This window comes from Rana temporaria, chromosome 5 (genome assembly GCF_905171775.1).
Source record: "Rana temporaria chromosome 5, aRanTem1.1, whole genome shotgun sequence".
In the NCBI taxonomy this organism is placed as follows: domain Eukaryota; kingdom Metazoa; phylum Chordata; class Amphibia; order Anura; family Ranidae; genus Rana; species Rana temporaria.
Window position 1 is genome coordinate 220,195,384 of NC_053493.1, and position 72,089 is coordinate 220,267,472.

The window sequence follows — 72,089 nt, forward strand, 5'->3', positions numbered from 1 at the left end:
AATGTCCTTATTTAAGGTTTAAAAATTACACCAAAAACGCACTGCAACGCATAAAAAAAATGCTTGCAGAAAAGCATCTGGAATGCATCCGGACTATGTTTCTATGATGTCACCCCAGACGATATCTATTAAGAGGAAACGCGTCGGGAGGACTCCACTGCCGCCACATTTTAATTTAAGTGCTTAACCTTCTACTAAATGTAAGTTTAACAGCTTTAATAAAAAAAAATGAAAATTTTTATACAGAATCACGCAATGTGGCCTTCTTCTTCTCTTATGCCCCTATAGTATTTTTGCATCATTGGTGTGAGTTTAATACCATTCACTGTTGAAGCATCCCTCCCTGTGGAGTGTGTGGATTGTGTCCTTACGGAGGTCTGGATGTCATGCGGTTTTACCACTGAGGTTTTCCAAGTTTCCACCCTGTTGGTTGATAACACAAGACTTATTTGCCTCACGGAAACGTATGTTCCCCTGAGTTCAAAACATCCGGTAAGCCTGCACTTTCATCCGTGGTGGGTTAGCACACTTCATACAACAGTTCCTGTTCAACATTCAGAAGTTTGCATAATAGTTTGGAGTAGTTGGCGTTCCTTTTTCACACTCCCCGTGTGGATGCACAGTGGACTCTTCTATTTTGCATCATATATGGACTTTGAAGTCATTCATATGTGTTATGTGTAGATTCTATGTTTGTACTGTAATTTTGATATATTGTTTTTACTGCCACAGTGAGTTTCACCACTTCGGGGTCCATACCCCTTCACTAATATTCACAGTTTGGTTTTTACCTTTCGGACTTGGATATCTAAGCGCTACACTTTAATATAATCTATGGTGTGAACTGGCACTGAGTGTGTATGTATCTATGTACTGTATATATGTATGTAAGTATCTCAGTGTGTATGTATCCGAGCATGTACAGTATGTGTGTGTGTAGTAAATATTCAGATACCAGTCTGGCAGTGCAGCATTGAAAAAAAAAAGGATTCCAGACAAAATGTACATATAGCAACATAATCCATCTTTAATGGAATTTATAATAGTTGCTAGGGCCTATTAAACTTCTTTAACCACTTGCTTACTAGGCACTAAAACCCCCCTCCTGCCCAGACCAATTTTCAGCTTTCAGCGCTCTCACTCTTTGAATGACAATTGCACGGTGATACAACACTGTACCCAAATGAAATTGTTATAATTTTTTCACACAAATAGAGATTTCTTTTAGTGGTATTTGATCACCTCTCCAGTTTTTATTTTTTGTTAAAAAAAAAAAAGACTGAATCAAAAAAATGTTTTATATTTTGTTATAAAATTTTGCAAACAGGTAATTTTTCCCCTTCAATGATGTACAGTGATGAGGCAGCACTGATGGGCACTGATAGGCTGGACTGATGGGAACCAATGGGCTGCACTGATGGGCACCAATAAGGTGGCACTGATGGGCACCGATAAGGCTGCACTGGTGGGCACTGATAGGCGCCACTGGTGGGCACTGAGAGGTGGCACTGGTGGGCACTGAGAGGTGACTCTGAGAGGTGGCAATGATGGATGGCACTGAAGGGCATTGATAGGTGGCACTGGTGTGCACTTAGAATTGGCACTGATAAGTGGCAGTAATAGACACTGATGGGTGGTAATGATTGGCACTGATTAGCACTGGTAGGTGACACTGATAGGCAGCACTGCTAGGTGGCACTGATGAGGTACTGATTGGCACCACTGGTGGGAATTGATAGGTGGCACTCGTGGGCATTGATAGGTGGCACTGTTTTGCACTGGTGGGCACTGGCAGGTGGCACTGGCAGGTGGTACTGGTCGGCACAGATGAGGTGCCTGTGTCTGTTCCTCTTTGGGACCGATGTCCCTTGCACAAGAGACGGTGATCAGCTTTTATTTCTCCTCACGCTATCAGCGTGAGGAGAAGAAAAAACAATTACCAAGCTTTTGTTTACATCACGTGATCAGCAGTCATTGGCTGACAGTTGTTCACGTGGTAAGGACCGGCCCCTTACTCGGATATGTGATCACCCGAGTCTTGATGACTCTGTGATCACAGCGTGCACTGCGCGTGCCCTGCAGGGGGTGTGCAGGGAACGTGTAAAGGGGACTGTAGCCGTCATTTAGCTATAGCGTAGACGGGAAGTGGTTAAAGGCTCAAAACATCCTTTTTAGGCCTTAAGCCTAGTTGAAATAAATATTGGATGGTTATGGATTTCCCCTACTATTTATTATAAATATGCATTAACTTCTCTATCTCTATAATTAGCTAGTCTAGCAGAGCTCTGATAAAGTTAGTGGTAATGGTACAATAAAAAGGTTAGCTATAAAAAAAATACACTGTTTAACCACTTGCCGACCAGCCGCCGTCGTTATACGGAGGCAGGTCAGAACGATCCCGCAAACCGTTGTAGCTGTACGTTGGTCCCTTTAAGCGGGATAGCAGGCACGTGCACACACCCACTGCATGAAGGGTGTCGATTCTTGTGACCGGCAGTCGCGATGGTCGCTGACTGCGAGCGATTGCGGTCACGAGAGGCAGAATAGGGATGTGTGTGTGTGTAAACACACACGTCCCTGTTCAGTTCAATGAGGAAAGACAGATCATATGTTCCTAATAGCTAGGAACCACGATCTGTAATTTCCTCTAGGTCAGTCCCCTACAGTAAGAAACACACTCAGGAACACAGTTAACCCCTTGATCGTGTGTTAACCCCTTCCCTGCCAGTGACATTATTACAGTAAACAGTGCATTTTTATAGCACTAATCGCTGTATAAATACCAATGGTCCCAAAAATGTGTCCAATGTGTCTGCCATAATGTCTTAGTAGATCACTGCCACTACTAGTAAAAAAATGAATAATAATAAAAATGCTACAAATCTATCCCCTATTATGCAGATGCTATTACTTTTGCGCAAACCATTCAATATACGCTTATTGTGATTTTATTGCCAAAAATATGTAGAAGAATACATATCGGCCTAAACTGAGAAAAAAAAAGCTTTTTGTAAAAAAAAATGGGAATATTTATTATAGCAAAAAGTACAAAATATTGTGTTTTTTTTCAAAATTGTTACTCTTCTTTTTGTTTATAGCACAAAAAAAAAAATCGCAGGGATGATAAAATACCACCAAAAGAAAGCTCTATTTGTGGGAAAAAATATAATTTTGTTCGGGTACAACATTGCATGACCGCGCAATTGTCAGTTAACCACTAGCCGACCAGCCGCTGCAGTTAAAATAGTGAAAGTGATTCTGCGCAACGTATCTCACATTGCTGTGACACATAAATATAAACACAAAAAATGTGAAATAACACTGAATAAGATAAAAATATAATATAAATATACTGAATAGTCCGTGTATACAAGTGGTATAAGAGAGCTAGTCCTGCTCAAATAGTATAACAAAATAAAGGTGCAAACAAAAATCCTAATAAAGAACCAAACAAATGGTAAATAAAAGTGATGTGAAAAAAAGCCAAAACGAGTCCTTCAGTGAAACAAATTCCATACAAAATTGTATAAAAAGCTGCCAGATGATCCGATCAATATGCTGAATCAGGTGTTGAATAAGTGACTAGCAGATGAAGATCAAATCCTTCACTAGGCTCACAAGCCTCTTACCTCTAGGTAGATAAAGATGAGCATCGAATCTCTCACACCGTGGAAATCCTTTAAGGGTAATCCCTGTCCTTTCTCCCCTTGAGCTGGCACCTCGTCTCTACGATAAATTCGTATAGTACTCCACCCAGATAGATACAATGGAGAGAGGGAACAAAAAAAAGGAACCTCCGATAGTGAAGCACAGTAAACCAGGTTGTAATTTATTCAATGAAAAAACCTGTGCTTACATTTAAAAAGTAACAAATGTGCAGCAATTTAAAAATGAGCGGCGTTCACAGCGCCGGCTTACGTCACTCCAGGTGTACGCCAATCCCTACGCGTTACGACACGACGTCACGTGTCTTCATCTGGGGCATCTGATTGGCGGACATTCTATTGTTTATATATCCGGGAAAACGGAAATAGTATCGCCGCCATATTATTGAAGTCCAAATGCTCTGTATACACATTACATTGGAATGGCATAACTCCGTCTGAGGATCATTAAACGATACATATCTCCATGGCAACTAGATGTTATAGACTCGCTAAGCTGCAACACTGGATCATATTTACCGCTGTATGTCGGACAAATATGCATATATAGTTACAGGTTAAAAATCCATATTAAAAATGTATATTTCCGCAGCCTAAGGAGGAAAATCATTCCCATCCCCGAGGTATCAATGGGAATAAATCCTCTCAACCAATTCTACTGTGGGGAACATAATACATTGTACATATACAAATTCACCAAAAATGGTGATAGCAATCCTATTTAAAAACAGACCTATAGATTGTAAAAAGATTATATGAGACAAATACTAAACGTATTAGAACGCAGTATTTGAAAATTAATATATAAAAATATGTAAAAAATAAAAAAAATATATATAAAAATACATTAATATAATACAATCCAGATGGTGGATATCCATATATAAAATTACATATAGATATATAAATATATATAAAAATATAAAAAATATATATATAAAAATAAGGGGGTGGTCGCACACCTGGTTTGTCGCATCACATACCCACAATCTATATATATAAAGATATTTCTTTCTCAAGTATTCCTATTGACCATCATGTATAAACCATTCTCCCTCAAATGGTGAGATGACAAATATACACAGAACAGCTGAATTAAATCAATCAAAAGTTACTAAGGAAACAATTGAGATCAAATTCAACGTTCATACCACCCGGTACAAGTGTACGCATAGTATGAATCCATTTAGACTCCTTTTGGCTGATTGTACGAATCTTGTGACTCCCTCTCCATGAGGGATTGTATTTTTCTACCCCCCAGAATTGTAATTGGGTGGGATCACGATTATGTACTTGATCAAAGTGCCTTGACACACTGTGTTTCGGAAAGCCCTTAATTATGTTCTCCACATGTTCGCTAACCCGAACCTTCAGGGCCCTCTTTGTTCTGCCGACATATTGGAGGTTACAGCTACATTGTAGCACATAAACAACACCCTCAGTGTGACAACCAATAAACTCTTTAATCACGTGGGTTTCACCTGTGTTTGTTGCTACAAACTCGGTGCGTTTCTTTTGAAACCTCTGTGATTTTCTACATGCATTACAATTCTTGCATGGATAAAAACCCTTTCCTGAAAAGAAGGTATATCCTGGTTTTGGTGGTGGTTCAACTACTGTTTTCACAATCAAGTTTCTCAAAGTTGGTGCTCTCTTGTACACTATCCTTGGTTTTTCTGGAAGCAGTTGCCCTAGATCCTTATCTCCCTTTAAAATGTGCCAATGTCTCTCAATCAATTTGGCCACATCTTTATATTGGGAGTTATAGTCTAGAATAAGAACCGGTGCATTTTGTTGTTGATGTATTTTCGGTTTATCTTGCAGCATCAGATTCCTATCTAGCTTACTAACAGTATCTATTTGATCTTTCACCCATGGTCCATCATAGCCTTTTTCTTTAAACCTCATGCCAATCATGTCAGCTTGCAACATGTAATCACTCTCTTTCGTACAGTTCCTTCTAATTCTAATCAGTTGTCCCTTCGGGATATTAAATAACCAAGGTTTAAAATGGCAACTGTCCATCGAAAGGTAACTGTTTGTATCAACATTTTTAAAATGTGTTTTAGTGACCACTTTATCTTTTTCTATACTTATGTTTAAGTCTAGGAAGTCTATAGACTTCTCATCAATTTTCCACACTAGGGAAATGTTCTTGTCATTGCTATTGAGTGTCTCCAGGAAGTTCTCCAAACCTTCTCTGCTCCCGTTCCACAGCATGATAATGTCGTCTATATACCTCTTATAGAGGGACAACTCAACTGGAGTATTCTCATATATAGCTGCCTCTTCCCATAATGCCATGAAGGCATTCGCTACACTAGGTGCGAACTTTGCTCCCATGGCAATACCAATAGCCTGATGGTAGTAGCTCTGATCATACCAAAAATAATTACACTTAAGGCAAAGATCGAGGCACTTGATGAGAAACTTCCTTTGCTTACAGACAAGGCTGCTAAATTTGCGTAAAAGCCACTTAGCAGCAAAACAAGCATCATGGTGCTGTACAATCGTGTACAGTGATTTAACATCTGCTGTAGCAAGTAGTGTGGTACCTTCACACACTGACACTGTATTGAGAAGCTGTAATATATGTTTTGTGTCCTTGAGGTAGGCTGGAGTCTTTTGGACAGCAGGTTGGATGAAATAGTCAATATACTGTCCCATCCTGGCAGTAAGAGAATCTATCCCATTTACTATGGGTCTGCCAGGTGGGTTTTCACGAGATTTGTGGATCTTAGGGATAGTGTAGATAACTGGTATCCTACACATTTCAGGTAACAGAAATTTAGCTTCCTTCTTATTTAGGATATCCTTTTTCTTTCCCAAATTTATGAGTAATGTCAGCTCTTTCTTGTATTTTGAGGTAGGGTTCCCCAAAAGTTTATCATACGTGTTACCATCTTGCAGTTGTCTACTCAATTCACTCTGATACTGTTCCTTTGATTGTATCACGACAGCTCCTCCCTTATCGGCTGGGCGGACAACAATGTCACTTCTTTTAGTTAGTAGTTTGATTCCCTTCTTTATATGGATTGGGTCATTTATTTTCTTTAGTTTTAGAGACTCCAGGTCTTGTAAAACTAATCTTTTAAAGACATCTATATGTTGGTTTTTGGATATCTGAGGGTTGTAGACCGAATTATTTCTCAGAGTACTATGTGATAGTCCATTTATCTCACTTGGTAAAGATATATGCGGTGTAAAAGGGTTATTTAAGATGGACTTTTTAATCGTTAGTTTCCTCACATATTTCTGGATTCCAATATAGGTTTCGAATTTGTTTAGATTTTTTGTAGGGGCATGTTTCAACCCTTTGTCCAGTACTGCCAGTTCTTCTGCTGTAATGGACTTACCACTCAGGTTTACTACATTTTGGCCAACTACTCTCTTTTTCGCTTGGACTCCCTTTCCCGCTCGATTGCCTCTCTTTGTTCGGGACTTAACCTGTCTTCCTGAGTTCTTCTTGGGGGTGAGCGGTATGGTTCTGGTTGTCGCCGAGGTGAGTTCTCCCTCCTCTCCCTGTCTAAAAAAGCCCTATATCCATTATAGTCATAGTAACTCTGGAATTGTCTTTGATCATAATATGGCTCCTGATGATGCCTAATAGGTTCAAATCTATTCTGTGTATATATAGGGGTTCTATCGTTCCCCCCATGATGGTCATAGTGTTGTGGTGGTGCTCTATAATCCCTCTGATTGTTCTGATTATTTTGACCAGTATGTCCATTATTAAATGGTTTCTTGTAGGGTTTCTTGAAAGTTTTTTTACCAGTTTTCTTCGGGGTGCGTTGTCCCTGATTCCCATTATAAGGCTGTTCATAATAGGGTCTAGCATGATAGGGCTGTTCCTGATAAGACCTGTTTGCTTCAGGGTATGCTGCCCTTTCTTCAAATCTCGATTCTACCCGGTTAGACATAGGTGTAGGATCTAATATCCTAACTTCTCTCTCCGGTGTGGAATAGGCTGAATTAGGTTGTGCTAACTCGACCTTTTGTTGCCATTTAAAGACAAGGTCTGACTTATAGTCACCAATATCCCGTTGATACTTTTTCATTTTTCGTTGCTGCACTTCTAGATCTTTAGCAGTAAGATCTTTATTTAATATTGTTGTAAGTTTTTTAAAATCCTCGGACTCTTTGTGTGGTTCTATCTTAGATTTTAGCTCATCTATCAGCTTATCTATAATGCGCACCTTGCGCTGTTTTCGTTTTAACAGAAACTTTAGGCCTTCCACACTTTTATTATTAAAAAATTCAAACCACTCATCCATAGACTCCTTGTCTGTCAGGCCATCATTAGGTGGAAGTTCCCACCGGAGTCTACGGGGAACAATATTTTGTCTAATGTATCGGTCAAATGTGTTAATATCCCACCAGAGACTCACTTTTTTCTCCATGTGGTGACCTAGCTTCCTGACTAAGCTTTCTAGGTCCATATTACGTGTTTTGTTAGGAGGGTTAAAAATATCATCAAGGTTCACTTTTCTATTTTCAACAAATAAAAAAAAACATCCATAATGGCAGCAAAAGTAATTAGGTAAATATACAGTGAATAAAGTGACAAGTGCTTCCGCGCTACTATAGATCCTTGAAAAAAAACGCCTCAACAAATAATATACAGTGCAGCAAAATCTAACAGTGTTTTACCAAACACAAAAATAGGAATAAAATAGTGAAAGTGATTCTGCGCAACGTATCTCACATTGCTGTGACACATAAATATAAACACAAAAAATGTGAAATAACACTGAATAAGATAAAAATATAATATAAATATACTGAATAGTCCGTGTATACAAGTGGTATAAGAGAGCTAGTCCTGCTCAAATAGTATAACAAAATAAAGGTGCAAACAAAAATCCTAATAAAGAACCAAACAAATGGTAAATAAAAGTGATGTGAAAAAAAGCCAAAACGAGTCCTTCAGTGAAACAAATTCCATACAAAATTGTATAAAAAGCTGCCAGATGATCCGATCAATATGCTGAATCAGGTGTTGAATAAGTGACTAGCAGATGAAGATCAAATCCTTCACTAGGCTCACAAGCCTCTTACCTCTAGGTAGATAAAGATGAGCATCGAATCTCTCACACCGTGGAAATCCTTTAAGGGTAATCCCTGTCCTTTCTCCCCTTGAGCTGGCACCTCGTCTCTACGATAAATTCGTATAGTACTCCACCCAGATAGATACAATGGAGAGAGGGAACAAAAAAAGGAACCTCCGATAGTGAAGCACAGTAAACCAGGTTGTAATTTATTCAATGAAAAAACCTGTGCTTACATTTAAAAAGTAACAAATGTGCAGCAATTTAAAAATGAGCGGCGTTCACAGCGCCGGCTTACGTCACTCCAGGTGTACGCCAATCCCTACGCGTTACGACACGACGTCACGTGTCTTCATCTGGGGCATCTGATTGGCGGACATTCTATTGTTTATATATCCGGGAAAACGGAAATAGTATCGCCGCCATATTATTGAAGTCCAAATGCTCTGTATACACATTACATTGGAATGGCATAACTCCGTCTGAGGATCATTAAACGATACATATCTCCATGGCAACTAGATGTTATAGACTCGCTAAGCTGCAACACTGGATCATATTTACCGCTGTATGTCGGACAAATATGCATATATAGTTACAGGTTAAAAATCCATATTAAAAATGTATATTTCCGCAGCCTAAGGAGGAAAATCATTCCCATCCCCGAGGTATCAATGGGAATAAATCCTCTCAACCAATTCTACTGTGGGGAACATAATACATTGTACATATACAAATTCACCAAAAATGGTGATAGCAATCCTATTTAAAAACAGACCTATAGATTGTAAAAAGATTATATGAGACAAATACTAAACGTATTAGAACGCAGTATTTGAAAATTAATATATAAAAATATGTAAAAAATATAAAAAATATATATAAAAATACATTAATATAATACAATCCAGATGGTGGATATCCATATATAAAATTACATATAGATATATAAATATATATATAAAAAATATAAAAAATATATATATAAAAATAAGGGGGTGGTCGCACACCTGGTTTGTCGCATCACATACCCACAATCTATATATATAAAGATATTTCTTTCTCAAGTATTCCTATTGACCATCATGTATAAACCATTCTCCCTCAAATGGTGAGATGACAAATATACACAGAACAGCTGAATTAAATCAATCAAAAGTTACTAAGGAAACAATTGAGATCAAATTCAACGTTCATACCACCCGGTACAAGTGTACGCATAGTATGAATCCATTTAGACTCCTTTTGGCTGATTGTACGAATCTTGTGACTCCCTCTCCATGAGGGATTGTATTTTTCTACCCCCCAGAATTGTAATTGGGTGGGGTCACGATTATGTACTTGATCAAAGTGCCTTGACACACTGTGTTTCGGAAAGCCCTTAATTATGTTCTCCACATGTTCGCTAACCCGAACCTTCAGGGCCCTCTTTGTTCTGCCGACATATTGGAGGTTACAGCTACATTGTAGCACATAAACAACACCCTCAGTGTGACAACCAATAAACTCTTTAATCACGTGGGTTTCACCTGTGTTTGTTGCTACAAACTCGGTGCGTTTCTTTTGAAACCTCTGTGATTTTCTACATGCATTACAATTCTTGCATGGATAAAAACCCTTTCCTGAAAAGAAGGTATATCCTGGTTTTGGTGGTGGTTCAACTACTGTTTTCACAATCAAGTTTCTCAAAGTTGGTGCTCTCTTGTACACTATCCTTGGTTTTTCTGGAAGCAGTTGCCCTAGATCCTTATCTCCCTTTAAAATGTGCCAATGTCTCTCAATCAATTTGGCCACATCTTTATATTGGGAGTTATAGTCTAGAATAAGAACCGGTGCATTTTGTTGTTGATGTATTTTCGGTTTATCTTGCAGCATCAGATTCCTATCTAGCTTACTAACAGTATCTATTTGATCTTTCACCCATGGTCCATCATAGCCTTTTTCTTTAAACCTCATGCCAATCATGTCAGCTTGCAACATGTAATCACTCTCTTTCGTACAGTTCCTTCTAATTCTAATCAGTTGTCCCTTCGGGATATTAAATAACCAAGGTTTAAAATGGCAACTGTCCATCGAAAGGTAACTGTTTGTATCAACATTTTTAAAATGTGTTTTAGTGACCACTTTATCTTTTTCTATACTTTCACTATTTTATTCCTATTTTTGTGTTTGGTAAAACACTGTTAGATTTTTCTGCACTGTATATTATTTGTTGAGGCGTTTTTTTTCAAGGATCTATAGTAGCGCGGAAGCACTTGTCACTTTATTCACTGTATATTTACCTAATTACTTTTGCTGCCATTATGGATGTTTTTTCATTTGTTGAAAATAGAAAAGTGAACCTTGATGATATTTTTAACCCTCCTAACAAAACACGTAATATGGACCTAGAAAGCTTAGTCAGGAAGCTAGGTCACCACATGGAGAAAAAAGTGAGTCTCTGGTGGGATATTAACACATTTGACCGATACATTAGAGAAAATATTGTTCCCCGTAGACTCCGGTGGGAACTTCCACCTAATGATGGCCTGACAGACAAGGAGTCTATGGATGAGTGGTTTGAATTTTTTAATAATAAAAGTGTGGAAGGCCTAAAGTTTCTGTTAAAACGAAAACAGCGCAAGGTGCGCATTATAGATAAGCTGATAGATGAGCTAAAATCTAAGATAGAACCACACAAAGAGTCCGAGGATTTTAAAAAACTTACAACAATATTAAATAAAGATCTTACTGCTAAAGATCTAGAAGTGCAGCAACGAAAAATGAAAAAGTATCAACGGGATATTGGTGACTATAAGTCAGACCTTGTCTTTAAATGGCAACAAAAGGTCGAGTTAGCACAACCTAATTCAGCCTATTCCACACCGGAGAGAGAAGTTAGGATATTAGATCCTACACCTATGTCTAACCGGGTAGAATCGAGATTTGAAGAAAGGGCAGCATACCCTGAAGCAAACAGGTCTTATCAGGAACAGCCCTATCATGCTAGACCCTATTATGAACAGCCTTATAATGGGAATCAGGGACAACGCACCCCGAAGAAAACTGGTAAAAAAACTTTCAAGAAACCCTACAAGAAACCATTTAATAATGGACATACTGGTCAAAATAATCAGAACAATCAGAGGGATTATAGAGCACCACCACAACACTATGACCATCATGGGGGGAACGATAGAACCCCTATATATACACAGAATAGATTTGAACCTATTAGGCATCATCAGGAGCCATATTATGATCAAAGACAATTCCAGAGTTACTATGACTATAATGGATATAGGGCTTTTTTAGACAGGGAGAGGAGGGAGAACTCACCTCGGCGACAACCAGAACCATACCGCTCACCCCCAAGAAGAACTCAGGAAGACAGGTTAAGTCCCGAACAAAGAGAGGCAATCGAGCGGGAAAGGGAGTCCAAGCGAAAAAGAGAGTAGTTGGCCAAAATGTAGTAAACCTGAGTGGTAAGTCCATTACAGCAGAAGAACTGGCAGTACTGGACAAAGGGTTGAAACATGCCCCTACAAAAAATCTAAACAAATTCGAAACCTATATTGGAATCCAGAAATATGTGAGGAAACTAACGATTAAAAAGTCCATCTTAAATAACCCTTTTACACCGCATATATCTTTACCAAGTGAGATAAATGGACTATCACATAGTACTCTGAGAAATAATTCGGTCTACAACCCTCAGATATCCAAAAACCAACATATAGATGTCTTTAAAAGATTAGTTTTACAAGACCTGGAGTCTCTAAAACTAAAGAAAATAAATGACCCAATCCATATAAAGAAGGGAATCAAACTACTAACTAAAAGAAGTGACATTGTTGTCCGCCCAGCCGATAAGGGAGGAGCTGTCGTGATACAATCAAAGGAACAGTATCAGAGTGAATTGAGTAGACAACTGCAAGATGGTAACACGTATGATAAACTTTTGGGGAACCCTACCTCAAAATACAAGAAAGAGCTGACATTACTCATAAATTTGGGAAAGAAAAAGGATATCCTAAATAAGAAGGAAGCTAAATTTCTGTTACCTGAAATGTGTAGGATACCAGTTATCTACACTATCCCTAAGATCCACAAATCTCGTGAAAACCCACCTGGCAGACCCATAGTAAATGGGATAGATTCTCTTACTGCCAGGATGGGACAGTATATTGACTATTTCATCCAACCTGCTGTCCAAAAGACTCCAGCCTACCTCAAGGACACAAAACATATATTACAGCTTCTCAATACAGTGTCAGTGTGTGAAGGTACCACACTACTTGCTACAGCAGATGTTACATCACTGTACACGATTGTACAGCACCATGATGCTTGTTTTGCTGCTAAGTGGCTTTTACGCAAATTTAGCAGCCTTGTCTGTAAGCAAAGGAAGTTTCTAATCAAGTGCCTCGATCTTTGCCTTAAGTGTAATTATTTTTGGTATGATCAGAGCTACTACCATCAGGCTATTGGTATTGCCATGGGAGCAAAGTTCGCACCTAGTGTAGCGAATGCCTTCATGGCATTATGGGAAGAGGCAGCTATATATGAGAATACTCCAGTTGAGTTGTCCCTCTATAAGAGGTATATAGACGACATTATCATCCTGTGGAACGGGAGCAGAGAAGGTTTGGAGAACTTCCTGGAGACACTCAATAGCAATGACAAGAACATTTCCCTAGTGTGGAAAATTGATGAGAAGTCTATAGACTTCCTAGACTTAAACATAAGTATAGAAAAAGATAAAGTGGTCACTAAAACACATTTTAAAAATGTTGATACAAACAGTTACCTTTCGATGGACAGTTGCCATTTTAAACCTTGGTTATTTAATATCCCGAAGGGACAACTGATTAGAATTAGAAGGAACTGTACGAAAGAGAGTGATTACATGTTGCAAGCTGACATGATTGGCATGAGGTTTAAAGAAAAAGGCTATGATGGACCATGGGTGAAAGATCAAATAGATACTGTTAGTAAGCTAGATAGGAATCTGATGCTGCAAGATAAACCGAAAATACATCAACAACAAAATGCACCGGTTCTTATTCTAGACTATAACTCCCAATATAAAGATGTGGCCAAATTGATTGAGAGACATTGGCACATTTTAAAGGGAGATAAGGATCTAGGGCAACTGCTTCCAGAAAAACCAAGGATAGTGTACAAGAGAGCACCAACTTTGAGAAACTTGATTGTGAAAACAGTAGTTGAACCACCACCAAAACCAGGATATACCTTCTTTTCAGGAAAGGGTTTTTATCCATGCAAGAATTGTAATGCATGTAGAAAATCACAGAGGTTTCAAAAGAAACGCACCGAGTTTGTAGCAACAAACACAGGTGAAACCCACGTGATTAAAGAGTTTATTGGTTGTCACACTGAGGGTGTTGTTTATGTGCTACAATGTAGCTGTAACCTCCAATATGTCGGCAGAACAAAGAGGGCCCTGAAGGTTCGGGTTAGCGAACATGTGGAGAACATAATTAAGGGCTTTCCGAAACACAGTGTGTCAAGGCACTTTGATCAAGTACATAATCGTGACCCCACCCAATTACAATTCTGGGGGGTAGAAAAATACAATCCCTCATGGAGAGGGAGTCACAAGATTCGTACAATCAGCCAAAAGGAGTCTAAATGGATTCATACTATGCGTACACTTGTACCGGGTGGTATGAACGTTGAATTTGATCTCAATTGTTTCCTTAGTAACTTTTGATTGATTTAATTCAGCTGTTCTGTGTATATTTGTCATCTCACCATTTGAGGGAGAATGGTTTATACATGATGGTCAATAGGAATACTTGAGAAAGAAATATCTTTATATATATAGATTGTGGGTATGTGATGCGACAAACCAGGTGTGCGACCACCCCCTTATTTTTATATATATATTTTTTATATTTTTTATATATATATTTATATATCTATATGTAATTTTATATATGGATATCCACCATCTGGATTGTATTATATTAATGTATTTTTATATATATTTTTTATATTTTTTACATATTTTTATATATTAATTTTCAAATACTGCGTTCTAATACGTTTAGTATTTGTCTCATATAATCTTTTTACAATCTATAGGTCTGTTTTTAAATAGGATTGCTATCACCATTTTTGGTGAATTTGTATATGTACAATGTATTATGTTCCCCACAGTAGAATTGGTTGAGAGGATTTATTCCCATTGATACCTCGGGGATGGGAATGATTTTCCTCCTTAGGCTGCGGAAATATACATTTTTAATATGGATTTTTAACCTGTAACTATATATGCATATTTGTCCGACATACAGCGGTAAATATGATCCAGTGTTGCAGCTTAGCGAGTCTATAACATCTAGTTGCCATGGAGATATGTATCGTTTAATGATCCTCAGACGGAGTTATGCCATTCCAATGTAATGTGTATACAGAGCATTTGGACTTCAATAATATGGCGGCGATACTATTTCCGTTTTCCCGGATATATAAACAATAGAATGTCCGCCAATCAGATGCCCCAGATGAAGACACGTGACGTCGTGTCGTAACGCGTAGGGATTGGCGTACACCTGGAGTGACGTAAGCCGGCGCTGTGAACGCCGCTCATTTTTAAATTGCTGCACATTTGTTACTTTTTAAATGTAAGCACAGGTTTTTTCATTGAATAAATTACAACCTGGTTTACTGTGCTTCACTATCGGAGGTTCCTTTTTTTGTTCCCTCTCTCCATTGTATCTATCTGGGTGGAGTACTATACGAATTTATCGTAGAGACGAGGTGCCAGCTCAAGGGGAGAAAGGACAGGGATTACCCTTAAAGGATTTCCACGGTGTGAGAGATTCGATGCTCATCTTTATCTACCTAGAGCAGGGGTCTCCAAACTTTTTACTTCGAGGGCCACATTCTATATTTTACACATATTCGCGGGCCGGAAAAATAATTTATAAATAAATCCACAGTAGAACAAGAATAGAATAGAATTTGACTTACTGCTGACAGCAGGACTGGATGGTGCTCCTATATTCTTTGCTGGCAACTAAACGCTGGAGCATCATGCAGCAGGGCTAAACTTCCAGCGTGCATGAGGCTTTACACCCATGTCCCCATACATCTGTGTCCCCATCCATCGGTGTCCCCATCATCTGTGTCCCTATCCATCTGTGTCCCCATCAGTCTCCCCATCTGTGTCCTCATACATCTGTGTCCCCACCCATCTGTGTCCCCACCCATCTGTGTCCCCATCCATCTGTGTCCCCATCAGTCTCCCCATTCATCTGTGTCCCCATCAGTCTCCCCATTCATCTGTGTCCCCATCCATCTGTGTCCCCATCAGTCTCCCCATCTGTGTCCCCATCATGTGTCCCCATCCATCTGTGTCCCCATCAGTCTCCCCATTCATCTGTGTCCCCATCCATCTGTGTCCCCATCAGTCTCCCCATCTGTGTCCCCATCATGTGTCCCCATCCATCTGTGTCCCCATCATCTGTGTCCCCATCCATCTGTGTCCCCATCAGTCCCCCCATCTGTGTCCCCATCCATCTGTGTCCCCATCAGTCTCCCCATCTGTGTCCCATCCATCTCCCCAATCATCTGTGTCCCCATTCATCTGTGTCCCCATCCATCTGTGTCCCCATCAGTCTCCCCATTCATCTTTGTCCCCATCATCTGTGTCCCCATCCATTTCCCCATACATCTGTGTCCCCATCACTCATCAGGCTATCCCCACAAATTGGTGTCCCCATTAGAGCCCCCCCATCATTCATCCGAGTCTCCCTGCACATTTGTGTCCCCATCACAGCCCACCCCCACCTGCATATTTGTGTCCCCTTCAGAGCCATCACCTCCCCTTCCGCATATTTGTGTCACCATTAGAGCCATCAGACCCCCTCCTCACATGTTTGTGTCCCCATAAGAGCCACCAGCACCCCCACATTTGTGTCCCCATCAGACCCCACAGATATTTGTGTCCCCATCAGAGTCATCACCCCCCCCCCCCCCACATTTATGTCCCCATCAGAGTCATCAGCCCCCCCCCACATTTGTGTCCCTATCAGAGTCTCATCAGCCCCCCAAAATGTGTGTCCCCATCAGTCTACAACCCCACCCCCCTAGTGTGTCCCCATCAGAGTCATCAGCCCCCACATATTTGTGTCCCCATAAGAGTTATCAACCCCCCCCACATTTGTGTCCCCATAAGAGTCAGTCCCCCCCCCCACATTTGTGTCCCCATAAGAGTCAGCCCCTCCCCACATTTGTGTCCCCATCAGAGCCATTTAACCCACCCCCACACAAGTGTATCAGCCCCCCTCCTTGCATGTGTCCAGCGCGTCTCCATCACTGGCTTTGCAGACCTGCTGCACCTCCCGACTCCCGCCCCGCTTGTATTACACACTCGTTACTGGTTAACAGCGAGGCGGGAGGCGGGAGCAGGGAGGCGGCTAGGGGTCTGCACTACACCTCATTGGCTGCTGGGATGCCGTGGTCCCAGCAGCCAACAACACAGTGAGACGCCGGAAGGGATTGCGGGACCTGCGCTGCTTATTGCCTGGGGCGAATATGCAGCGCAGGTTCCACAGCTAACAGGTGGATAGGATTCAAGCTGCGGGCCGGAAGAAATGGCCTGGCGGGCCGGATGTGGCCCGCGGGCCGTAGTTTGGAGACCCCTGATCTATAGTAGCGCGGAAGCACTTGTCACTTTAGCCGCTGCAGTTATACGGCGGCAGGTCGGCTCAGCTGTGCGAGATCACGTAGCTATACGTCATCCCGCAATTCAGCCAATAGAGGCGCGTGCCCGGTGGGCGCGATCACCGCCGGGCACCCGCGATCACTGGTTACAAAGCGAGAACCGGGAGCTGTGTGTGTAAATACACAGCTCCCAGTCCTGTCAGGGGGAGAAATGCTTGATCGTCTGTTCATACAATGTATGAACAGTGATCTGTCATTTCCCCAAGTCAGTCCCACCCCCCCTTCAGTTAGAACACACACAGGGAACATAATTAACCCCTTACTCGCCTCTAGTGTTAACCCCTTCCCTGCCAGTGGCATTTTTATAGTAATCAATGCATTTTTATTTTACTGATCGCTGTCCCAAAAATGTGTCAAAAGTGTCCGCCATAAGGTTGCAGTACCGATAAAAATTGCTGTAAAAAATAAATATTAATAAAAATGCCATAAAACTATGCCCTATTTTGTAGACGCTATAACTTTTGTGCCAACCAATCAATAAGCGATTTTTTTTATGGAAAATATGTAGAAGAATATGTATCGGCCTAAACTGAGGAAAAAACATTTTTGGGGATATTTATTACACCAAAAAGTAAAAAATATTCATTTTTTTTTAAATTGTCGCTATATTTTTGTTTATAGCGCTAAAATAAAAAACATAGAGGTGATCAAATACCACCAAAAGAAAGCTCTATTTGTGGGAAAAAAAGGATACCAATTTTGTTTGGGAGCCACGTCGCACGACCGTGCAATTGTCAGCTAAAGCGACACAGTGCCGAATCACAAAAAGTGACCCGGTTATTGACCAGCAATATGGTCCGGGGCTGAAGTGGTTAAAGGGACGCAGTGCCGAAATTCAAAAAATGGCCCAGTCATTGGTGCAGCCAATATTTCCGGAGCTCAAGTGGTTAACTGCAAAAGAACCAGCCACCGTCAATTTACTGAGGCAGGTTGGCTCTCCTGGGTGAATCACTGTAGGTGTACGTTGGACCATTTAAGAGCCATAGGGGGCATGGACGTGCACCCGCGGCGCGATACCGGAGCCGATGTGCGTGGCCGATGGCTGCAATGTCCTCCCAGGGAACACATTTAACCCCTTGATTGCCCCCTAGTGTTAACCCCTTTCCTGCCAGTGACATTTACACAGTAATCAGTGTATTTTTATAGCACTGATCGCTGTATAAATGTCAATGGTCCCAAAAAACTGTCAAAAGTGTCAGATTTGTCTGCCACAATGTTGCAGTCCTGCTAAAAATTGCAGATCGCCCTGCCATTACTAATAGAAAAATAATAATAAAAATGCCATAAAAATGCCATAAATCTATTCCCTATTTTGTAGACGCTATAACTTTTTGTGCAAAGCAATCAAAATATGCTTATTGCGATTTTTTACCAAAAATATGTAGAGGATTATACAGTATATTGGCCTAAACTGATGAAGAATTTTTTTTTGTTTGTTTGTTTTTTTGGGATATTTATTATAGCAAAAAAGTAAAAAAATATTGTTATTTTTTTAAAATGTTCACTCTTTTATTTTACTAAAAATTTAGCTGTTGACTTTTACTTTCAAACAATTTTTATTTTTCAGAACTTAGAAAAATCATCACATTGCATAATAACATACAATACAGAAGGCTAGTAGCAATGAAAGCTGGTTGAGTCACTAGGGGTATTTCTATCTACTAACTAACTATGGTCTAGGCCAGTGATGGCGAACCTTGGCACCCCAGATGTTTTGGAACTACATTTCCCATGATGCTCAACTACACTGCACAATGCATGAGCATCATGGGAAATGTAGTTCCAAAACATCTGGGGTGCCAAGGTTTGCCATCACTGGTCTAGGCTATATAGACCTCCACAGCTTTCTTGATTTTGGTCTAGGGACCGGAGGGGAGAGGCAGCAGAGGCAGAGAAGGAAGGAATCCCTGCCCCTGACACCCCAATTGGGATCAATCTGTGCCAAGGAGAGATCCCCTCCACCACTGCCAACTCACCCCACAGCCCCCTAACAGAAAGATATCACTGAGGGAGTCTACTTCCAGGGATTCCTTGTTTGTGTGAGCATTAGACATGTGCATTCGTTTTCATCCGAATGCATTTTCGTCTGAATTTCAGATAATTTCGTTATCATTTTAACAAACGATAACAAAAGCACAGAAAACGAAAACCGAAAGATCCGTAATAAATAATGCTTTATTTTTGTTTTTGTTGCGGTCAAATGTGCCTAACCTTAACTCTATTAGTCCAATATTATTCTACATAAAGCGAAAAGATTCGACATAGAGAGAAAAGATTTGACATTATAGAGACATGAAGAAGATACGACATAGAAAGAAAAGATTTGACATAGAGAGAAAAGATTTGACATAGAGAGACATGAAGATTCGACTAAGTAGCTAAAAACAACTGTAAATTATGCCTGTGAAATAGTGCATGTTTCCCGTACTTAGAACTATCTCTGCACAAAGTATAATTTCTGAAGGAAAAAAAGTCATTTAAAAATGACTCACGGCTATAATGAATTGTCGTCTCCCGGCAATTCAGAGAGAATTCATTCATAAAAAAAAAGCGTGGGGGTCCCCCCAAATTCAATTACCAGGTCCTTCAGGTCTGGTATGGATATTAAGGGGAACACCGCCGTCAATTTAAAAAAAAATGACATGAGGTTCCCTCCAAATATCCATTCCAGACCCTTGAGGTCTGGTGTGGATTTTAAGGGGAACTCCACCCCAAATTTAAAAAAAATGGCGTGGAGTTCCCCCAAAAATCCACACCAGACCCCTTATCCGAGCACGCAACCTGGCCGGCCGCAGAAAAGAGGGGGGACGAGTGAGCTCCCCCCTCCTGAACCGTACCAGGCCACATGTCCTCAACATGGGGAGGATGTCCCCATGTTGATGGGGACAAGGGCCTCATCCCCACAAACCTTGCTCGGTGGTTGTGGGGGTCTTCAGGCGGGGGGCTTATCATAATCTGGAAGACCCCTTTAACAAAGGGGACCCCCAGATCCTGGCCCCCCTACCATTTCACTAAGGAAGTGTAAATAATTGTAAAAAAACACACACACCGTGGAAAAAAGTCCTTTATTAAAAAAAACTCCAACATTGTCGGTATCCAGCGACGGGTGATCTCTTCTCCGCCGGGGTCCAGCGATGAGATGTCCATCCAGGTCCGGAATGCAGAGCGCAGCGTCGCCGGCCGCCTGTCTCCACCGGAGACAGCCCGGCAAATGACGCGGCTGGAGCTAGTGACATTTCTTATATAGGTGAGGCGGGGCCACTCGTCACTTGACCCTGCGCTCTGGATCTCGGATCTGGATGGACATCTCATTGCTCATTGCTGGACCCCGGCAGAGAGGAGATCACCCATCGCTGGATACTGACAATGTTGGAGCAGGGAGCGGGGATCGATAGTGGATTACCACCGCTGGATTTTTTTTTTTTTTAATAAAGGACTTTTTTCCATGGTGTGTGTGTTTTTTTTACAACTATTTACACTTCCTTAGGGAAATGGTAGGGTACAATGTACCCCATTACCAATTCACATAGGGGGGGCCAGGATCTGGGGGTCCTCTTTGTTAAAGGGGTCTTCCAGATTCTGATACGCCCCCACCCGCAGACCCCCACAACCACCGGGCATGGGTTGTGGGGATGAGGCCCTTGTCCCCATCAACATGGGGACATCCTCCCCATGTCGAGGGCATGTGGCCTGGTGCAGTTCAGGAGGGGGGCGCTCTCTCGTCCCTCCCCTTTTTTCTGCGGCTGGCCCGGTTGCATGCTTGGATAAGGGGTCTGGTGTGGATTTTTGGGGGAACTCCACGCCATTTTTTTTTATTTGGGCTGGTGTTCCCCTTAAAATCCACACCAGAGCTGAAGGGTCTGGAATGAATATTTGGGGGAACCCCACGTCATTTTTTTTAAATTGACGGCGGGGTTCCCCTTAATATCCATACCAGACCTGAAGGGCCTGGTAATTGAATTTGGGGGGACCCCCACGCTTTTTTTTTATGAATGAATTCTCTCTGAATTTCCGGGAGCCGACAATTCATTATAGCCGCACGTGATTTTTGCATTTGACTTTTTTTTCCTTCAGAAATGACACTTTGTGCAGAGACAGTTCTAAGTACGGGAAACATGCGCTATTTCACACGTATACCTTACACTTCGCCCCTAGGTTTTTTTTTTTTTAAAGATTCCGTCGAATCTTCTTAGAACATTCGACAGACACCATAAGCCTTCATTGACAGATTCGACCTTAATAAATTTGGATTTTCGAACGAATGCATTTTTTTAACGAAAAACAAAATAAACAAAAACGAATTTCGGGAGTAACTAAATACATTTATTTTTCGGACGAAAACGAAATTCCGAAACAAAATATTTCAGTGTGCACATGTCTAGTGAGCATTATACTTGGAGGTTTGCATTGCTGCTTAAGATTCATTTCTCAGTGCAAAATATTGCCTCTCCTCAATTCAAACGTTTAGAGAGAGGTGAATAAACAGAGGACATGGAAAGAAAAGGAGGGTATAGAGAAAGAAGAGAGGGGTAAATATGAGCCAGTCCCTAATTTGTGGATTCGGGGTGGTTTGGGAAAACTCGGGGAATAAATGGGATGCCTAGAAATAAGGCCCAGGGTTCCCAGACACTTTCAAATTGTTGAGGGTGTCATTGAAGGTGCTTGCAAATTTTTCTTGGAACATAATGCATACAATTTCTTGCATCTAGCTGCTGCTAGGGAGACATCAGCCTGTTTACAAGCCTTCACAATAGTCAGTTTAGCTCCTAGGAGGATAAGGTGGATCAGCTTTTGTTTGGACTTGGGGATTTGGGGGATATGGGCATCAAGTAGGGCGAGTGAGGGGGACATGGGGACCGTGCAGTTGGTAACCTTATATATAATATTAAAACAAATTCCAGAATGATCTGATTCTGGGACACTCCCACCAGATATGTGCCATCGTGCCCCAGAGCTGGCAGCCCCTGAAACACTGGAGGTCTGCTATTGGGTAGCTGCAAGTCTAGTGGGAGTTAGGTACCATCTAGTTAGGACCTTTGAATTGGCTTCCATCAGGGAGGTGTTGAGAATCCCTTTGAAAGCTTTGGTGCAAGCTGTCTACCAGGTCTCCAGGTTCCACTTGAGAGGTCAGCCTCCAGGAAGTCATGTAGGAAGATTTGAATATCGATAGAGTGATGAATAGATCACAGATATGCCCCCCTTTGCTCCATGGCTTGTCCACACCAGAGTTCATAAGCCATAAATTTGCGTGGAAGTGGTTTATGCTTCCATAATGTGTGTAGGAAGTTTGAAATCTGCCCGAATCTGAACCTCTTGGAGTCCGGGAGTTCAAGTTTGTTGATGCAGTGACTAAGGGTGATGGGGTCCTTGGGGGTGAAGAAGTGTCCTATAGGGTACAGCCCTTTATCTAGCTATCATTTGAAGGATCTGATGTCCATTCAAAGTGGGACATCAGGATTGTGGAATATGTGAGCCAGAGAGTGACTTGAGGACACCAGGGCTGGACAGTTTTGCAGGATGTCCCAAAGGGTGGGGGCTAGAATCAGGGATCTGCTTTTCTGGGGGCACCGGAGTAAAAAGTCCAGGGTAAAGCTAGGAACTGCCCATCTTCCTATTCAGACCCAATTCGTTTTTTTTAATCTGGAATAGATTGTGGAGAGTTGTGCTAGTCTCGCCACCAAGTAATATTTGGGTAAGTTTGGTCGTCCCAGACCTCCCATTCATCTGTGTAAATATAAGGCATGTTGAGGTAATCTACGTCCTGAGTTTCCCCAAATGAACTTAAGAATCTTGCTTTGGAGTGACCTTAGGGCATCTTTCCTAATGGGGCAAGGGAGGGAACGGAATTGGAATACGATTTTAGGGAGTAAGGTCATTTTGATGGAGTTTATTCTTCCTAGACAGGGGAAGTCATGTTTGGCCCACTTCTTAAGATCTACTTCCAGTTTTTGGTATAAGCAGGCCCGTCGGAACACGACAGGCAAAGCAAGCAACTGCTTGGGGCCCCCGAGCTGGCCAGGGGCCCCAGCAGGACGGGCCCTTACTGAGCCGCTGTGCAGCCGCTTAGGGTGCCTACGTCTGTCCCTGGTCCTGGACAGTTTCAATGGAGAACACAGCCTGTCAGCCAGCGCAGCCACTGCATTTCCTGTACTGGTTGCTAGGGCCGCCCCGCTTGGCGTCTAGTAACCAGACAGGCCAGTAGCGAAGCCCGTGCTTCGTGCTGCACAACTCTCTGGGGCCCCGCCCCTCCTCCGGTGCCCAGTGGCATTTAGCAGGGACTGGTCTTCACTCTCCATGTGATCTGAAGTTTTCCCGGGCAGCTGCACACTGGCTGCTAACTTCTCTCTCTCTCCCTCCCGCACTCCTTTGGGCATAACAGCAAGAAGAAGAGCCGTACGGGACTGCCAGTGAGTACACTTGATATATCACAGGGATCCAGCCTGTCCCTGACAGATGACTCTGATCCTTCCCACGCGTTCCCCCTTCCTCTCCCTGTGCTTGGTAATGGAGGTGAAGTCCGCTCCAGCCAGCTACTGTGTCTCTCTGATGTTTTTCCAATCACTGTCTGCACAGTGCCTCTCTGATACTCCCCCATGCTCTCCCCCGTGCTCTCCCCCCTCCTGTACTTGGGCTTGATAACAGAGGTCACTGCAATGGCTATTTTTTTGCCTCACAGACTGCACACCTCCTGTCCCTGCTTTCTCAGCATGCCCGATTGCTGTGTCGCTCCCTCAAACACCACAGTAGAAGAGGGGGCACATTCATGTCTGATTCACACTGCTGCAATGTCAAACATCACATGTGATTCGCACCTCACTGCTGTGCAAATCTCATGTGATGTCTGTGAGTGTTACCCTAAGGGGCTCTCTACAACTTTAGCTGTCTGTAGTTGTCTGATTTTTGTGCTGGAGCTATGAAATACTCAAAACTGGCTGTGTTGGAAAGGTTCTGGCTACAAACAGAGCACACAAGTACTATACATAAGCTGACATGTTGTAACCTATCATTTAAAAAAAAATGTAATGTAGCGGGCAGGGAGGGGGTGTGTTGTCATATTCTGCTCCCTATCGCAGAATGCTGCGGAAGTCACGTGGCGGCCAACTGCGCATGCGCAATGCGCTCCAACGGCAAATGCGATGCGTTCCACAGGATTTACGACACTACACTCCAGTGAACCCATCACAATTTGTCACACAGAGCGGGGGAGAGAGAGAGAGACACACACATTCAGAGCGAGAGAGAAATAGAGATAGAGATACATTCAGAGCGAGAGAGGGATACAGATATAGAGATACTGAGATACATTCAGAGCGAGAGAGGGATACAGATATAGAGATACTGAGATACATTCAGAGCGAGAGAGAGATTGTGTACATATATTATAGATAACGGAAGTAATGCACATAGGGGAGGTAATCCCCTCCCTGAGCCCCGCTTCTCTCTCAGTATCTCTATATCTGTATCCCTCTCTCGCTCTGAATGTATCTCAGGATCTCTATATCTCTATTTCTCTCTCGCTCTGAATGTGTCTCTCTCTCTCTCTCTCTCCCCTCGCTCTGTGTATGGTAATACGTCACTTCCGTGACAAATTGTGATGGTTTCACTGAAGGGTAGTGTCGTAAATGCTGTGAAACGCATCGCACTTGCGGTTGGAACGCATTGCGCAGTTGTCCGCCATGTGACTTCCACAGCATTCTACGATAGGCAGCAGAATGTGACAATACAGGGGGTGGGGCATAAAAAGAACATAGGGAGGGAGGAGGGGGCCGGGGGATGTAAAAACATGAGGGGGGTTGGGGGGCCTCCATGTCCATTTTGCTTGGGGCCCCCAAATTCCTTCAAACGGCCCTGGGTATAAGGGCGGGTAGTTGTGAGTGTATAGGATTTTAGTGTGGGCTGTTAAGGTGATCCCCAGGTATCTAATTGTGGATTTACTCCAAGCAAACTTAAATGATTGCTGGAGCAGGGAGACTGTCATTGTTGGAAGACAGACATTGAGGGCTTGTGATTTGGAGTAATTGACCTGGAGACCTGAAATTTTGGTGAATTCTGTACTTTGCAGAGATTAGAAAGTGAGGTTAGAGGGGAGGTTAGAAATAGGAGGATGCCATCTGCAAAAAGACTGCATTTGTGATTTTGGGTCTTCACATGATACCCCTTTAATATTGGGGTTTTGGCATATTGCTATGGCTAGGGATTCAATGGCGATGGCAACGATGAGTGGGGAGAGAGGACATCCTTGTCTGGTTCCCCTGGCAATGTCTATTGGAGGAAAGTAGTAGTGAATTTGGGGTTTTGGCTTGGGAGTAAAGGGTATGTAGTAGCACCATAAATTGCTGTCCAAGGACCATGACATGGAGTCAAAGGCTTTCTGTAAATCCTGAGCTAGAAGTAGACTCAGTTGTTTAGGACCTCTGTCCCAACTGGTTTGTAATATTGACACAATTGGGGTTATTTACAAAAGGCAAATCCACTTTGCACTACAAATCTGAGGGATAGATCTAAAATGAGGGGAAGCTCTGCTAATTTTATCATCCAATCATGTGAAAGCTAAAATGCTGTTTTTTATTTTCCTTGCATATCCTCCTTGGATCTACAGCGACTGCAATTCCAAGTGCACTTTCAGTGCAATTTCAAGTGCACTTTGCACTTGTAGTTTGCACTTGTAGTGCAAAGTGGATTTGCCTTTCGTAAATAACACCCAATGTCTATTGCTCATCTTACTTGTCCAGGTCCTTGTCTACCAGGTATGAAGCGCACCTGGTCTTTATGAATGTATGAACTAATGAAGGAGACAAATGGGATCTGAGGGTTAGGTGGAGGCACGTGGGAACCACCCCAAGCCAGGGCAACCCTGGTAACGTTTCAAAAGTGTAAATCAACAGCCAATAGGAACAGGCAAACATAGGTTATGAATGAATTTCAATCATGTCTGGACGGTCATGCCCCCCACTCCCCTGGAGGGGCAAGGGAGGGAGGAGGCCCCTTTGTTTTACTTCTGGACCTCCCACACACAGGTGGGGACCCCTCTGAAAAAAAGAAGGGGGATGGGGGGGAGTAAAGTCAAAAATTGAGATGTTACCAAGGGTCCCTGAGAAGGGGACAAGTCTAAATCATTCCTTCTAGGGTTAATAAATTCTCAAGGTTATTGGTCTGTGATTCTCCCAGTAGGTCTACTGGGAATCCTCAGGGGAGAGCAGGGGCGCTGTTAAGGCAAAACAGGTAAAAAGTGAAAATTGAACAGGCGGGCATTTGGAGAACTGTGGAACCAGTTTGGAAACCTCCCAAAAGTGTAATAAGAGAAGTCTCTAATTGGTGGATTAAGTTGAATCCAGAACCCAAAACCCGACTCTGGGGATGTGAGATAGAAGCAAGCCAGATTGATTTATGAACAGTCAAGGAGGACCGTTGTCTTTAGCCTTCCTATTCTTCATCTTGTTCCAGAGCAGGGATTGAGGGCTAGTAGGTGTTGGTCTTTTAGTCGATCCAAGTATGTTGTTGGACGTGTCCATGTCAGCTTCCTGGGAGATACTGTAAGTTGCAGATGGAATAGGAGCTTTTCACCCTTTCCTTCTAAAGCCTCGTACACACGGTCAGACTTCAAACAAACTTTTCCTTGGATTTTTCTCCAAAGGGAGTTGGCCGTGAACGCCCATAGCATACACACGATCAGACTTTTTCGGCAACAAACACGAACATAGTGACGTTTCAACGTACTGATGAGAGTTCAAAAGAGGAAGTTCAATTCTCCGTCGTCACCCATTGGGCTCTTTCTGCTAATCAAGAGTTAATAGAGGTTTCATCTGTGTGGATTTGCATTTTTAAGTTTTGTGCAATTCTGTTTGTTTCTGAACAGCCGTTCGTCAAGCAGACATGTTGCGCAATCAAACGAGGGAGCGTGCTGTTTATGGGCTTGGAGTTCTGACTAAAACTCAAGCCCGGTCCAGGTCCAGGAGTAGGAGGAGGACTGTTAGGACCAAAAATCGGTTGCTTCATCGTGACCAATTTTGCCATATGCCATTGCTAAGGGAGCTCCAGGAGAATAATCCTAATGATTTTCGAAACTATCTGCGGATGACGGACTCCTGCTTTCAGCATCTTTTATACTTGCTGTCCCCCTATATTTGGAAGCAGGACACCTGTATGAGGACTGCTATTCCAGCAGAGCAAAGGCTCATAGCCACTTTGCGCTACTTGACGACAGGGAGAAGTCTCCAGGATATAAAGTTCACCACTGGAATATCTTCCCAGGGTCTGGGAGTCATAATTCCTGAGACTTGTTGAGCCATTATTCAAGTCCCGCAGAAGGACTATGTTCGAAAATATCACATTCTATCTACTTCATGTTTTATGTTTTATTATGTTTTTTTTTCTTACACCATTATTGTAATTTGCTGTGAATGTCCTCTTTTTGCATGCTGAATCTTTTTTTTGGCCTACATGCATATTTGCCTTCACTAACCTCCCCAGCATGCTACCCACATCCACACCTAGCATATTAAAACATATTTTTTGTTTTTTATATTTTTTGGCTTCCCTTAACAACCCTTAAACTGTGTAACATTTGTATTGTTGTCCTCAAATTCATGCAGAGTGCAAGAGATCCTTTTTTGGGGTGCACAAACTCTTTCGTAACCCTCCCCTCCCCAAAATGCTGAATCACCTGATACAACTACTCTATTTGCTGACTTAGCAAAACATATACTTAGTATACCCCTTTTGTTGTTGTAAGATTTCTTCCAGAATTCTCCAAAGCATGTAGTAACTAGCATGTAGTACACTATTAATTGCTGGTCTACATTTTTTTTAAATGTTAAAATCTGCTTATTATGATTTGTTTTTTTGTTTTTGTATATATTATGTCACTTCTTATCTGCCCACTGGGCTGCCAATCTTAAAAAAAACATAGTGGCTTGCAAAATGTACCTTCATTTGTTCCCCATTTTGGTCACATGGAAGTGGAGAGGGTTATTACCAGTCCCAAAACTCTGTCCATTCAACCTCATCCCCATAAAATTGTTGTAATGTGCCACCAGAGGGAGTGAGGAAGCATATAAGTATAACTGTTTTACTTTTTTGTCAACATACTGCTTTAAATGTTATTTTTTTATCTTTCCCCTAGAATATATGTGTTAAAATAGCTTGCAATTGTATGTGCTCAAATAGTAACACATTTTTATTTGCTTGACTCCATAGTTTCGTTCCAACCCCCAGCAATGGCAGGATGTTGCAGGCCAGTTTGCCAATCTGTGGAATTTTCCCAACTGTGGGGGTGCCATTGATGGCAAACATGTGAGGATTGTCCCACCACCTGTCTCAGGCTCTTATTTTTTAAACTATAAGGGCTTTTACAGCATAGTTCTGCTTGCTGTTGTGTTAGCGAACTATGAGTTCCTGTATGTGGATGTGGGTATGAATGGTCGCCACTCTGATGAAGGTGTCATGACACATACAGAGTTCTACCATCGTCTACAAAATGGCACTTTACATTTGCCACATGCTCAGGACAATGTGGAGGGCCTCCATTTCGTTTTTGTGACAGATGAGGCCTTTGTTCTTGGGGGAACATCTTCTGAAGCCCTTTCCGATGAGGAACCTCACCCCTGAGCAACGCGTTTTTAATTACCGACTCTCTCGTGCCAGAAGGGTGGTGGAAAACACCTTTGGCATATTATCGAGTCGTTTTAGACTTTTTTAACTGCCATTAACTTGGCAGAATATACGCTCAACCATGTTGTGTTGTGCTGCTGCATCCTCCATAATTTTTTAAGGATGAATGCTAGCAACTAAATTGGCTCCGGGCATACTGATGACCCCTCAGGTTTACGGCCAGCTGAAGAGGCAGTGATGCCAACTCCAGAAAGTGGTCGTGCTGCTGTCTCCTCCCAGAATGCCCGTCTTGTCCGGGACCAGTATATGGACTACTTTGTGGGTAGAGGGACAGTGCATTGCCAGCAAAATGTCCTTGACAATCTGTAAAATGTATTTTTGTTTCTTATAAAAATAATTTCTGGACCTACTGTTGTCTGTGTTTATTATTCTTTTTGCAAATGTCATTCTAATAATATTTGTAATTTTCTCAACTATTGCAAACCAAGCTGATTTTTATTTTATTTAGCTTTTCTTGGTTCTAGTTTTTGTAGGATAATTTGCAGTTTTATTTATTTAAATGTTATCATTTTGATGACAGAGAATATGTCTATTATTTGTTGGATTTTATTTATGTTGGGAATGCACAAGAAACAAAATGGCCTCAGCTGATGTGGATAGAATTGTGGAGAGTGATGTGCATGGTTCAGTCTGGTATGACAAAAATCACAGCCTGTAGTAGTACCACAGCCTGGGGACATATATGTCTTCTGCTGCTGCTCCCCATCTTTTGGAGTCCACAACCTTCTTGTGCTCCCTATATTGTACATACTTCTCAGGTTCCCAATTTTGAACTTATAACATAATTGATGTATGCCCTGGGGTACAGAGGTTTTGCCAATTCCACCAGTTGATATATTGCTGCCTTCCTCTTGATTTTGATACGCCATTCTTGTGCTTATTATTATTTAAATAAAATTAATATGAACAAAATTATTTGATTATGTGTTGAAATTATAAAGACAGTTTGTGAGTAGGCAGGTAATTTTCTAAAATTAAAGGGACACACATAGAGTAGTTGGGTTTTTGAGCATAAAAAATAAAGGGGATAATTGGGTTGTGCTAACTTGACACACAAAATAATATAGAAATAGGTTTGATTCATATAACGAAAAAAACACTAATCCACAGTAAAGACATTTGTTTTTACTCTGTCAGTATCACCAGCAAAGCAACTTTTAGTATTATCACATTATAAAGAAGAAGAGAATGTGCGCTGCATTTCTTGATTTCATAACTTGCCGTGTCACAAATGTGCCATTTCCAATGCGAACACTAGATTTACAAGACAGAACGCTTCCAGCTGGTCCTTGCTTCTGAGAATGCGCGTTTGTACTTTGTACAAAACTCTGATGGCTTGCTGTACACACGGTCGGACTAGGCACCATCGGACTTTTGTTGCCGAAAAGTATGTCCATTTGCAGAGCGAACTTTTGTCCGATGAAAAGCGTAAAAGTTTGTCCGATGGAGCGTACACGCGGTCGGATTTTTTTTTGCAAACCTGCTCATTTTGAAGTTTGTTGGCAAAAAGTCCTACCGTGTGTACGGGCCTTAAAGTGGAGGTTCACCCAAAAACTAAATTTTTAACATTAGATTGAGGCTCATTTTGGGCAGCAGAATCGGGCGTTTTTTTTTTTAAACTAAGCAGTACTTACCGTTTTAGAGAGCGATGTTCTCCGCCGCTTCTGGGTATGGGCTGCGGGACTGGGAGTTCCTATTTGATTGACAGGCTTCCGACAGGCTTCTGACGGTCGCATTCAGTGCATCCCGATTTTCCGAAAGTAGCCGAACGTCGGTGCGCAGGCGCCGTATAGAGCCGCACCGACGTTCGGCTTCTTTCAGCTACTCGTGACGCGATGTATGCGACCGTCGGAAGCCTGTCAATCAAATAGGAACGCCCAGTCCCGAAGACCATACCCGGAAGCGGCGGAGAAGATCTATCTCTAAAACGGTAAGTACTGCTTCGTTTTTAAAAAAAAACAACCCAATTCTGCTGCCCAAAATGAGCCTTAATCTAATATTAAAAAAAATAAATTCAGGTGAACTCCCGCTTTAAGAAAGTGAAAAAATAATGGTTCTTCCCTTTATTGGAGAATTTCACTACAAAGGGGAAGGCCCATTTATATTTGATGTCCTTTTGTGTCAGGACTGATAGTAAAGGTTTCATGGTTCTTCTGTGCTGCATTGTGGAGGATGACAGGTCTGTGAAGATCTGGATGGATTGATCCTGGCAATGGTACTTAGAAACATGGGGCCAGATCCTCAGCCAGCGGTGCAAATTTAGTTTGTCCTAACTTATGTCATTTAAGTTACGTTGCCTTAAGTTGGTGTCGTAAGTGCCGTATCCACAGCGCATTTGCGTCTAAATTTGCGCCAGCGTAACTTAAATTCAGAGGCGTAAGGCGGGGTTTTTGCAAGTGGGAAGGAAGTGGGCGTGCTTCATTGTAATGAGCCGTGACCCCATGCAAATAAGGCGCCGGCCGTACTGCGAATGCGCGCACGAATCGGGACCTCACTGGGCATGTGCAGAACTGGTCTCGGCGCAATCAGTGAGATAGGTAAAAGGCCAAGTGTACTTAGTTTGAGGATCGCCCTGTGTGTAAAAAGCACCACACACACACACTTCCCTTGCAAAAGTATATCCCATTGTTCCCCTTCCATGAGCAATTTGCTTCTGCTCTGTTTGTTTGTGTGTTGGTAAGTTGTGTTTGTGAGAAAAGTGTTTGAGGAGTTGGAGAGTCTAGTTGTTGTTTGTTTTTGAGAAGTGTCTTTATTTATTTTGTTTGTTATTGTTTTTGCTGATTGTTTTTTGGTGTTTGTTTTTTGGTGTTTGTTTTTTGGTGTTTGTTTTTTGGTTGTTTGTTGGTGCGTGTTTGTTTTTGAATTACTATTAGCTGTGTCCTTGTGTGTTTAGATTTTGGTTAGTTTTTTGTGGTATATATTTTTGTCAGGTTTTTGGGTGTGTATTGTAGATTGTTTGTCGGGTGTGTTTGTTGTTGCTGGGTGGTGTATGTGATGCCCCCCAAACGCAGGAAGCTTAATTTCACCCTGGGAGAGAAGCAAATTCTTGCTCGGGGCATTGTGAAATATGGGCGATTTCTGCATGGCCCTGAGAGCCAGAACACCACCCCGGCCAGGAGGAGGCAGCTTATAAAAAAAATCACCGACCAGATCAATGCGGCGGGGGGGGGGGAGACTAGGACCCCCGCTGGCATACAGAAAAAAATAAATGATCTGAGAAGCGTCGTCCGGAATAAGATGGCAAGGATCGACGCCCATACCAGGGGCACTGGAGGAGGGGGACCCTGCCCAGTCAGACTGACGGAGGAGGAATGGGCAGTGGCCCAGTGTTTCCACCCACAGCAGGTGGTGGGCCTGCCTGGCTATATGTCAGATGTTCCTAGGAGGACAGGTAGGTTTTTTTGTTTATTCTCTGTTGATTAGCATGTGTGGGTGGGGGAAGGGAAGATGTGCCAAGTGTGTGGTTCCTCAAACATGTGATTGTTTTGTGTCCTCCACAGATGGCCAGGAGGTTACACGCCAGGAGGTTACACGCCAGGAGGTTGGAGGCCAGGAGGTTGAAGGCCCATCGGGCCAGGCTGCAGCACCACCCCCGAGACAGGCTGATGATGAGTCCCAAGAAGGGCAGGATTCCCCAGGGGAGGGGATTGGCCAAACCTCCACTCATGAGGAGGTTGAGGGGGAGGAGGTTGAGGGGGAGGAGGATGAGTGGGAGGAGGATGATGAGGGGGAGGAGGAGGAAAATATGCAGATTGGCCGGGAAGTCCTCCTGGCCACTGATATGATGACCTTTGAGTCTTCCCCTGAGACTACCCCTGAGGCTGGCACCAGTCAGGCCACCATCAGGGGTAGCCCCTCCCACTTCTCCCCCAACAGGCCTCCAGTCACCAGGGTCACTCTCTCCCCTCCTCCAGGCCCGCAAGACTCAGCGGCAGCCAGGGGGCCAACCCAGGAGACCGTGGCTGTGGGCGAGCGTCTGTCGGCCAGTGTGGTGAAGGACAATGCCCGGCAGACCTGCACTCTTGGAAAAATACTGGAAAAACTTACGCAGATGGAGCACAGCCAGGGTGAAATGATGGAGGCACTCGGTGATGTGGCCACCAACTCAACGGCGGTCATTACATGTTTGAACGACATACAGACCGCCACAACGCGCGTGGCCCATGAGCTGAGTGCCCTGACCCAGGCTGTGCAGGACAATACAAGGTCTGGCCAGGCCAATGCGGCTGCCCTCACTGCCTGTCTCACTCGCATTGCAGGGGCCATGGAGGGCAGGCCAGCAGGGGCGGCTCCTCCTTCCCCAGCTCACCCCCCCCAGGAGGCTCCTCCTTCCCCAGCTCACCCCCCCCAGGAGGCTCCTCCTTCCCCAGCTCACCCCCCCCCCAGGAGGCTCCTCCTTCCCCAGCTCAACCCCCCCAGGAGGCTCCTCCTTCCCCAGCTCACCCCCCCCAATGGACATCCTCCGCGACGGCGTGGCCGTGGCCGTGCCCGTGGCCGTGGCCGTGCCCCTGCCCGTGCCCCTGCCCAGCCAAGGCGTAGCAATCGCCGCCGCTAATTAATTTGCTGGGATACTTTTGTTTTTTTGTTTATGCATTTTTTTTTTTTTATTATTTAATTTGGTCTTCTGTACTTATGATTTGATTTATGTGTGTGAATGATGTGTGAATGTGGGGGGGTGGCATTCCTGAGAAATTAAGGGTGTCACCCTCAGTTTTGGTGGAGAAGGGATCCCCAGGACCAGGGAGAAGTGCAATCCCAGGTTCCTGAATGGTGTATGAATGCACAGTGACATAATTGGAGCCGTGGCGTGGCGTTACTGCTCCCAAGTCCCAAAGGGGGGGGGGACTTGGATCTAATCCAATTCGATGTGCATGTGATGTGTCTGTGCTAGGAACCACAGTGGTGTGCATTCATGCATTATCATTGTGACTTTATTGATGTGCATTTACAGGGAAAAGATACATTCTTATTGTGACATTAATCATGTACATTTACTGGGAAAAAATGCCTTCTGCAAGGCGTCTCCTGGCTGCTGTGCCCTCAGCAGACCGGGTAGAGTTGGTTGGGGGAGTATTGCCTGGGTCAGGGGTCAGGTCATCACATAAGTCAATATGCAGTCCCCTTCTGAGGGCAAAGTTGTGGAGTATACAACATGCCCCAATTATTTGGCACACAAAGTCAGGGGAATACAGCAGTGTACCCCCAGACTTATCCAGGCATCTGAAGCGGGACTTCATAAGCCCAAAGGTCCGTTCAACCACTCCCCGGGTTCGTATGTGCGCCTGGTTGTAGCGTTGCTCTCCTGGGGTTTGGGGGTTCCTGAATGGGGTCATTAGATGAGGTCCCAAGGCATATCCTGAGTCACCTGTAAGGGAAAAGACAGGAGGATATTAGTCATGCATGTGCCCCTTGTGATGTGAGCATCATGGGGGGGACATAGCTGACACACATGTCACTCACCAATCAGCCAGCTGTCTCCATACATGTTCTGGTCCAAATCTCTTGAGATCTGGGTCTGCCGGTAAATATAACTATCATGGCAGGATCCCGGAAATTTAGCACAGACGTGCCAGATGAGGCCATGGGCATCTACGATGACTTGCACATTGATGGAATGCCAGCCTTTACGATTCCGGAACATGTGCTCAGTATCATGGGGTGGTTGTAGTGCCACATGGGTACAATCAATGGCCCCGATGGTGCGTGGAAATCTGGCAATGTGATAAAAGTCTGTCATGGTCTTTAAACGCTGATCCTCCTGGGTGGGTTTTTGAAACTGATTTCCCATGCGCCGCAGGATTGCAGGGACCACTTGGTGCACACACCTGCTGATGGAGGATTGTGCCATCCCAGCCACGCCTCCACTTGTGCGTTGGAATGAGCCAGTGGCAAGAAAATGCAAAGTGGCCAGTACTTTGGTGAGTGGCTGCAGTGCATGGGAGCGTTGGGTTGGGCTGGTAAGATCATCCTGAAGTATTGTTGTTAATTCCAGGATGGCCTCACGGGTAAATCTGTAGTTGCGGAAAACTTCAGAAGCAGGCATGCCAAACAAATCTTGGCGTGGGCGGTATACCCTCTCCTGTGCCCTCCTCCTCCTCCTCTGTGCCCTCCTCCTTCTTTGTGCCTCTATAGACACTAATGCAGCTAGTATCATTGATGGTCCTGGCATTTTGGCAGAGAGATTTTAGTCCTGAACGTGTGTGTGTGCTGAGCTCTTCCTGAATGGTGTTGCTTCAGCAGACATTCAGACGGCATGTGTAAAATTAGGGCTGCTTTTATAAAGTGTAAATTCCCACCAGGAAACTAACAGGTGCGCACAGGGCGTAATCTACGGCGCACACACTTAATTCTGTGGATCGCCCTATCTCCCTCATTTGCATCTTTGCCTATCAAATAAAGCGGCGTGCCTAGCGTAATTTGCGCACGAGAATGCGCCGGTGTAATTTTTTTAGGTAGGACGGAAAAGCCGGAATTTCAGGCGATTCTCGTTTTGAGGATCGGGCGCAAAGATACACGCTGTGTAAAATTAGAAAAATCGAGTTAAGTCGGCGTATCTCTTTTGTGGATCTGGCCCCTGGTTTTAAAGGTTTTGGATAGGTACATCAAGAATAAAAATGTATACATTTTTACAATTCTTGCATTTTAATTGGTTGCCGACCAGCCGCCGTAGTTTTACAGTGGCAGGTCGGCTCCCCTGCGCGAGAGCACGTAATATAAACACACAGCTCCCGGTCCTGTCAGGGAGAGAAATGCTGATCTTCTGTTCATACAATGTATGAACAGAAGATCAGTAATTTTCCCTAGTGAGGCCACCCCCCTACAGTTATAACACACCCAGGGAACATACTTTACCCCTTTCCCGCCCCTAGTGTTAACCCCTTCACTGCCAGTGGCATTTTTATAGTAATCCAATGCATTTTTATAGCACTGATCGCTATAAAAATGCCAATGGTCCCAAAAATGTGTCCGAAGTGTCCACCATAATGTCGCAGTGTGTGTCAATGTTTGTATCTTTACTTATAAAGATACAATTCAATACTTTTAAAGATACAGCGGACACTTTTGACACATTTTGGGACCATTGAAATTCACAGAGCGATCAGTGCTATAAATATGCACTGATTACTATGGAAATGTCACTGGCAGAGGAGGAGGACACTAACACTAGGGGGTGATCAAGGGGTTAACTGTGTTCCCTATTGTGTGTTCTAACTGTGGGGGAAAGGGGACTGACTAGGAGAGATGACAGATCATGGTTTCTACCTTGTAAAAAAACACAATCTGTCTTCTCTCCTCTGATAGCATGGGGATTTGCATGTTTACACACATAAACCCCCATGCCTCCCGCTGTGCAGAGGGCACATGCCCTCTGGTGTCTCTACTGGGAAAATCTGTATATGTACAGGATTTCGCCCAGGAGAGCCATTCTGCCACAGTAAATCTGTGTGAGCTGGTTGGGAACTGGTTAATATCTGTATATATGTTCATCTAAGGTACTGCACTTAGCATAATTCAGAAAGTGTCCAAGTATTTACATTTATGATGCTCAGACTGTATAGAACAGCATATAACATATTGGGTGGTTTTCTATAAATTTCTAAGAGAAATGAGTGAAAGTTATTCTAGTTATAATTTAAATTTTGTTGACTCAGTTGTTTATATAGTGCTGAAAACTATTACACTGTATAGGGATGTGGAACTTTCTATCTTCATGGCTAAGATACTGGCAAGAACGTCTATTGCTGTTTTATCTAGAAAGATGATTTGATAACAATAATGCCAAGCTATCATTACCTACTCCATCTTATGATCCTGTTCAGTGGAAAAAATGTAATTTAATGATACCAGTAACTGCTCTATTGAAGGCATTGTTGGTTGAAAAAAAGGCCTATAGCAAACAACAACAAACGTAAAGTGCTCATGGCAGAAGTTTCATTATGTGCCATTTTTGTGATTTTTGCTGACATGTTAAAATGCAAACATTATTAATTTTCTGAAAGCAATATTAGCACAGTGGTTTTTCAATAAAAAAAAATTGTCTTGTGCCATTTGGAATTTGGAATGGGGTAGAGAGAAGGTTGGATGTGTATACTCGTGCAAAGGGTTTAGTATACAGGGTTAGTATGGCTTTGAAAATTTGGCATTCAAATCCAAACTTATTTAGAACCAGAGAGAGGGCTAGTTCCAATTTACTCTGTCGAACGCCTTCTCTGCATCTGAAGATAGAAGCAGAGAAGACGTTCCAGTAGTATTTGTATGGTGGATGATATTAATTAACCTCCTGGTGGTGTCTGAGATCTGGCGGCCATTAGTGAAGCTGGTTTGGTCCTTAGATATTCTTTCCTGTTTGATACATATCAGTCTGTTAGACAGTGGTGGCCCATCCATAGGGGGCACATGGGCACCGACCCCCTAGTCACAAAAAAGGTCATTTTAACCCTTTCACTGTCAGGCCCTGTGCACCTTTTTGTACACTCAGGTGGGCAGACCATTTTTGCAATGTTCCTTTGTTTTTTATTTTCCACTTATAGCTTTCAGAATTTGTGAAAGATCCCCAAAATTATACATTTTCTGAAAGCACATGATAAATAGAATAAAAAGAAGGTGCTACTGATTTTTTAGATCCTGCGGTATTTGCACAAATGTTAATCAAACCAATATACAATATTCTCAGAAACCACTTAAGCCCCGGACCATTTTGTTGCTAAAGGACAAGGCCCCTTTTTGCGATTCGGCACTGCGTCACTTTAACTGACAATTGCACGGTCGTGCAACATGGCTCCCAAACAAAATTGAAGTCCTTTTTTTCCCACAAATATAGATTTCTTTTGGTGGTATTTGATCACCTCTGCTGTTTTTATTTTTTTATTCTTTGCGCTATAAACAAAAATAGAGCGTCAAAAATGCAAAATTTTTCTAACTTTTTGCTATAATAAATATCCCCAAAAAATATATATATATTTTTTTCTCAGTTTAGGCCGATACGTATTCTTCTACATATTCTACATATATATTTGGCAATAAAAATCACAATAAGCGTTTATTGATTGGTTTGCGCAAAAGTTATAGCGTCTATAAATAGGGGATAGTTTTATGGCATTTTTATTAATATTTTTTTTTTACTAGTAATGGTGGCGATCAGTGATTTTTATCATGACTGCGACATTATGGACGACACATCGGACACTTTTGACACCATTTTGGGACCATTGTCATTTTTACAGCGATCAGTGCTATAAAAATGCACTGATTACTGTAAAAATGACACTGGCAGGGAAGGGGTTAACCTGTAGGGGGTGCTGAAAGGGTTAAGTGTGACCTAAGGGAGTGATTCTTACTGTGTGGGGGCGTGGCTTGGCGTGTGACATCACTGATCGTTGTTCCCTATGACAGGGAACAGATGATCAGTGACACTCTCACTAGATTTGTTTACACTTTCCTCTCCCCGTTCTTCAGCTCTGTGACCCGATCATGGGACAATAGTGGCAAGGAGCTCTCGACAGGGTAATGAGCACGCTGCCGGCGGCACACACGCGACCCATGGCTGGGCACTTAAAGGGGACATATCTTGCGTGCTTATGCCCAGCCGTGCCGCTCTGCCGATGTTTATAGGCGTTAGGCGATCGTTAAGTGGTTAACCTGTATGGAGTTAATAAACAGTCTGAAGGTTTCAATTTTTCCCTTACAGCTTTCGGGATTTGTGAAAGACCCCCAAAACCATATATTCTGAAAGCATATGACCTCTAGACTAAAAAGAAGATACTACAGATTTTTTTATACCCCGCAGTATTTACGCAGATGTTTATCAAACCAATATATTGGCAAAAAATACACTAAAACCATTATTAGCAGATAAAAACACAGCTCATTTTACAAAATCCCTGCTAAAGCCCTACTAAATATAAAAGCTTAACCTGTATGGTGTTAATAAATAACAAATATTTGTAAATTTTAAATTGCACCTTTTTGACAAATGGTGAATATCGAACGTACCCAAAAATCTCTGTAAAAGTCTGGAGGTTTTCATTTTTCACTTACAGCTTTCAGATTTTGAAAAAACCCTCAAACTAGACTTTTTCTAAAAGCACATTGCCAGTAGAATAAAAAAAAGTGCTACAGATTTTTTGGGCCCCGCAATAATTTTGCAAATGTTCATCATATCGCTATTTTCACAAAAAATACACTAAGGTCTCATTTATGAAAATTGGGATGCAATGGTTGCTCAGGCATAGCTGCTGTTCCCAATCTGACATCCGTGTGGGTGTGGGTACATGACCCCGAACGCAGACAGTGTGAGCTCAGGGACATGCATGCGGACCTACATGGATGTAAAATTGGAAGCAATGGCTCTGTTTGTGCATTTGCTGCATCCCAAATTACATCAAATGGACTGTCTGACTGTCAGAAAGAAGGCTGTGAGCTTTTTAGGGTATCGCTCGTCCTTCCTTTTGTGTGACATCACTGGATCAGGCTACGGTGATAGTGTGAAGATGTGTTTGGTCTTTGTGGGCGCAGGATCCTGCTGGATGTTCCCCGGTTAGCTGACAGAGGTATCAGCTTATGCAGCCATCACGATCATGCGCAAGCCATGCCCTCAATTCCCTTGCCTTTTTCAGGCGATGGTTTCTGGATCAGGATTCTTGCATTTGATAGTCCACCTTTCCCAGTGCAACAGAGGTAGCACAAAATCCTGAAGTAGGACCTTCCCTAACTATCTCTATTAAAATTGGTCTCTCTCCTTATCTGTTCCTCACAAGAATCAATATGGTTACCTGATTAAAAAGAGAGAGAGAGAAATTAATGTAACCAAACTTCCCACACTCTGCTTGAGTGCTTTTGTCATTTACAGTGTGCTGAAACACAGGACAGCTTCCACACCCCTTGGCGATGAGCTTTAAAAGCCTTTCCTTGCCACCCTAAAAAAGGGGAAAGGAGAAGGAGGCACAGAAGCATGGATTACTGCGATATATATATTAAAGTTGTGTAATACAGTTTTACCCTACATTCACTCCTATGCACTTTTTTGTGCATTTTACGTTTTGCAGAAATGCACTAAGTCCATTTAACATGGTTTCCTATGGTACGCGTTCACCTGTATGCATTTTCAGCCGCTGCATTTTTGGAAAGGGTTACTTTCTTTAACAACCATTGAGTCATTAACAACCGATGAGTCACCCCACATATCAACATGGGGACAAGGTGCTTTGGGGGTGGGAGGCAGAGCACCCCCCCCCCATGTTGAGGGCATGTGGCCTGGTATGGTTCAGGAGAGGGGACGCTCCCTTTCCTGACCTGAGACTACATGCTCAGATAAGGGTCTGGTAAGGATTTGGGGGGACCATGCATTTTTTTATATTTGACGTAGGGGTCCCCCCAATCCATATGAGACCCGAAGGGCCTGGTATAGATGTGGGCACCCCACACTGTTTTTCACAACTTCTTGTGATCCTAGACTTAAACATATACCTCTCATGCTCCCCAAATGTTTAACAATTATATATACAATAGATCTCTTATCATCACTTTTAAATTTGAACGTATTAACTTCATGAGTTTCATTCCAAGCAACAGAAGGACTGTACCTCAGCTTACCGGCTTATTTTTTTATAAGGCAAGTAGATATAAATCAAAGCAATGACAAAATCCACTCCAATGTTTGACAAGTTTCCCTGCAATACAACAAAAAGAAGACAGATATAAATGACAGCAATGCCAAAATATACTCAAATTTTAACAAGTTACTGTGTGATGTTATGGTCAGCAGGTGGCCTGAGAATATCAATCATGCAATAGCTGTCCTCCTTATTTTGTTTGTACATCTTTATTTTTTTTTACTTTCTGATACTATATTTTGTCCTTTATTCGCATTATATGACATACACTACATCATTGTTTTTTAGTTAATTTTTACTATTTGACACCTGCCTTTAGGCCACATATGTGCAAGAGTCCAAAATGTTTCCTGGGTACACACAGTGAAATTGAAAAAAAGTGTTTTATCTTAAGCCAGTGTGTAACCTCCATTTTACTTTTATAATTTTAGCGCAATAAAACATATCATACAATAATTGGTTAGTTCACAAAAGTCAAAATTATTCTAAATTTGACAGAGAGTACTCTATACTGTATACTGCATTAACCACTTAAGACCCGGACCAATATGCAGGTTAAGGACCTTGCCCCTTTTTGCGATTTGGCACTGCGTTGCTTTAACTGACAATTGCGCGGTCGTGCGACGTGACTCCCAAACAAAATTGGCGTCCTTTTTTTTTTCAACAAATAGAGCTTTCTTTTGGTGGTATTTGATTACATCTGCGATTTTTATTTTTTGCGCTATAAACAAAAAAACAGCGACAATTTTGAAAAATATTCAATATTTTTTTACTTTTTGCTATAATAAATATCCCCAAAAAAGATATAATTTTTTTTTTTTCTCAGTTTAGGCCGATATATATATTCTCCTACCTATTTTTGGTAAAAAAAAATCACAATAAGCGTTTATCGATTGGTTTACGCACAATTATTACAAAATAGGGGATAGTTTTATGTCATTTTTATTATTATTATTTTTTTACTAGTAATGGCGGCGATCAGCATTTTTTTTCATGACTGCGACATAATGGCGGACACATCGGACACTTTTGACACATTTTTGGGACCATTATCATTTTCACAGCGAAAAGTGCTATAAAAATGCACTGATAACTGTGAAAATGACAATGGCAGTGAAGGGGTTAACCACTAGGGGGCACTAAGGGGTTAAGTGTGCCCTAAGGGAGTGATTCTTACTGTAGGGGGGCGTGGCTGTAGGCGTCCGCGTGACCCCGCGGCTAGGCTCTTAAAGGCAACGTACAGGTACGTGCCTGTGCCCAGCCGTGCCCTTCTGCCGACGTATATCGGCGTGAAGGGATCCTTAAGTTGTTAAACTAAAATTTGCAAAAAAATACATGGTTAAAAACCAATAAATATATCTTATTAGAGAATTTTTTTTAAAGCTTATTCCAGTAGCAATTAACCCTTCTGATCAAATCATAAGTCAGTATATCATGAATTCCAGCATGATATAATTTTCTAGCTTTAACCACTTGACCTCCAGAAGATTTACCCACCTTCATGACCAGGACATGTTTTGCAATACGACACTGCGTTACTTTAATTGACAACAACACTGTACCAAAATAAAATATGTAATTTTTTCCCACAAATAGAAACTAAAAAAAAAATCATACAATTAAAAAAAAAAAATATATAAATATATATATATAAATATATATATATATATATATATATATATATATATATATATATATATATATATATATATATATATATATATATATATATATATATATATATATTCTGCTATAAATCATACCTCCGAAAAATTTGGGCCAATGTGCATTCTGCTTTAGATTTTTGGTAAAACAATCCCAATAAGCATTGGTGATGCACTGTCACTGTACTAATGACACTGGCTGGAAAGAGGTTAACATCAGGGGCTTTCAAAGGGTTAACTGTGTGCCTAGCAAGTGTTTTACTAAACTGTGGGAGGTGCTTTTACTAGGGGAAGACATGGATCCTAGTTCCTGTTTGCAGAGACAGAGGATCCATGCCTCCCCTCCTGTCAGAATGACAATCTGCCGTACTGTCTCTCTGGCTAATGATCGGCAGGTGCCGCCAGACATCGAGTTTGTGGTACACCATCGATTGGTCTTCACTGTGTGTAATTACAGAAGGAGCGAGCCGGTGGCAGCATGCATTCTACCTACCCAGAAGTGCAGGATCACGTATATATACATGATCCCCCACCATTAGAAACTCGTGGCAGGGGCCCGCCCCCTTTTTTTTACCGTATAACCCCCCACCTTTAGCAACTTGTGGGAGGGGCCTGCCCCCCACCCATTATTTTTTCCATCTGACTTTAGCAACTTGTGGCAGGAGAGAGAAGAGAAGATTTGGCTTGACTTTGTTTTGTTCGTCAGCACCAACACCCCCCGTCCCACTTATAAGCTTGCGGCAGGAGAGAGAAGAGAAGAGATGACACTTTCGTTACCACAACCCCCCGTGCTTATCATCTCGGGGCAGGAGAGTGGATGGCCCCCCGGTTCTCTGCTCCAGGGGGGCTCTGCCTAAAGCTGTGTAAGGGGCCCCAAGATTTGTGATGGCTGCCCTGGCTATAATACATAGCTCCAAAAAATATATAAAAAAACTGAGCTTGGGTCAAAACAATCAGTTTAAGGCAATATGTATTCTGCTACATATTTTTGGTTAAAAAAAATTGCAAAAAGCAATATTGATTGGTTTGCGCAAAAGTTATAGCGTCTACAAAATAGGAGATAGATTTATGGCATTTTTATTATTATTATTTTTACTAGTAGTAATGGTTGTGATCAGCAATTTTTAGCAGGACTGCATCATTGCAGCAGACAGATTGGACACTTTTTTGGGACCATTGACATTATTACAGTGATCAGAGCTAAAAATATCCACTGATCACTGTATACATGACACTGGTAGGGAAGGGTTTAACACTAGGGGGCGATCAAGGGGTTAAGTGTTTCCTAAGGAGGTGTTTCTAACTGTGGGGGGGTGGACTTACTGGGAGTACAGAGATATCGCTGTTCTTGATCACTAGGAAGAGACAATCACACTGTACTCCCTTGCCAGAATGGGGATCTGCTTTGTTTACATCAGCAGATCTCCATTCTGCCTCTCTGAGGAGCGATTGTGGGTGGCCAGTGGACATTGCAGACGCCGGACCCGTGCATCAGCTCCTTCCACTGTGCAGTGGGTGGCCACAGTATCTCATGCAAGAAACAATGTACAGGTATGTTGTTTCGCTCAATAGGGCTGCCCTGCCGCAGTATATATGCGGTGGGTGGTCCTTAAGTGGTTAAAGACTTCTTCATCTGGCTACCCTACTTTCTCTTCTTTGAAATACCTACATTATTGGTGACTTTAATGTCCCCTTATGTTTAACAGCGTGGCTACCTCTCAACTTTTCAACTTAACCTCATCTTTTGACCTAGCACAATGGACACAGTCCTCCACTCACTCTGATGCTAACACCCTTGACCTTGTTTTCCCCCATCTTTGCACTCCTGGCAACCTCACCAACACCCCCTTTTCTCGCTCTGATCACAACCTTATCACTTTCACAGTGTCCCTGACTTCAATCACCTATCTCTTGAAGCAGCAAATGATTACCCACAGAAACTTTTGTCACTTTAATCCTTTTCTTTTCTACTCTGCAACTGACCACCTCTGTGACAAAATATCACCCTAGCTCTGTCCTGACCATTCCACTTCTGTCTACAACAGTTCACTCTTATCCACACTGGACTCACTTGCTCTTCTCACTACACATCAGGTCCCAACCATTACAACCTTGGCAGACTGACGACACCAAAAATCTTTAGGGACATAGCCGTGCATTGAAGTGATTGTGACATAAAACCAAATCCCTGCAAGCATTTTCCCTATATAGATCTGCATTCCTAAAATGCAATTTCCCCCTTCATGCTGCCAAACAAGCCTACTTTGTAACACTCATTAGTACTCTGTCATCCAGTCTTCATTGTCTCTTCTTTAGTTTTAATGTTCTACTTTCTCCATCACCACCTCCATCTAGTAACCCACTCACTGCTAATGAGATTGTCAATCATTTCAAAAATAAGATTGATGAAATTCACTAGTGCAGGTCCACTGCACAGATACCTATCCCACTTAACATTATGGCCCGGATTCACAAAGCACTTACACCAACGTATCTCAGATACGCCGTCGTAAGTACAAATGTGCACCGTCGTATCTGTGTGCGCCAAACCAGAAACCAAGATACGCCTAAAAATAGGCTTCATCTGACCAACGTAACTTGCCTACGCCGGCGTATCGTGGGCGCATATTTATGCTGGACGCATGTGGCGCTCCCGATGATTTTTGATTCAAATATGCAAATGAGGGAAATACGCGATTCACGAACGTACTTGCGCCCGGCACATAATATACTCGGTTTGCGTAAGTCGTACGTCCGGCGTAAAGTTATTCCCCATATTTGAGGCGCAACCCATGCAAAGGTATGGACCAGGGAACATAAGCCGTCGTATTTTACGTAGTTTACGTTGGACATGAATATAACTGGGCGTAGTTTACGTTCACGCCGTAGGCAGTGATTCGACGTATTTTAGGCAGTTGTTTCGACGTGATTCTGAGCATGCGCACTGGGATGCGGCCCATCATTTGCATGGGGTCACGCCTCATTTGCATGTCTCACGCCCACTTCCACCTACGCTGGCTTACGCCTTAGAAACCCAGCGCAGATATAGGAGCAAGTGCTTTGTGAATTCGGTGCTTGCCTCTCTGCGCTGCTTTGGCGTAGCGTACAAAAGATACGCTACGGCGGCATAAATATGCGCCAATGTCTGTGAATCCGGCCATTCTGTACAATACCAAATGCAATACTTTTCTTTTTTGACAATGATACTACCGACGAGGTCACTAAACTTTTCTCTTGACACTTGTCCACTGGACCCTGTTCCCTCACAACAAATACGGTCACCCTCTTCCTGTATACTATGCTCCCATTTTCTCACATCTTCAATCTCTCCCTCTCTACTGGCACTTTACCTTCCTCTCTAAAACATGCGTTGATCACCCCCAGCCGATGCTCCTGGCTCCTCCCCCTTGACCAGTGCCCCCAATAGAAAGCCGCTTGCTATGGATGCACTAGTGTGTGCTTGCTCCTGAGCCCTGCATTAGACACATATAGCCGCAGTTCGGCCCCACCCCCATGCTCTCCCTATTGGATCACTGTCTGTGATTAACTGTCTGTGATAAGCCAATTAGGAGAGGGAGTCCCGGGACAGCCAAGGCTCTGGTGCATACCTTCAGACTTTACAACCACTTTAAGACCCATCTCTTTGCTACTGTTTACCTCTAAACTTTTAAAACTCTTAATCTACAACCTTCTGAGCTTTTACCTCACTGACAAAAACCTTCTTGACCCCATACAGTCTGGCATAGGGGCGGGCTACATCGGATGATGCCATCATACATGGAGGAGCTTGTTTACTGGTATTTCTAAAAAAAAAAAGAGCGGTGGATAACTGATCTGATTTCATTTGTGTCACTTTTTATTTACATGTATAATGGGAGTAATGTTTTTAGGAGTAGGAGAATTTAAATAAAGTTGTACTAAAGGATAAAGCACTATCTGAAGTTTACCTTTTATATGTGGATGAGTGGAGTAAAGGAGAAGAGAATGAAGAATGCATTCTTAAAGGGAGGGTGACACCAATTTTAAAATAACTCTTTTGAGTGATACAAGCCAGATGGTGGAGGAAGTTTAAAGGATGGATCTTGAAGGATATATATTTACATTTAAAAAGGGACACAGGCTCCAATTAACCATGCATTAAATGGCTTGTTCATTGATCCCAGGTGACAGTACATCTAAAAAGGGTGCTTTAACACATGTAATGGTGGAGAGTACTATAATTGTGGCACTAAGGTGATTTTAAAGACTTTCTTATCGCATATAGGATAATAAGCACAAAACAATTTTCTTGAATTTTGTTGGGTGTGAGAGGTTTCATCAGCTGCAGGTTAGGATTTATAGATATCATATCAGCTCACACATTTCTTTTGTTACAAATAGGCAGACCATGCTTTCCTAAAACCTTCCCTAAATCAACGATTGTATTACCACTCTGTAACAAATAATTTGGAAGAAGAAAATCTTTGAATAGACACTGATAGCATCTTATGGCAAAAAAATGTATACAGAGATTGACATTTTCAAAAAAAATCTGCTGCATTTTAATTTAATGGAGTTTTTAACCACTTGACAACTGGGCACTTAAACACCCTTAATAACCAGACCAATTTTCAGCTTTCGGTGCTCTCACATTTTGAATGACAATAACTCAGTCATACAACACTGTAACCAAATGAAATTTTTGTCCTTTTTTTCCTACAAATAGAGCTTTCTTTTGGTGGTATTTGATCACCTCTGCGGTTTTTATTTTTTCCGCTATAAATGAAAAAAGAAAGAAAATTTTGTAAAAAAAATGAATTTTTCTTCATTTCTATTATAACATTTTGCAAAAAAGTATTTTTTTTTCATAAATTTGGCCTAAAATGTATACTGCTACATATCTTTGGTAAAAAAAAAAAAATTGGGTTATTATTTAGTCTGGGTGAAAGTTATAGGGTCTACAAGCTATGGTACCAATTACTGAAAATTGATCAATTTGATCACATCTGAAGTACTGACGGCCTCTCTCATTTCTTGAGACCCTAACAAGCCAGAAAAGTACAAATACCCCCCAAATGACCCCTTTTTGGAAAGAAGACATTCCAAGGTATTTAGAAAGAGGCATGGTGAGTTTTTAGAAGTTGTAATTTTTTCCCACAATTCTTTGCAAAATCAAGATTTTTTTTTTTTTTTTTAACAAAATGTTCATATTCGCCGGTTATTTCTCACACACAGCATATGCATAACACTAATTACACCCCAAAACACATTCTGCTATTCCTCCCGAGTATGGCGATACCAAATGTGTGAGACTTTTACACAGCATGGCCACATACAGAGGCCCAACATGCAGGGAGCACCATCAGGCGTTCTGGAACACCCAGACCAATTCTGACATTCCTCTCCTACATGGAAAAATCATAATTTATTTGCTAGAAAATTACATAAAACCCCAAAACATTATATATGCTTTTTTAGCAAAAACCCTAGAGAATACAATGGCGATCGTTGCAACTTTTTATCGCGCACGTTATTTTCGCAGCAATTGTTCGAATGTGTTTTTTTGGAAATAAAACGGTTTTGTGCTTTTAAAAAAAAAAAAAACATTAAAGTTAGCCCAATGTTTTTGCATAATATGAAAGACGAAGTTACGCCAAGTCAATAGATACCCAACATGTCACCCTTCAAAATTGCACACGCTTGTGGAATGGCGGCAAACTTCGCTACTTAAAAATCCCCATAGGCGACGCTTTAAATATTTTTACTGGTTACATCTTTTTAGTTGGAGAAGAGCTCTAGGGCCAAAAGTATTGCTCTTGCTCCAACATTCGCAGCGATACCTCACATGTGTGGTTTGAACACCGTTTTCATATGTGGGTGGGACTTGCGTGTGCGGTCGCTTCTGTATACGAGCACGCAGGAACAGGGGCGCTTTAAAAAAAAAAAATATTTTTATTGTTCATTTCACTTTATTTATTTTAGTTTGATACGTTTTTCCCCAAAAATAAATGTTTTGATCACTTTTATTCCTATTACAAGGAATGTAAACATCCCTTGTAATAGGAATATAGCATGACAGGTCCTCTTTACAGTGAGATGTGGGGTCAATAAGACCCCACATCTCACCTTTAGGCTGGGAAGCCTGAAAAAAAATTAAAAAAAATAAAACGATCCTGGTTTCGATCGTAGCGGTGAGTCAGAAGAGGCACCGGAGGGAGAAGGGAGGGGAGACGTCCCCTTTCGCCTCCCGTAAGAACAATCAAGAGGTGGAACAGCCGACATGATTGTTCTTATGGTGTAGGGAATCGCCGGCTGAAAAAAATGATATCTGAATGATGCCTGTAGCTGCAGGCATCATTCAGATATCCCCGCACAAAGTCAAGGACGTCATGACGGCCGGCGGACGGGAAGTGGTTAAAACGCATTTTTTCCCCAGAGTATTTTCTGGGGTATTAGCCGGGGTATTGCAGAGTATTGGTGTTGGGGTATTGCAGAGTATTGGTGTTGGGGAATTGCAGAGTATTGGTGTGGGGGTATTGCAGAGTATTGGTGCGGGGGTATTGCAGAGTATTGGTGCGGGGGTATTGCAGAGTATTGGTGCGGGGGTATTGCAGAGTATTGGTGCGGGGGTATTGCAGAGTATTGGTGCGGGGGTATTGCAGAGTATTGGTGCGGGGGTATTGCAGAGTATTGGTGCGGGGGGTATTGCAGAGTAATTGTGCAGGGGTATTGCAGAGTATTGCCGGGGAGTAATGCAGAGTATTGCCGGGGAGTAATGCAGAGTATTGCGCAGGGGGTTATGCAGAGTATTGAGCGGGGGGGGTATGCAGAGTATTGCGCAGGGGGTGGTATGCAGAGTATTGCGCAGGGGGTATGCATAGTATTGCGCAGGGGGGTATGCAGAGTATTTCGCAGGGGGGTATGCAGAGTATTGCGCAGGGGGGTATGCAGAGTATTGCGAAGGGGGGTATGCAGAGTATTGCGCAGGGGAGGTATGCAGAGTATTTTGCAGGGGGTATGCAGAGTATTTTGCAGGGGGGTATGCAGAGTATTGCGCAGGGGGGGGTATGCAGAGTATTTCGCAGGGGGGGTATGCAGAGTATTTCGCAGGGGGGGGGGTATGCAGAGTATTTCGCAGGGGGGAGTATGCAGAGTATTTCGCAGGGGGGGGGTATGCAGAGTATTTCGGAGGGGGTATGCAGAGTATTTCGCAGGGGGGTATGCAGAGTATTGCGCAGGGGGGTATGCAGAGTATTGCGCAGGGGGGGTATGCAGAGTATTTCGCAGGGGGGGGGGGTATGCAGAGTATTTCGCAGGGGGGGGGGTATGCAGAGTATTTTGCAGGGGGATATGCAGAGTATTGCGCAGGGGGATATGCAGAGTATTGCGCAGGGGGGTATGCAGAGTATTGCGCAGGGGGGTATGCAGAGTATTGCGCAGGGGGGTATGCAGAGTATTGCGCAGGGGGTATGCAGAGTATTGCGCAGGGGGTATGCAGAGTATTGCGCAGGGGGATATGCAGAGTATTGCGCAGGGGATATGCAGAGTATTGCGCAGGGGGGTATGCAGAGTATTGCGCAGGGGGGTATGCAGAGTATTTCCGGGGGTATGCAGAGTATTGCGCAGGGGGGGTATTGCAGAGTATTGTAGGGGGTATGCAGAGTATTGCGCAGGGGGGGTATTGCAGAGTATTGTAGGGGGGGTATTGCACAGTATTGTAGGGGGGGTATTGCAGGGGGTTTAGGGATGGCTGAGCAGGGATGGATGGATCTGTGACTGCAATAGTCACAGATCCATCCACAGCGCTGCTGACACCCGCGCTCCCCCCTCTCACACTGTACCGCTCGGTACAGAGAGAGGAGGGAGGAACCGGCGTCATCAAAAGACGCCGGTTTGTTTACATGTGATCGCTCCGTCATTGGACGGAGCGATCACATGGTATAGCGGCCGTTTACCGCGATTCGTGATCGGCCGGGTCCTCTGGACCCGGCGGTCACGGATGTTCCCGTGTGCGCGCCCCAGGGGACGCGCGGGAGACGGACTCTGGGAGGACGTACATTGACGCCCTCCTAGAGTTAACCACCCGCCCTGTAGACGTATATTGTCTATGGGGCGGTTACCAAGTGGTTAAGATTACTACATTTTGTTAAATGCTAAACTCTAAGCAGATGAAAAAAATACAAATAATGCACCTATAGTATGTATTCATCACTTAGTCAGTAAATATATTTTTAAATGCAATGAGCTCTATAAATCCCAAGATTGAACTCCTTTTTCAAGTAAAACAGCTCTCATGGACCCCATTCACAATTGTTTGTGGGCCCACTGCAATTACACGTGGGAGACTCAACTAGGTTTCCTGTGAAGAAATGGGAGGTTGACCACAAACTGCCATTTGTGGGTGTATATTTGTAAGTGAACATGCAGTGATTACCTATAGATGATCGGCTCTGGAGGCAAAAAAAATCTGCACTGAAAGCCAATTATCCGCAGGTAATTAATGCATGTACAATTACATGCAAATGGCTATGAATGGCTGCCAGCACTGTCAGGCTCTGATTGCTTTCTGACGGGGGCATCGCCCCATCACCCATTTGAAAGATACTCAGCTAAATCTGCCTTTAGATGTTTTCCTGGAATTTGTCTTTAAATCATTCTCTATCCATGAAATGCTTATTATTATACTGTATATAACCTTTTTCATATTTGACTATGATTTGTGTTTCTCTATGATCCCTTATTGTAAATACAATTTAAACACAAATACAACTATGGAAAGCAAATATTTAATTACAAAATAATAACGCATTTATTGCAAAATGAAATGGTTCATATTCATTATTATTATTGCATTTATAGATAGCTGTACATTTGTAAGCAGTGCACTAATGAATAACTGATTTATAAAGCAACATGACGTGTGTTTTGTTTGCTTGTAGCTCTCTATGAGTTCTAATACATAAAGGCTGTGTATGATTTTACAGTTATTTTAATTATCTTAAAGTTAGTTTTAAAACAGTAATTATATTTCTGTTTGCATAGTTTAGATGGCTTGAGGAAAAAGATTTGGTCAAGCAAAAAAGAAAGAAAAGGGATTTAAATAATAGTAAACAAGCAAGTTAGTGAATTTGAATAGACTAATAACACTCAAGAGAAATTCTTTAAAACCTTCTTTGTAGCACTATAAAAGGAACTTGAAAGCCCATAATTTTTCTGAAGGTATTCTATTATTGGAGTTAATGGCTGCAACCCCTGCTGCATCTGAAAGCTAATTTGCTTGAAACCTGGCTTAATCATATATTCCATATTTGTAATGGATGTAACCTATTTATTGAAATTACAGCCTTTGTGATCTGAAATAAGATGAATTTGAAGTTCACTATAAAATTGAAAACTCATGGTGATGCTGCTGTTAATTTCAATGTGGAAAAATTCATGTCTTTTAAAAACGGCTTCAATCATTGTAATCGTATAGTGTGAATCAGACACATCCCTTCACTCACACTTTATTTATAATTATTACATTTTTGTCATATAGATTCAAGTATAATGGAAAGGCCTAAAATACATTTCAAATGTGGTTCATGACTAAAACATTCAGATATATTGCCTTTGGCCACAAAATGTTGGTATATGGGCCTCAAGCGGTTTTTCAACTGAGACTTTCAGAATATCTTTACAGCATTTAGTAACTCCACATTTGGGGTCATTATAAAAGCTGCACTGGTAGACCAGAAAGTAAGAATGTTTATTCAAATAAAACAAATAGTTGTCTTTAAATGCTTGGCTTCTAGTGACAGTAGATTGGTGTAGTGGAATATTCAGTAGTGTACAATAGGACACTCTCTCTTGCTGAATTTAATCTGCTTTATGTGAAACAATGCTACTATTCAAAAAAAAATTAATAAACTGAAAATGTGGTCTACTAATAAAGTTACACTGTGTTGTTTCAGCAATGATCAATGGGAGATATCATCTTCCATGGACTTTGCTTCACTTCTGCTACACATTACATAAATACAATTAATATTATCCCCTAATCAAAATACATTGATGCACTGTTGCCGACCAGCTGCCGTTATTATATGGTGGCAGGTTGGCACGGCTGCGCAAACCGATTTAAGAGCTGTGGGAGATATGCCTACAATGTCAGGGCGATGCGCGTGGCCACAGTGTCCACCAGCCACCCTCAATCGCTCTTTAACCCCCCTGGTGGTATTCCTGAGTCTGACTCGGGGTGAGATTTTTTGGCTACGATCGGTAACCCCGAGTCAGACTCGGGCTCGCCTCGCTGAATCCACAGGCTTGGTTTACTTACCTTGTCCCTGGATCCAGCGATGCCACCGTGCTGTGTGAGCGAGCGGGTCCTCGCTCGATTCACACAGTGCCTCTGTGTCCCGCCGATCTCCGCTCCCTGCGACGTTACGACGCACGGGGGCGGAGAACGGCATCAAATTTAAAAAGGGGAACAAACACAATACATACAGTATACTGTAATCTTATAGATTACAGTACTGTTTGTAAAAAATACACACCCCCTTGTCCCTAGTGGTCTGCCCAGTGCCCTACATGTTCTTTTATATAATAAAAACTGTTCTTTCTGTCTGCAAACTGTAGATTGTCCATAGCAACCAAAAGTGTCCCTTTATGTCAAAAGTGGTTTTAGAGCAGCTAGAAAACAGCGATAATAAATTATAATCACTTGCAGAATTGGGCGATAGCGATTTGTGGGGAAATTCGTCATAAAAAAAATAAACGTAATGACAGCGACAATTCTGCAACTGAGCAAATTTCAGTGATTTCGAGTTGATTACATTATTGAATAATTTTTATTATAATTATATTATTATTTGTTATAATTATTTATAATTATTTATTATATTATAATTTATAATTTTGTTTTTAAAAAAATGTCATACCTGGGATGCCTACTAGACTCTTGTTTGGTCAGATTTAAGTGAGTTATTCCTAAGAATTACATGCCTACAGTATAAAACGCCAAATTTTCTTGCAAATAATGGTACCGCTTTCAGCACCTTTTTTCTGAAATAATCATACCGCCAGGGAGGTTAAGAGAGCCAGAATGGGGATATGTCAATGTAAACAGGAACAGCAATCTCTCTCCTCCTCCAGTCATTCCCACCCCCCCACACAATTAGAAACACATCTCAGGGAACACCTTTAAACCATTGTTAACCCCTTTCCTGCCAGTGACATTTACACAGTAATCAGTGCATTTTATAGCACTGTTCGCTGTATAAATGTCAGTGGTCCCAAAAAAGTGTCAAAAGTGCCCGATCTGTCCGCCGCAATGTTGTAGTCCCACTAAAAATCGCTGATGACTGCCATTACTAGTAAAAGAAAATTAATAAAAATTCCATAAACATGTTCCCTATTTTGTAGACACTATAACTTTTGCGCAAACCAATCAATATACGCTTATTGCAATTTTTTTACCAAAAAAATGTAAAAAATACATATTGGCCTAAACTGATGAAGACTTTTTTTTTTTTTTGGGGGGGGGGGGGGATATTTATAAAAGAAAAAAAGAAAAATGGCCTGGTCAGGAAGTGGGTATATGCTTCCAGGGCTGAAGTGGTTAATTTTACCAGTGGGCAATAGGTCATATTTATCATAGTTAGACAATGTTCTGTTGATATTGAACTATTTCATGCATGTAAAGCAACTATAAAAAGTGGCACAGATCAGAATAATGTGTGGAACTAAATATTTCATCTGTAGTAAGGCTTTGAAACTATTTTTTTTGTAGTAAAATGGACATGAAATACACGACTCCAAAAATGTACAAAGATTTTCCTAAGAGATAATGGAAATTGCCAGGTCCAATTTGCTGAATTCATGTTGTCCTATTACTTGCAACATTGAACATTCTTGTGTTGAAAAAGAAAAAATGGCACATAAAAGTAAGTGCTATTTCAAATCTCATCTCTGATGAATGGGCGGCAGTAAATCAATTTAACTGTATATTAGGTAACTATCCTCATCTACCACAAAAGGAGCTACCATAGAACATTGGTTGTGTTTTGAAAGTTGTATACAGGAATACCCCACTTTTAAGTACACAATGGGGTTTATTTACTAAAGCTGGAAAGCGCAAAATCAGGCTCACTTCTGCATAAAAACCAATGAGCTTTCAGGTTTTATTACCAAAGCTTAATTGAACAAGCTGGGGTTAGAAGCTCACTAGTTTCTATGCAGAAGTGAGCCTGATTTAGCGTTTTTCAGCTTTAGTAAATAAACCCCATTGTGTACTTAAAAGTGGGGTATGCTTGTAGATAGCCAACTCCTATCCTTACATTGATCAGTAGTTCCAATTTAACAATAACTACTGCAGTAGAGAACAGACACAAAAAAATGATATACTTCGCATCTTTCAAAACAGTTAATTTGTCTAAATTTTAGTTTTTATATGCCTCATTTTGTAGGTATCACATTAATATTACAATTGTACTTTTAAAGTAATAAGGGACATTAGATATGTCAGGCATGTTTCTTATCAAAGTCTAAAAGAATGTGAATCTGTAATCAAAACATTATTAGTGCTGTGTACATGCATTGATTTACTAAAGGCAAATAGACTATGCACTCTGCAAGTGCAGTTGATCCATCTCTTAGTAAGTGAATGGAAGACCTAACTTTCACCATTCAATCATGTGCAAGGAATTTTTTTTTCCTTGCATGTAATTGTGTATTCTTTGCAAAATTAAGCTCTGCCTCATTTACTAAGCTCTGGAGCAACTCCACTTGCAGAGTGCAAAGTGCACAGTCTATTTGAATTTAAAAAATCAACCAATGAGTACTGTGTTCCAATCATAAACAAAGCATACAAAATGGGATACAGTTTATACAAACTTTAGATTTATGTCACAACCTCCCAACCCCCATTTTGGTTAATATTTTGCATTTGATTACTGACTATACCTACTATAACCTTTAACCTTCTTATATTTAGGTGGAGCTATTCCATGCCTAGGAAGAAAAACTAATAGCTGACATTACAAAATTACCTTTTGCCCTGGTTCACATTGCTGCTACTTTGAAATCGTGCTACTTCACTTGAAGTAGTGCAATTTCAAAGTAGCAAGGTTAGCGCGATTTCAGGTGCTACTTGATAAACATCTGTGTGGCTTAATACACAGATGTCTATTGAAATCGCACCTGAAATCGGCAAAAGTAGTGCAGGAACTACTTTTGCAAATCGGTGCGGCGCCTCAAAATCGGTGTTGCACCGATTGGAACGGTGCCATTGCCGCCAATAGGTTGCGGTTTGTCATGCGATTTGATCTCTCAAATCGCATGATAAATCGCTCCAATGTGAACCTAGGCTTTATTGTGACTAAAACAAAGGCTTGATGAAGAAAAAGATATAGGGCCAGATTTAGGTACAGCGGCGTATTTTTGAGCGGGCGTAGCGCATCTCATATGCGCTACGCCGACGTAACATAGAGAGGCAAGACCAGTATTCACAAAGCACTTGCTCCCTAAGTTACGGCGGCGTAGCGTAAATGGGCCGGTGTAAGCCCACCTAATTCAAATAAGGAAGGTAGTGGTCGTGTTGTATTAAAATTAACCGTGACCCCATGTAAATGAATGGCCGAACGAACGGCGCATGCGCACGCATGCTCACAATCACGTTGCATATACTCCCTAAGATACGACGGCTCAATGCATACCACGTGAACGTAACCTACGCCCAGCCCCATTCACGGACGACTTATGTAAACAATGTAAAATACGACGGCTGTTCCAACGTCCATACCCCAACATGACTTACCCCTGCTTTAGGTGGGATAACTTTACGCCGGACGTACGTCTTACGTAAACGGCATAGCTTACTGTGACGGGCGCAAGTACGTTTGTGAATCGGCATATCTAGGTCATTTACATTTTTGATGCGTAAATCAATGGAAGCTCCCCTAGCGGCCAGCGTAAATATTCACCCAAGATACGACGGCATAGGAGACTTACGTCAGTCGGATCAAGCCAAAATTCAGGCGTATCTTGTTTGCTGAATACAGCGCATAGATACGATGGCGCATCTGTGGACTTATGCGGCATATCAACAGATACGTTGGCGTAAGTTCTCTCTGAATCTGGCCCATACTGTATATTCACAGAGTAATTGGCTGTAAACCCAGATCCTGTAACTAGAATGGCCGTGTAGCCTAATTGTGGATATACTAACTTAACAGCATAGTTAAACACAAACAATTAAAATGGAAGACAAATAAAAGGCAAACTACTTGAATAAACTTTGTTTTGCATGTCTTGTGTCGATCCAATTTACTTTTATTCAAGCTTTGTATCTTAGTCACCTGGCTTTAGTTTATGGGAACCTTCCAAAGTGTTAGGATCTGGAATTGGGGAGAAAATACATCAATAAGTTTATTAAACTCATTTATTGCTCATAGATTAAGTTAAATCAACAGGCTCATGCACTACGTCCGGGGGATCGGCTGCATGTCTGAGTAGCTCTGTTCTACTATTTAGCCTGCTTCATGGGGCCAGAAAACTGCAATACTTGCCACAATCACTCCCAACACCCCCAGGACCAAGCTGTGCATGCCACCAAAGAAGACGAGGAAGGGGATGGCGCAGAGGTCTTTAACTAACTACCTGCTGCAGTCAGAGGAGAAGAGAGGCATGTCTCAAGATGGTGTCGGCAGCCCTGCTTCTCCCTCCTCACAGCGTACATAGGCTGACTCCGCTCCACTTCCGGACAGTGAGTACTCTGCCCCCTCACAAAAGAAGATTTAGATAAAAGTCTGGAGTCAATATATAACAAAATTGCCACTAAATTCCAGACTGAACTGCACAAAAGCACAAACACCCTGACTCAGGAGATTGCTGCTTCGGGATCACATACTGATCATTTAGAAACTAAACATGACAAACTCAGCATTGCTCACAATGACCTCTCTAGGGAATATGAAACACTTGCTGCGACAGTCACACAGCTGCAATCTCAAGACAAAGATCTCGACAATTGTAATCACAGGAACAATCTCAGGGTTAGGGGGATCCCTGAATTTAACATTGACCTGATCCCTGCCATGTGCAAGCTATTTCAATCGCTATTTCTGCACCCCCATTATCCTGGCCAACTCCATAGACTTGGACATCCTCGTATGTCAATGGTCGAACCATAACATAGTGAACATAACTACTACCCTCATTGGCCTGTCGGACACCCCTTACGCATGGCGTTTGAATAACTCCCTACTTGCAGACCCTATCACACGACAAGAAATTTCCCCTGCCATCCAAGAATTCTTTACCTTAAATGCTACACCCGATAGATCCCCTAGCACTCTGTGAGTGGCTCATAAGACTGTTTTAAGATGCCAGCTCATTAGCATAGCCTCTAGGAAAAATAGAGGATGATGGCAACAAATCTACACACTGACCACAGAGCTATACAAATTATGCACAATACAGACAGGGAATCCGACATTGTCTAACACACAATTGTTAGCTCAAAAACGGCTTGAATTAGATACCCTCTAGTCCTCATAAACAGAGAAGCCCCTTCGATGATCCAACCACAATTAGCATTTTTTAAATGTATGTCCTTTCATCATGCGTTTTTATAATATAAATCCGGTCACTTACTATTTTACAACCTGCCGCCGCTCCGCATAGTTATTTAAAAAAGATAGTTTATAAAACTATGTCCACACCGTTGTCATTTTGCTTGTGGGCATTGTGAAGCCCACAAGCACTTACTTCCTGGAAGTCTTGGATGGGGAGGTATAATGGGGAAGCGCACGGCATCCTGGGAAATGATGACACACATTTCCCAAGAGCATTAGTGTGCTGAGGAAAGCAGAAAGCAACTGTGCTAAGTACAGAAATAAATAAATGGATTAATAAGCTGCAATTATTACGTCAAACAAACATAAAAAAGCATACTAGAAAAAATATAACTGCACTAAACCAAAATTAATATTCTTGTGAAAGAAAACTAAAAACTATTGGGCATAAGCCCCAATGTGTGATAGATATGTGAACCAAAATTACAGTGACGTGTAATTCAAATAATTAGCATAAATAACCATTTGATTAATATTTGGGCTACAAGACCCTACACACAAAATTGAATTATTAATACATAGTTTCTCTGGCCTGCACCAGATATAACAATGAATAATATATAAATTTGTGAACATGTGAAGGAAAAATTAATTAGGACACAAAATAGTTCATAGTCCCAACAGTACAGGGAAGAAAAGAAAGTCCGTATTGTGTCAGTTGTTAACACCCGTGTTCATTTCAACCATGCAGCTTCCGTGGTCTAAATTAACCTTAAGTGAGTCCACCACCAGTATTCGCAAGCCGCTTACCAGATTTTAAGGTCCCAACGGACCAAGCCCAGCATATAACTCCACAACCAATGGGTATTAGTATCCGGGTACAGCAGACTCCGTGTTAATGTTCAATAGACCAAATAAAAAGAAAAAGAAATGCTTCCATAGCATAAAACCGAGGTAACTTTTATTCAAAACAAATTGGTACCGAGACAAAGTGATTCTTTCACGAAACGCGTCGGGTGGAGCGAGCGGCACGTCTGTGTCATCCCCTCTCACCGTACCTCTCCACAAGCGGTCCTGTTGCCAGCAAGCGTCCGGCCGGAGCTGCATGGCAGAAATGCTTTTATGAATCGTCTGAAATGTGAGTGCTATACCTGTACCAATTTGTTTTGAATAAAAGTTACCTCGGTTTTATGCTATGGAAGCATTTCTTTTTCTTTTTATTTGGTCTATTGAACATTAACACGGAGTCTGCTGTACCCGGATACTAATACCCATTGGTTGTGGAGTTATATGCTGGGCTTGGTCCGTTGGGACCTTAAAATCTGGTAAGCGGCTTGCGAATACTGGTGGTGGACTCACTTAAGGTTAATTTAGACCACAGAAGCTGCATGGTTGAAATGAACACGGGTGTTAACAACTGACACAATACGGACTTTCTTTTCTTCCCTGTACTGTTGGGACTATGAACTATTTTGTGTCCTAATTAATTTTTCCTTCACATGTTCACAAATTTATATATTATTCATTGTTATATCTGGTGCAGGCCAGAGAAACTATGTATTAATAATTCAATTTTGTGTGTAGGGTCTTGTAGCCCAAATATTAATCAAATGGTTATTTATGCTAATTATTTGAATTACACGTCATTGTAATTTTGGTTCACATATCTATCACACATTGGGGCTTATGCCCAATAGAGTTTTTAGTTTTCTTTCACAAGAATATTAATTTTGGTTTAGCGCAGTTATATTTTTTCTAGTGTGCTGAGGAGCCTAGGGAGATGATGTCAGAATCCTAGCTGATTCCAAAGGCAGATTAAGTGGGACCGCATAGCAACAGGCATTTCGAGGTCAGTAAAATATTTTTTTCTATTGTTTTTTTCTTTTTTAGGTCTAATGAGCACAATAATGAAAAAATAATTTGAGATGGAAACTCAACTTTAAGGTAATTAAATCCCTGAAACGTTCGGTCGCCCCAGGTCCTGACGGGTTCACAGGTTCATTTGGAGAACGTTTCTCAAATGAACTGACCTTGGCCAACATGTCCCTGTTACCAAAACCCCTTAAGGACCCCTCCCTCCCACAAAACTACAGGCCAATATCAGTCATTAACAATGACCTTAACATTTAAGTCATGCCCTGGCAGATAGATTAGCCAACATTATTAAGACTCTGACCTCTTCTGCTCAATCAGGCTTCATCCCAAATAGACTTATCACGGACAATATTTGCCTAGCCCTGAATGTTCTTCAAGGTGTTAACCTACACAAAAAGCAGGTCCCTCTATTAAGCCTTGACATCAATAAGGCCTTTGATAGTGTACTCTGGCCCTACTTGTTTTCAGTCCTACAACAGATGGGCAGTTACAATTACCCTGTTACCAAAACTCTTATTCTTATTCCAATCCCTCCCTATCAATATCACCGAATACTTTATTGACAAGCTACAATAGGATATCAATATCAATTATTTGGCTGAATAAACATCCTAGATTTTCCAAACACATTCTTTATAAATCCCAATCCACCAGAGGTCTGGGTCTTCGTAACCTTTGGTTCTACTTCTTGGCTGCCCGTTTTTCCCAGATAGTTTTTTCCCATCCAGGAATTAAAAGTGCCCTGGGTCAAATTCGTTAGACCCTACTCCCTCCTGTCCATACTATGGTCACCCTCCAACTTTACACATAAGCTTACTTCCCTCAATTCAATTGTTTCCCATCCTCTCACCATCTGGCATCGTTATAAAAGCAGGCTAAAGGCGGCCATACACTGTTCGTATTTCGAAATAATTTTCTTTCGAAAATCGTATCAAATAATTTTTGTACAAATTTTGCACCGTTAGTGGGCTGCAGCAACAGCCGATTTTTGTGCGGCAATCAAATTTGAGGAATCCGACATGTTGGCCATTTTTTGAAAAACTAACGATTTTATGATCAATGATGGGAGAATCGTGTGAGAAATGTAATAGAAAAAAATGCGCATGTGCAAAAAAAGAATTTTCCCGGAGAGAAACGAATATTAACAGAGAGAAAAGAATATTCTCGGCAACATGAAGGTTTGGTCGGCCGAATTTCGAAAATCAATGGTGGCATAATTGGATTACAAAAAAATTAAACTTACTGATTTTTGAAAAGAAAATTTGTTAGAAATTCCACCGTGTATGGCCTGCTTTAGACTAATTTCACCTGCCCCTCGGGGGTCGTCCTTTCTTGTGGAACCATTATTAATTAATCATTAATCACCCTGAAAGCTTTGCATGGTGGATATCCAATTCCTTGATCACCTTAGTGGACCTTCAGCTTGGAGATACATTCGCTATGTTTGATCTCCTCAGCGCACAAAAACAAATCCCACTTCAGGAACACTTTCATTTTCTACAAATAAGAAATTTCTACGTCTCCCATTATAATCTTACCCCTTCCTCCCCCCCATGTCCTTTGAACAGATCTGCCATGATGCCCCCAGAGGCAAGGGCCTCATTTCATCTCTCTACAAAACAGCATTGGCTTCAGGGCTCAAGTCCTGCGGGAACGCGTGGGAACGGAGTTCCTGTACTTTTTTCACAGCAGGAACGCAGTTCCCTTTGCAGGACTAGAGCAGCCGAGCCGCCCGAGCCAATCCTTCACTAAGCGGCGATGCCCAGCTCGAGTCACTGTCAGGGGCAGGCGAACCTCAGTAATCCTTTATGTTACTGGCCACTTCCTGTATATGGATTCATCAGGTAGTGTGCCGGTATTCCGTAACTTCCTCGATGCCGCAATGTCTCCTGGGAGCTTTTGTCATTGTTCCCAGGAGACATTGCCGAGGTCTGCCGCGAGTTATCGCAGGATTTGAAAAAAACTTCTTTCTAAATCCCGCGAATAACTCGCGGCCAGTAACATAAAGGATTACTAAGGTACAGTGGATCGAAAAAAAAAAACATCCAGTTTAGTAATTCTGCATATGAGCGTATCATTTTTTTTTTTCCCCAGGACTTGACCCCTGATTGGCTTCACATTTTTCAGGCGAACCTCTACTGTATATAGTGAAAAAATATGCAGCGCTAATAGAACACTTATAAAGGTATAAAAGTGAAAAACATGCGTCAATGTGATAAGATCACAGTAGCCTGTGAATGAGTGTCCATTTAAAATGAAAAACAAAACACAAAACAAAAAAGTCCATCAACATGGGGTGTATGGCCACATCCTCATCATAGGAAAGACTTTCTGCACGGTAAAAACAGGAGTAGATGGAATACTCTTACCGGATAGCGTGGATCTGCTTGTCAGCAACAACAGATCATAAACGCATGGAAGGACTCCACTCAAATCTGCTCGGCTGGACGATGGCCCGATAGTAGACTCACCACAGGATATCCCGATGGATGGCTGTAAGCCTGGACTGGAACCTCACCGTGGGTGTACTTACTCCAACTCAGATTCGTAGACAGGAACAGAAGGTCAGCTTGTTTAAAGCGACAAACGATGATGTAAACAGTGGTGTCCACTGATGGAAGGTGCGCTCAAACATGGAGTATGAAAAACTTTGTATCCAAGCAGGTCATGCAGGAGAAAGAAAAAAACAATGCTCCGGATGGTGCAGATAAAAGAGGATAGGTTTTATTGTAATAAAACCAAATTACATAAAAGTGATCACTTCAGTATAAAAATGGATAAAAGCAATATGGGGTGCAGGTATAGCAAGCCCGACGCATTTCGTCCAAGTGGACTTCAACTGGGGCATCTGACTACGAATCTGTCTACGAATCTGAGTTGGAGTAAGTACACCCACGGTGAGGTTCCAGTCCAGGCTTACAGCCATCCATCGGGATATCCTGTGGTGAGTTTACTATCGGGCCATCGTCCAGCCGAGCAGATTCGAGTGGAGTCCTTCCATGCGTTTATGATCTGTTGTCGCTGACAAGCAGATCCACGCTATCCGGTAAGAGTATTCCATCTACTCCTGTTTTTACCGTGCAGAAAGTCTTTCCTATGATGAGGATGTGGCCATACACCCCCTATTGATGGACTTTTTTGTTTTGTGTTTTGTTTTTCATTTTAAATGGACACTCATTCACAGGCTACTGTGATCTTATCACATTGACGCATGTTTTTCACTTTTATACCTTTATAAGTGTTCTATTAGCGCTGCATATTTTTTCACTGTTTCTATTCAATTTTTGTCATATTGCTTGTGTAGCCGTTCACTTTATATTTCTAGATTAGCGCAGTTTTTTCTCTTTTTTACAGCTCTACTGTATATAGAATGAAATGGGAGACTGACTGTAACAAACAGTTTGCTCCGGAAGACTGGGATACCATGCTAGCAAACCTACGGAAGGCAACTAAATCACTGGTGGTTACGGAAAGAGCATATAAGGTAATGACCAGATGGTATTACACTCCTTCCAGACTCCAAGTAATGTTCCCAGGAATGTCTGAACTGTGATTTAGAGGTTGCCAACTGCCAGGCACCTTCAAACACATATTTTGGGATTGCAGGGCTACTAGAGTGAAGGCTGTCGCTTCTGCAATATCTGGAACTCCTTTGAAGCTCACAATCCCAATGTGTTTACTAGGAGCTACGATCCCAGGGATTCTCGGCAAGGAGGAATGTCTCATACATACAATTTGTGTATCTACTCTGTGGGTCATTGCTCTTCACTGGAAGTCCCCTGCAGTACCTCTATCCTCCATCCTTGACAGAATTGATATGGTGATGATAATGGAGAGGATTTTGTATACCCTACAGGATAAGATGAACTTATTTGATTGCAGATGGGAAGCCTGGAAAACCAATAGGCACATTTTGCTAGCACAAAGCTAAAGGCAGTTTATGGTTGTGATGTACACACAATCATATATTTGATGGAATCTAATCCAATAGAATTTTTCATCAGATATCCGATGAAGCTTGCTTTCATCAGTCTTGCCTACACACCATCAGTCAAAAATCAGTTTGTGTCAGAACGCGGTGACGTAAAACACTACGACGTGCTGAGAAAAATAAAGTTCAATGATTCCGAGCATGCATCGACTTGATTCTGAGCATGTGTGGATTTTTGACCGATGGATTTCCCCACAGACGATCATTTTTTTCTGTCGGTTTTTAACCATAAGAAAAATTTAAAACAGGTTGTATTTCTTTTCACTGATGGGAAAAAAAACGATGGGGCCCACACACAATCGGTTTGTCCGATGAAAACGGTCCATCGGTCCGTTTTCATCAGACGAACCGATCGTGTGTACAGGGCATAAATGGCAAGAGCCATTCTTGGGAAACTTAGAAAAGATAATGTCTCACAAAAAAAAAAACAATCGCAATTTACAAAGGACAAGGTACATTTACAGAAGGGTTTGCATAACTTTGGTCTAATGTACACCGTGGTAGGAAATCTCGTCCCAGACAGAATCCTTATTTCACTTTCAGGAATATGAATAATGAAGGGACATTATCTGATTTATCTATGTACTCTTCTCTTTCAAAGCCTCGGTTTTGCAAGTGTTCAGCACCTGGCACGCATGTGAGATATGGGGTGCGTAAGAAGGATCAATATGGTTGTGAATATTCACTGGCATGCAATAATTTAAAGAGCTCCCAATAATTATCAATCCGGTTTTGTTTTTCTGTGGCAGAAAAAATTAGCCTCGGCTAATGAGGAGGAACAGGTGATGGATAAGTTTCCACATACATCTGTAGGACCTAATCCCCCCCACAAACCCCACACCTACCAGGACCAATTCTTTTTTTCTCTCCCAATTTTTGATATGCAGGAACAGAGGAAGCAATATTCGACCTGTATCCAACCCACCCCGACAGGGAGCCTCACAACAACCTCAAAAAAAAAACTCCCAAAAAAGGCCCAAATCAAATTGGAGGCCTAGGTAAAGGAAGGGGGAGGGGGAGTAATCCTACCAACTCCATCCAACACTACAATCAGGGAATGTCTCCTCGTACATGCGAACATTATCCTGCTGGCCAGAGATTCCCATCCCCTAACAATGGGTACCACCAGGGAGCTAATCCTGGACCTACAAACTATAATGTCCCCACCCAGAACCGGTTTTATCCCTTATCCGATTTTGGAACCTCTGGGGGATTTACACCAGAGAGTAGAGGGTTTGGATATGAGAATCCTAATCCATACCCCCATCTCAATACCCAGGTGGTCGGGACCCACTCTTTAGCCAACCGAGTCCTGACTACTCTAGTGGTTTGCCTGGGAATCCACCCAATCAGAATTGGGGTTTTCCCAGGGTCAAGCAGAACTAGGGAGGCCCTATAGAACAAAGAGAGGGAGCAGGGGGGGAGGCGGACCCAGTCGATCAAAAAGAAAGCGACTTTAGGGATTGGCATTTTTAATCTAAGCCAACAAGTTTTGACCGACCCCGAAAAGAAACTTTTGGACAAAGGCCTGAAGTTTGCCCGACCCCGTAGCCTGAGTAAGTTTCAAACTTACATTGATATACACAAGTACACTAGGAGACTCAACATCAAGCGATATTTTTCATCCAATCCTGTTAGGGACAACCGAACACTGAATACGGAATATAAACATTCCAACCTAGCCAACGCCTCATTGTTTAATCCATCTGGGTCATTGGCCCCTAGCATTAGGGTGTTCCGTGATGTTGTCCTTCAGGATCTGGAGCATGTTAAAGTCAAAAGGACCAACATGCATCAGGACCTGCAAAAGGGGTTGGAGTCGCTGTGCTCCAACAAGTCTTTGGTGATAAGACCAGCCGATAAAGGGGGTGGCATCGTCATCTTGGATAGATGCGATAATCTCAAGGAGATGCATCGCATCGTAGATGACGATGCCACCTACACACCCCTTAACAGAGACCCTGTTGTGAGATACAAGAGGGAGCTGGAGGTCATAGTAGTTTGTGGGGTGAATCAGGGGATTTTAAATAGTAAAGAAGGTTTCTTCCTGATACCGAGTCCCCCCCGCACTCCGGTAATTTACTATTTGCCTAAGATTCATAAGAATCAGACTTGCCCCCCGGGACGCCCCATAGTCAGTGGGATTGACTTCATCACGTCCCGGGTGGGCAAGTATATTGATTTTTTTCTGCAGCCACTTGTTCAAATGATTCCCTCTTACATCAAAGACACCAAACATGTTATCAACATGTTGGCCAACATCACCCCTAAGCAAGGCCTGTGGATGGTTACCGCCGACGTGACCTCGCTCTATACCATCATTCCGCACCAGCTTGTTTTAGAGGCAGTCTCTCTCTATTTGGTGAGGAACTCAGGATTGGCTCAGATATAGATTGACTACATCATGGAACTGTTACAATACACGGCCAGTCATAACTATTTCTTTTTTGACAACCAATTCTATAGACAGGATAGGGGGGTGCAATGGGGGCCAAATATGCCCCCAGCTTGGCCAAACTTTTTATGGCCAAGTGGGAGGAGGACGTCGTCGATGCTTGCCGGAGACCTGAGATAGTGCTCTGGGCTAGATACATTGACAACGTCCTCCCGTGGGATGGCAGTGAATCTGACCTCAAGGATTTCATGTTGGGGTTAAACAAGAACACTAGAGGGATTGTTTTCAGTTTTGAGGCCAGTAGAGAAGAAATTCATTTTTTACATCTCAAAATCCTTATTAAAGATGACAAGTTTGTAACCTCTACTTTCTTTAAATCCACTGATAGGAATTCCTACATTCCACTAGACAGCTGCCATCTACCGGCCTGGCTAAAGGCGGTCCCTCAGGGTCAGTTCACGCGTCTAAGACGCAATTGTACTGACCTGGAATCCTTTAAAGGCCAAGCTTTGATGCTTTCTAATCGATTTTTAGAGAAGGGTTATGAAGGTGCTTCCCTGTCCCATTTGATTGAGAAAACTAAAACTGTGGAGAGGGAGCACCTTTTGAGCAATTGGATTAAGGCAGATCGGGGAGACTAATTCTCCATACCATTTGTCACTACTTTTTCTGTCCAACATCACAGAATAAAAAAGTTGATTCAAAAACACTAGCACATCCTAACCACAGATCAAGTTTTGGATTCCTATTCTACCAGCCAGACCAAGCATCGTGTTTAAGGGGGCTTCTACACTGGGTAGTCAGATAGCTCCCAGTGTCCAAGATCCCCCTATTGGAACCCAAACTTTTTTTACAGAACCTCACTGGTTATTTTAAATGTAGAAGGTGTCAAGTCTGTTCACTGAACAGCTGTAAGGACAGAAAAATTTGTTCCTTCCAATCCACAAAGACTGGTCAGACATATGAAGTTGAACCATTCATCACTTGCTCGACTAAAGAAGTAGTATACCTCATTCAGTGCCCTTGCGGCCTCCAATATATTGGGAAGACCAAAAGGCCAATGAGGGTGAGGCTTAATGAACATATCGCCAATATCAGAAAGGCATACGATAAGCACTCAGTGTCAAGACATTATGATTTAGTACACAATAGGGACCCCTCCAACACCCTTTTTGTGGGGATAGACAAGTACCACCCCCACTGGAGGGGCAGTTCGATGGTTCGCGAGATCTCTAAACAAGAGATGGACTGGATATATCGCCTCAAAACATACACGCCATATGGCTTGAACATAGATATTAACGCTTTCATCAACAACTCATAAAGTATACAACCTATGACCAAACATATTTAATATCATGACAGTTGTGGTTCTCCACCTCTTGTCCCTTTAATTTATGTTATGTTATCGGTGCATCATAGGTGCGCACTGTGTGTCATTTGAACTTTTTTGGAGGTTCCTTTACAATGCCAGTGCGTAATTGTGCCTCTGTTGCGGGGTGTTTGGGACCATGGGCGCAGCATCTGAATGTTACATTCCGGGCTGCGTGTTGGCCTCATGCTGCACTTTTTAGGCAGATGCAATGGCATAGTGAAGACACTCACGTTTGCAATATTTCTTTGCTTGTAACAAACATTGAGCGCTGCCTGTCTTTTTTACTGAACACGGGTCCGTTTTCTGTTGTTTGTTACTCCAACTACGTCATGCAGTCCGGCACTCCTACCCTGCTGAGACAGAGGGGTGATTTGGAGTCCGGAATGAGGCTTGATTCCTTGGTTTCGTACTGCGCATGCGCGTGTGTTCCAGCTGCGTGTCAATAATCAAAACGAGGCTTGAACTCTCGTGATAGCCACAATGTGCTGTGATATGCCTTGAAAACGAGGCTTGATTTCACGCAGCAGCGTGACGCATGCGCGCGCATGTGCGTGAAGTAGGCGAGGCCGTGGACTGGCGTTACAGTATTTGTTTAGGGGGTGATGCAGTGGCCACCCGTGCCCCTTGTTGAAGTGATTCTTTCACGAAACTAGTCGGGCGGACCGAGCGGCACACTGGCATCACCCCCTGGACTGCTCCTAGATTCCTATGTTGAAGGGTTTTATCTGTACCTATCCAGCCGGGACTGCTGATTTAAGGCTGTTTTTTACTGCATAAAGTGTGAGTTTTTAACCCATACGAATTTGTTATAAATACATTTTTTAACCACTTCCCGACCGCCGCATGTAGATATACGTCGGCAGAATGGCACGGACAGGCACATCAACGTACCTGTACGTACCTGCTACACGCGGCGGTTGGGTTCCCTCAGGGAGCGATCCGGGACGATGGCGCGGCTTTTTGTTTATAGCTGCTCCGTCGCGATCGCTCCCCGGAGCTGAAGAACGGGGAGAGCCGTATGTAAACACGGCTTCCCCATGCTTCACTATGGCGCTGCATCGATCGAGTGATCCCCTTTATAGGGGAGACTTGATCGATGACGTCATTCCTACAGCCACACCCCCCTACAGTTGTAAACACACACTAAGTGTACACTAAATCCTACAGCGCCACCTGTGGTTAACTCCCAAACTGCAACTGTCATTTTCACAATAAAGAATGCAATTTAAATGCATTTTTTGCTGTGAAAATGACAATGGTCCCAAAAATGTGTCAAAATTGCCTGAAGTGTCCGCCATAATGTCGCAGTCACGAAAAAAATCGCTGATCGCCGCCATTAGTAGTAAAAAATAAATAAATAATAAAAATGCAATAAAACTATCCCCTATTTTGTAAACGCTATAAACTTTGCGCAAACCAATCGATAAACGCTTATTGCGGTTTTTTTTTATACCAAAAATAGGTAGACGAATATATATCGGCCTAAACTGAGGACATTTATTTTTTATATATGTTTTTGGGGGATATTTATTATAGCAAAAAGTAAAAAATATTGCATTTTTTTCAAAATTGTCGCTCTATTTTTGTTTATAGCGCAAAAAATAAAAACCGCAGAGGTGATCAAATACCACCAAAAGAAAGCTCTATTTGTGGGGAAAAAAGGACGCCAATTTTGTTTGGAAGCCACGTCGCACGACCGCGCAATTGTCTGTTAAAGCGACGCAGTCCCGAACTGTAAAAACACCTTGGGTCTTTAGGCAGCATGTTGGTCCGGGGCTTAAGTGGTTAAAAGGTTTTTTTACACTATCAAGGCATCCCTTGTCTCTTTTCCATGTATATGTGATCAATACCATTGGAGTACTTGAATGAGGAGATGATCTATACCAGGCTGTTCACATTCCAACAAGTCCAGCAGTTTGCTATATCATACATGTGATCTGGGGTCCCCTGTCTGTAACTAAGGGACCAATACGATCTGGTAAGAAGATTTGTGTGCTTTTTGGTGGAGGCTTAAACTGGAATGTCACCTATCAACAGTACCATATGTGTATCACACAAGACCACACCATTTAGGACTTTTTCTCTTTACACTGGTGGAGGAGGATTTCAATTCCTTTTTTCTTCCTTTTTTCTTTTGGTTATGGACCATTTGGACATTATTTATTTGTTTATGTTCTTTGTTTGATGTTTTTTTGAGCCCTCTCTCTTTTTAGAGAGCACATTGGCTCCCTATGCAATAGGATACATTCACCAATTCACATGACATATAGTTCATCATATGTTTTTTGGGGTTATAATGAATGTCCCTTTTTTTCTTTGTAAATCACATATGGTAATGTTTATTTGCTAAATGTTATATTTATGCATATTGTCCACAAGGTTTTAGCGCGATTTTTTACTTTTTTCACTTAGGACTGGGAGATGAGCTGAAACAGCAGGCCAAGGTCAGCAACAGCCAGGCAAACCAGCGCAGAGTCAGCAGGCAGAGTCCAGTAAACAGACTGAGGTCAGAGTAGTTAGGTGACAGAGCTAGAACAAAAGTAGAAGAAAAGTCCAAATGCAAGCCAAATCATACACGGGTAAGCAGGTACAGCAGATCAGGTCTCAGAAACATAGGAACAAGCTCAAGACCATTCAGCAACTTCTCAGAGTGATAGACCAATTTAACTAGGCCACTGGGTGCCAAGTGCTAATTGGTATTTACATGTGCTAGTACACTGGCATAGTATATCTAACATTGCCCCTCCACTTGTCAAAATTAGCATGTGGGCAATGTGCACAAATCTGCACTGGCTTTCTGATTATAGGAATCTGGTTTACCTTACATGGGCATTGTGGGTGTCCTCTGTTGTATAGGTTTGGAAACCTAACATCTTTGGCTGGACATTGTGGTAGCTTGGAGTCTTCCTTTGTATGATTAATTATGATGCCGTTGTTGAACCACAGGGGGCCTTTTACCTGCCTGGAATGGTTTATTGGTCTTTGGTGTTACAAGCACAGTTTCCCTGCACCGTTTATTATTGAAGGTAATCTATGCTTGGTGTTTTTTCTGTTGTACCTAATTTTGAGAAACAGTGTTATTATATGTGTTGTGCATGGTATATAATTGCACCACTTTGGGCTATACCGTGTTATCATAGTGACTGCTTTGTATAGACCCTAGTATGGGTGACACCTTAAGTGATCTATTGTCTCATGTTGACTGAAATGTTGTCTTTGGTGTGAGCACATATTTTTTTAGAAATTGTGATGCTGTGTGCTTACATTAGTTATTATTATTTATTTTTTTGTTAGAATTATCGTATTTAATAGGCTTATTTTGTGTCTGGTGTCAAAAGATTCATACAGTTTAAGCTCTGCCCAACCTGTTATCTTTTAATATTATTTAATACCATTTTTACGTGACATTGATACACCTAAAAAAAACAGTAGATGCCTCAGAATGGCTATATTCTAGAGGTGGTCTTCAGGATTCTGATGTGCCTCCACATGACAAATGTTGATGTGGACAACAGATTCATGTAGCTGTTGTAGACGGGTATATGAATCTGGGGCATGTACCGAATGCGGAGGTGCATTGATATCAGAGTTTTCATTCAGGAACCTTTGTGATTGATAGCAAGCAGTGGGAAGATACCCAATAAAAAAACTGGTATTGGTTATAGAATTCACCCACTGCCTGTTGTAAATTGCAAGGCTAGGTGAGACCTGTTATGGCATTGGCGATTAAGTTTGCATGTGCTGCGCTATATAAGTTTTCATTCATTCATTCATTCATGGAACTAGTGTCTGTAAATTCCCATCAGATTCCACTCTCAGGTATAAAAAATCACTGTGCTGTTTGACAGGTACAGTAGTAGGAAGGAAGCACAGCTGCACTGAGGGTTGAGTATTTGTCTACAACAGGTATATTAATCTGTTGTCTGCGCCTCAGCTTCCCCATCAGGCTACATTGAAGGCAGCATCACTGGTTGTGGGCTTTGGGCTGTGAGGCTAACAGTGTCCTTAACAGACAGTGACAGGAAGAGGATAGCAGCAGAAAATATGCCTGTCGCTGTATGCCAAGTAGTAGTAGGTATTAATTACCTCCAGTTTTGTTATTTATGAACTGGTAGGGTAATTATTTCTGGTTCTGGGGCATTAATAACTCCACTTTGTGCATAAAATTCATATTTTACTTAGAGCAGTAGGATATAAATAACTCCCACATCACTACTGTTCCAATATTGGATCAAGAGGCATTAATGGGTTAAGAGCCACCTTATTCTTCAGAACGTGTCCGTAAAATTACCACAAAGATATGGATGAGCGAGTTTGGGGTGAAGGAACTTGACTGGCCTGCACAGAGTCCTGACCTCAACCTAATAGAACACCTTTGGGATGAACAACAGTGGAGACTGCGAGCCAGGCCTTCTCGTCCAAATCAGTGTCTATGGAAGAATCGTCAAACATTCCCATAGACACACTCCTAAACCTTGTAAACAGCCTTCCCAGAAGAGGCAAAGCTGTTATAGCTGCAAAGGGT